This window comes from Electrona antarctica (genome assembly GCF_951216825.1).
Source record: "Electrona antarctica genome assembly, chromosome: 2".
Classification (NCBI taxonomy): Eukaryota; Metazoa; Chordata; class Actinopteri; order Myctophiformes; family Myctophidae; genus Electrona; species Electrona antarctica.
In genome coordinates, this window is record NC_136807.1 from 1 (window position 1) to 70997 (window position 70997).

Sequence of the window (70997 nt, forward strand, 5' to 3'; positions counted from 1 at the left end):
TTTTTTTTGTTGACCAAAAGGGATTGTTTGGCAGAAGCCTCAGCTTATAATGCCAGCCCTTTTAATATTCAACATAACTATAACGGATGAAAAATACTAACAAAAAACAAAAACAAGACAAAAACAAAAACAAGCATAACAAAACACAAAACAAGACAAAAACAAAAACAAAACATACAAACAAAAAAACGAAAAGGGACAAAGAGAAAATAAATAATAATAATAATAGTAAAAAATAATGATAATAATAATAATAATAATAACTATAATACTAATTATAATTATAACTATAATTATAACTATAACTATAACCATAATAATAATAATAATAATAATAATAATAATAATAATAATAATAATAAACGCAAAGGAGGGAGGAAGGAGTATTTGTTATTCTTTTATATCAATCCACTTTATAATTGTCTATCATATTGTTTTTAAGAGTTTTTTTAAATAAATGTAATGAGCTGCTTAATTTTACCTCTTTATTTAGGCTGTTCCATGATGTTACTCCTGCAAATGTTAAGGATCTTTGTTTGCCATTTGTTCTGGTTTTTGTTTTTGAATAAACGCATGTACCCCTAAGATTATATCTTGTTTGCCTTATATGGAACATCCTCTGGATACAGTCTGGGAGCATGTGATTATTTATTTTGTACATGAATTGAGCGATTTTGAAGTCCACTAATTCTCTGAATTTAAGACTGTTTGATTTTATAAATAATGTATTGGTTGGCGCATAGTACTCAGCATTGTGGACAATTCTTATTGCTTTTTTTTTAAGTATGTATATTTGGTTGCTTAGTGTTTTATAAGTGTTTCCCCAGACTTCAATACAGTATGTAATGTGTGGTAATATTAAAGATTGATACAGAATATATAGTGAATCCATGGAAAGAATGGTTTTTGTTTTATGCAGTATTGCGATGGCCCTTGATATTTTTGTTTTTAATTGATTTATATGGGAATTCCAGCTTAGCTTATGGTCAATAACCACGCCAAGAAATTTATTTTCATAGACTCTCTCTATTTTTACTGTGTCTATCATAATTTGTATATTTTGTTCAATTTGACGATTTCCAAATATAATAAACTTAGTTTTATTTAGATTTAATGATAGTTTATTTGCATCAAACCACCTTTTTATTGTTTTTAATTCCCTTTCCACTGTATCCAGAAGATGCTTCAGATCTGTGCCAGAGCAAAACAAGTTTGTGTCATCAGCAAACAAGACACAATCCAGCCTCTCGGAGACATTGCATATGTCGTTAATGTATAAAATAAAAAGCTTTGGTCCCAGGACGGATCCCTGTGGGACCCCACAAGTGACTGTTGATGATTCAGATCTATCATTATTAATTTGTACGTATTGAGTTCTATTTTCTAGATAGTTTTTAATCCATGCATTTGCAACCCCTCTAATACCATATATATTTAATTTATCCAGTAGTAATCTATGATTTATAGTATCAAATGCCTTTTTTAAATCTATAAATATTCCCACAGTGTATTCATTATTTTCGGTGTTGGTAGATATTTTATCTATAAGTTCCATGACTGCCATGGTTGTGGATCGGTTAGATCTAAAACCATATTGTTGGTCACTTAATAGATTTTTTGTTTCTATGAAATGTTCCAGTCTGTGTGCAAAAAGCTTTTCTAATATTTTTGAAAATTGCGGGAGAAGAGAAATTGGCCTATAGTTGGAGAAATTATGCTTATTCCCATTTTTGAAGATCGGAATGACCTTTGCAGTTTTCATTTTATTGGGAAATATTCCTGTCAGAAATGACTGGTTGCAAATATGGGTCAGTGGTTTTGCAATATATAATATAATATTTTTAACTAGGCTCATGTCAATATCATCACAATCAGTGGATCGTTTGTTTTTAAATTTATTTACCACATCAATTAATTCTTTCTCCTCGATTTTCATTAAAAAAATGGTATTGGGGTTGTTATTAATGATATTCACATCAACACCATCCTTAATTGGGTCAACAATCTCGTCTGCCAGATTTGGACCAACCTTTATGAAATAGTCATTAAATTCATTTACAATGTCCTTGTGATTGGATATAAGGGGTTTACTTTCTGTGGTAAAATGCTCGGGTTAATCCGATTTTTTTGAACCTTTCTTGATTATGCTGTTTAGAATATTCCAAGTACCTTGTGTATTACTTTTGTTTTGTTGCAACAGTTTATTGTAGTATTCTTTTTTATTAAGTCTCATTATACCAATTAATTTATTTTTGTATATTTTATATTTATTTTCAGTTTCCTTGGTTCTGTTCTTTAAGAACTGCTTATATAATTTATTTTTCTTTTTGCAAGCATTTTCCAGACCTCTTGTCATCCAAGGCTTTTCCTCAAATTTGCGTTTTTTCTGTAATCTTAGTGGACAATGTCTATCATATAAAGCAGAAAAAATAGAAAGGAATCTATCATAAGCCATATTTGGGTCATCATGAGTGTAGACCGCATTCCAGCTTTGCATTCCCAGATCGTGTTTGAGAGCCTCAATAGCTTCTGGTGTTTTATTTCGAATTAATTTGGGATTTTCAGGATAACTCTGATTTTTTGTTTTGATATAGTTTTGAAAGGTTGCAAAGACAGGAAGGTGGTCTGTGATATCATTTAGCAAAATTCCACTTACTACTTTGCTCTCAATGTCATTGGTAAAGATGTTATCAATCAAAGTCGCACTATTACAAGTTATTCGTGTTGGTTTTTAAAATAACAGGAAAAAGGCTTAAGCTATACATTGTATCCACAAAGTCTCTGTTTTTTTTGTGTTCTTTAGCATTTAAAAGATTCACATTATAATCACCAGCTATGTACACCGTCTTTCTTTCAATAACTTTGCCAAATAGGTCAGTCATCTTGTCATTGAATGTGTCAAGACATGATCCCGGAGTTCTGTATACACTACTTATTATTATACTCTTTGATTTTTCCACATATATTTCCACTGTAATGATTTCCATGATATTTTCGACAGTTAATGACATTGTTTCAATTACTTTGCATTTAAGATCATGATGTACTTACAGGGCAACTCCTCCATACTCATTGTTAGATCTGTTCATTGTGAATAATTCATAATGGTCTAATTCAACATCGGCCTCTTTGATTTTTGAGAGCCAGGATTCCGATATAGCAATAATATTAAATGTGTTAAACTGTTTTAAATAGTCCTTAATGTCTTTAAAGTTTTTATAGAGACTTCTGCTGTTGAAGTGTATAATTGACAAGCTACCGTCCATTTTTACATTTCCTTTAAACTGTTGCTCCGTGTAGTACTCACAGTTCCAGTTTGTGTCATTGTAGACGTGGTTATCCGGGTCAATGCTATTTCCAAGTTCATACGACTTGTATTCTGTGAAGTCAAACGTTTGTAGATTCAGCTCCTCGTATTTCTGTGCAGCCACTGCAGCGTTATGATCCATATCCCGCGGTCCAAAATCATGATCATCGCCGTCATCGAAAGGAAAAGAAAAGTCATTGTCCCTAATTGTGTCCGTCATTATGGATTCGGGAATGTTTGAAGAGGTTGTTTACTTCCATGGACAGTCCAAGGGAACAATAAAAACAACAAACACAAAGACGGACGCCATTCATTATAGCCTAGGGCTAGGCCAATATAACTGTCATGTTCGCAGGGCAGATCATCACGGTGACAGCGCAAGTACTTAGGCCGAAGTGTCATTGTATTTATCAAGTTCTTTTAATTCCTTCACCGTCACCACTTTTGCGCTTTCAGGTGATCCGTCTTCGTTAAGCCGGATTAACACCTTGCACCTTAACACCTCGGTTGGCCGTAGTCCCTCTAACTGTAATATAGTGTGCATGATGTTTTCCTGGTTACATGGTTTACTGATAATCCATAATGCTCAACATTGTGTTGGATAGGCATGGACTAATATTGCAGACAGTAGCCCTGCCGCACGCACACACGCGCACACACGCGCACACACACACACACACACACACACACACACACACACACACACACACGAACCACAGCATTTTGGCTTCTCTTCGCTACCACTGGCACTGAATAATGGTATTACGGGAAAACACACAAAAACAGCCTTTTCAAATGCAAGGCGATCCGTGAGAATAAAACCATAGACAAGGATATGTTATCTGATCTCTATGAATACGATAATAATAGAGAAGAGACATCTTTGATAACTTTGCAGGATTCATAACATGTTGACCTAATAAAGGTTTTAAAAGCTGATATTGTTGATTATCATCAAACTTTCATGGGACGTGTTATTTGTGTTTTAACCAACATTGATTTGACTATTATTTATTTCGGTCCAAAAGTCCTCCTCAGCCACCTATTTCCCATCTTATTCTTTTTTGTCTGGCATTCCAATTCGCTCTCATGATGATGGTTTGACCTCTGATGTCCATCAGGGGTTCGCACTCTTTTTTGAGAGCAGCACAAACATATCATGCGTAGGGCAAGCAAATGGTCAGCAGCGTCCCTGAGTATGTGTGTCAGGGTGGCCTCCAGCAAGACCTCAGAAAGGAGGACACTTTTGTGCGGGGCTCGCTGTGTGTTTAACCAACACAGCCCCACCCCCCGCCACACACACACACACGCACACGCACACACGCACACGCACGCACGCGCACGCGCACACACACACACACACACACACACACACACACACACACACACACACACACACACACACACACACACACACACACACACACACACACACACACACACACACACGTGACACGCACACACACACACAAAGTGTCCACTGAGAACATATAACATTATTTGCTAACTAAATTAACCTTTAGTACATTATAGGGAACCACAAAGGTCAATCAATGTATTTCCTTTTCATTTCATGTTTAGATATGTTTCATGTTTGAATGCCGGCATGTCACCCAGCTCCATACAGCAGTACTGTCTTCACTGTGAGGGTCCATGTCTCGGCCCCATACAGCAGTACTGACTCCACTGTGAGGGTCCATGTCTCGGCCCCATACAGCAGTACTGACTCCACTGTGAGGGTCCATGCCTCAGCCCCATACAGCAGTACTGACTCCACTGTGAGGGTCCATGCCTCAGCCCCATACATCAGTACTGACTCCACTGTGAGGGTCCACACAGCAGTACTGACTCCACTGTGAGGGCTGTGAGGGTCCATGTCTCGGCCCCATACAGCAGTACTGACTCCACTGTGAGGGTCCATGCCTCAGCCCCATACAGCAGTACTGACTCCACTGTGAGGGTCCATGCCTCAGCCCCATACAGCAGTACTGACTCCACTGTGAGGGTCCATGCCTCAGCCCCATACATCAGTACTGACTCCACTGTGAGGGTCCACACAGCAGTACTGACTCCACTGTGAGGGCTGTGAGGGTCCATGTCTCAGCCCCATATAGCAGTACTGACTCCACTGTGATGGTCCATGTCTCAGCCCCATACAGCAGTACTGACTCCACTGTGAGGGTCCATGTCTCAGCCCCATACAGCAGTACTGACTCCACTGTGAGGGTCCATGTCTCAGCCCCATACAGCAGTACTGACTCCACTGTGAGGGCTGTGAGGGTCCATGTCTCAGCCCCATATAGCAGTACTGACTCCACTGTGATGGTCCATGTCTCAGCCCCATACAGCAGTACTGACTCCACTGTGAGGGTCCATGTCTCAGCCCCATACAGCAGTACTGACTCCACTGTGATGGTCCATGTCTCAGCCCCATACAGCAGTACTGACTCCACTGTGAGGGTCCATGTCTCAGCCCCATACAGCAGTACTGACTCCACTGTGAGGGTCCATGTCTCAGCCCCATACAGCAGTACTGACTCCACTGTGAGGGTCCATGTCTCAGCCCCATACAGCAGTACTGACTCCACTGTGAGGGTCCATGTCTCAGCCCCATACAGCAGTACTGACTCCACTGTGAGGGTCCATGTCTCAGCCCCATACAGTAGTACTGACTCCAAACACAGTAGCTCTTAAGGTCTTCTCGCATGTCTGATTTCCACACTCTCCTCATCCCATGCAAGGCTTTCCAGGCAAGTGCATTACATTGTGCATTACCATTCACCCATTCACACACACATTCATCCAACCTGCACATCAGGAGCAATTATTAGGGGTTCAGCGTCTTGCTCAAGGGCACTTCGCCACTAACTCAGGGGGAGCCCATGATCGAACAGGGAACGCTCCCGTTCCCAAGTGGGTGCTGTCTCTCCTAAGATATCTTATATCAGTGGTTCTCAAACTATTTCATGTTAACTTCAACTTCAAATCATGTATTTCCCACCGACCCTCAGAAGTAAAGATTTGGGGGCACGGTGGCACAGTTGGTAGTTCTGTCGCCTCACAGCTAGAAGGTCCTGGGTTATATTCCCGCTCGGGACGCTGTGGGTGCTGGCGGCGTGTTTCCTCCTCCGCGTAAGAGTGCCCATACCCGAGGCGGGGTTGGCGAAAGGGCCTTTCTGTGTGGAGTTTGCATGTGTCCCCTAGGGTACGTACCCTCACAAAAAACATGCAGTAATCCTGGTCTCTAAACTGCCTCCCCCTTGCCAGCCGGGGCGCCTGATGGAGGGGAAAGGAACTGGTTCGAATAACATGTTCCTTCCACGCGCTACGTCCAACCAGGGAAACTCCCCCCTGTCAGGTGTAAAGGAGAAATTTGGACACTCAGGCATGAAGGAAGCATGAGTTCAAGTCCGTTGCTCAGTCTCTCCGTCTCTCTCCTCAGGATGTCTCTGTATCCGTCCTATAGTTATTTTCATTGACTCAGTCTCTCCGTCTCTCTCCTCAGGATGTCTCTGTATCCGTCCTATAGTTCTTTTCATTGACTCAGTCTCTCCGTCTCTCTCCTCAGGATGTCTCTGTATCCGTCCTATAGTCCTATAGTTCTTTTGTGCGGGGCTCGCTGTGTGTTTAACCAAAACAGCCCCACCCCCCGCCACACACACACACACACGCACACGCACACACGCACACGCACGCACGCGCACGCGCACACACACACACACACACACACACACACACACACACACACACACACACACACACACACACACACACACACACACACACACACACACACACACACACACGTGACACGCACACACACACAAAGTGTCCACTGAGAACATATAACATTATTTGCTAACTAAATTAACCTTTAGTACATTATAGGGAACCACAAAGGTCAATCAATGTATTTCCTTTTCATTTCATGTTTAGATATGTTTCATGTTTGAATGCCGGCATGTCACCCAGCTCCATACAGCAGTACTGACTCCACTGTGAGGGTCCATGTCTCGGCCCCATACAGCAGTACTGACTCCACTGTGAGGGTCCATGCCTCAGCCCCATACAGCAGTACTGACTCCACTGTGAGGGTCCATGCCTCAGCCCCATACATCAGTACTGACTCCACTGTGAGGGTCCACACAGCAGTACTGACTCCACTGTGAGGGCTGTGAGGGTCCATGTCTCGGCCCCATACAGCAGTACTGACTCCACTGTGAGGGTCCATGCCTCAGCCCCATACAGCAGTACTGACTCCACTGTGAGGGTCCATGCCTCAGCCCCATACATCAGTACTGACTCCACTGTGAGGGTCCACACAGCAGTACTGACTCCACTGTGAGGGCTGTGAGGGTCCATGTCTCAGCCCCATATAGCAGTACTGACTCCACTGTGATGGTCCATGTCTCAGCCCCATACAGCAGTACTGACTCCACTGTGAGGGTCCATGTCTCAGCCCCATACAGCAGTACTGACTCCACTGTGAGGGTCCATGTCTCAGCCCCATACAGCAGTACTGACTCCACTGTGAGGGCTGTGAGGGTCCATGTCTCAGCCCCATATAGCAGTACTGACTCCACTGTGATGGTCCATGTCTCAGCCCCATACAGCAGTACTGACTCCACTGTGAGGGTCCATGTCTCAGCCCCATACAGCAGTACTGACTCCACTGTGATGGTCCATGTCTCAGCCCCATACAGCAGTACTGACTCCACTGTGAGGGTCCATGTCTCAGCCCCATACAGCAGTACTGACTCCACTGTGAGGGTCCATGTCTCAGCCCCATACAGCAGTACTGACTCCACTGTGAGGGTCCATGTCTCAGCCCCATACAGCAGTACTGACTCCACTGTGAGGGTCCATGTCTCAGCCCCATACAGCAGTACTGACTCCACTGTGAGGGTCCATGTCTCAGCCCCATACAGTAGTACTGACTCCAAACACAGTAGCTCTTAAGGTCTTCTCGCATGTCTGATTTCCACACTCTCCTCATCCCATGCAAGGCTTTCCAGGCAAGTGCATTACATTGTGCATTACCATTCACCCATTCACACACACATTCATCCAACCTGCACATCAGGAGCAATTATTAGGGGTTCAGCGTCTTGCTCAAGGGCACTTCGCCACTAACTCAGGGGGAGCCCATGATCGAACAGGGAACGCTCCCGTTCCCAAGTGGGTGCTGTCTCTCCTAAGATATCTTATATCAGTGGTTCTCAAACTATTTCATGTTAACTTCAACTTCAAATCATGTATTTCCCACCGACCCTCAGAAGTAAAGATTTGGGGGCACGGTGGCACAGTTGGTAGTTCTGTCGCCTCACAGCTAGAAGGTCCTGGGTTATATTCCCGCTCGGGACGCTGTGGGTGCTGGCGGCGTGTTTCCTCCTCCGCGTAAGAGTGCCCATACCCGAGGCGGGGTTGGCGAAAGGGCCTTTCTGTGTGGAGTTTGCATGTGTCCCCTAGGGTACGTACCCTCACAAAAAACATGCAGTAATCCTGGTCTCTAAACTGCCTCCCCCTTGCCAGCCGGGGCGCCTGATGGAGGGGAAAGGAACTGGTTCGAATAACATGTTCCTTCCACGCGCTACGTCCAACCAGGGAAACTCCCCCCTGTCAGGTGTAAAGGAGAAATTTGGACACTCAGGCATGAAGGAAGCATGAGTTCAAGTCCGTTGCTCTCCCCATGTCCCCCATATATGGGAACTAGGTTGGCGGAGGGTGTGTAGAGCCCAGGATCACATTAAATAACTGACACGGGTGAAAAATGGGTTACAAAATTGTGGGATAAAAATGATATATATATAAAAAAAAAGAAGTAAAGATTTGAGTTAAAATACTGTTCACTTTATAAAATAAAGAGCTGGAGAGAACAGCCCAAGACAGAGATGCCTGGAGATCGCTTGTTGACGGCCTATGCCCCAGAAGGGGTAGCAGGCGTAAGTACGTAAGTTTATAAAATAAAACAATTGTGTGTGTGTGTGTGTGTGTGTGTGTGTGTGTGTGTGTGTGTTGTGTGTGTGTGTGTGTGTGTGTGTGTGTGTGTGTATGTGTATGTGTATGTGTGTGTGTGTGTGTGTGTGTGTGTGTGTGTGTGTGTGTGTCCGTGTGTGTGTAGTCTACTGCGGAACACTGAAATAGCATCCACGTGCACACAGGCTGCCATCTCCATCTCCAGCTCCGAACTGAAAAGATTGCATGGAATTTAAAAGGATTGTAATCGTGTCAAAAACTATGGCGCTCGTACCAGGTGTGTAACACAACACAACGCCAGGTCAGTGTGTGTGTGTGTGTGTGTGTGTGTGTGTGCGTGCGTGCATGCGTGCGTGCACTCTCGCGCGCGCGCGTCTGTGTGTGTGCATGTGTGTGTGCGTGTGTGTTCTGTCCACCTTCTACCTTCTCTCTCTCTCTCTCTCTCTCTCACACACACACAGACCCTCTTCTAGCTCCAGTCATGATGTCAGTGGCCACGAGGAAGCTTGGGACGTGGTTATTATTATTATTATTATTATTATTATTATTATTATAGTAGTAGTAGTATTAGTATTACCTGAACTGTAGGTACCAGTATGCTTCTAAACCATAGAGTTGTTCTAAACTACATTTCCTGGATGCAGGTTGATGACATCACGGGGCAGGAGGGTTGAGGCCGCACCCCCATGCAAGATCTGTGCCAAAAGTAATTTGAAACTTTTTGGCACCTGAAAGTGAGCAAAGTGAGAAGCGAAAAAAAAACACACCTGAAACCAAAAAAATATGATTTGAATCTGTAAAAAATAAGATCTGAATGAAAAAAAACATATATATACTCAAAAATCTAAATGTATATTAAAGTTAAAAATTAAACTGAAAAAAACTTTTGAATACAAAAAAAAACTTTTGAATAAATCTTGGTATTTTTCAAGTTCAAGAAAGAAATAAGAGACTTTCAGGTTACATTTTTACTTTTCAACTTCAATTTTATTTTTTTCGATGGAACTGTTTCTGTTAAACGATCAAACGTTTTGGCACAATATTAGCTCCATAGACTTTACCTGCCTGCCTGCTTGTTCTGCATCTGGGTCCCCAACCTGACACACACCGTGACACACACACACACACACAAGGACACACACACTTTCGTTTGTATTTTTTATTCTGACTGGTAGTCAATTGCATACACCAACCAACACAAGACGAGTCTTATTTCAGGCCTCTAGTTCTTTTCATTGACTCAGTCTCTCCGTCTCTCTCCTCAGGATGTCTCTGTATCCGTCCTATAGTTCTTTTCATTGACTCAGTCTCTCCGTCTCTCTCCTCAGGATGTCTCTGTATCCGTCCTATAGTTCTTTTCATTGACTCAGTCTCCGTCTCTCTCCTCAGGATGTCTCTGTATCCGTCCTATAGTTATTTTCATTGACTCAGTCTCCGTCTCTCTCCTCAGGATGTCTCTGTATCCGTCCTATAGTTATTTTCATTGACTCAGTCTCTCCGTCTCTCTCCTCAGGATGTCTCTGTATCCGTCCTATAGTTCTTTTCATTGACTCAGTCTCCGTCTCTCTCCTCAGGATGTCTCTGTATCCGTCCTATAGTTCTTTTCATTGACTCAGTCTCCGTCTCTCTCCTCAGGATGTCTCTGTATCCGTCCTATAGTTCTTTTCATTGACTCAGTCTCCGTCTCTCTCCTCAGGATGTCTCTGTATCCGTCCCTGGAGGATCTGAAGGTGGACAAGGTGATGAAGGTAAGACTGAAGGATTTCATCATTCTGGGGCTGGTTTTTAGTCTGGCCCAGAGCCCTTTCTCTTTCCTCTAAGTGTGTGTGTGTGTGTGTGTGTGTGTGTGTGTGTGTGTGTGTGTGTGTGTGTGTGTGTGTGTGTGTGTGTGTGTGTGTGTGTGTGTGTGTGTGTGTGTGTGTGTGTGTGTGATAGGACAGAGACCTCTGTTTATGCCGCCCAGGGTGTTAATTCTTGCCACATTTTGGGGTGGCAGTCGGAGGTTGCATCTGAAATGATGAATTTAGGAAAATGTGGGGGGGAATAATCGATCACTATGTGAAAAAGATATTTGAGGAGGTTATTCCTTGGCCTCCTGCCTTGGGCCAAGGCAGCTGATCAACTAGCGCTGCTGATCAGTGGAAATGGCAGCTGATCAGTCAAGTGGTTCGCAAGATAAGATTGTCCATGGATGACATTTTTCAAGACGTCTTGCCTCATTCAGTGCCATGGTGTTAAAATGAAAAGTAGGATACATGTACCTTCCATTAGGCTTTGTTGGATGGCTATTCCAGGGAGCTAGCTGTGGAGAATGATGGCTAGTATCAAGAGTTGCATTGAGCTTACCAAAGGCTGAGGCTAGTATAGGTGTTCAGAGTGGGATGCAAAGCAAGGGATATTAATACTGGAATATATCCACTGACATGGCTGATGATGACCAGTGTTGTTTTTGGCAGATAATTTTAGTTTTAGTCATATAGTCTTGAATAGTTTTCATTTAGGTTTAGTCACATTTTAGTCACCTGGAATGTATTAGTGTTAGTCGACTAAATGTCATAAGATTTTAGTCGACTAAATCTGCAGTTGATTTAGTGGACTAAAATGTATTTTGGAGGGCCTTGATGCCGTTGTAATGACTGTTTTTACACTTGCTGAAAATAGCCGATCTACAAGCTCACAATGCGTCGCAACAGAGTTTAAAATGACTTGTGTCTTTTACTTATACTGGATCTCTTGTCCACTAGTCCCATCCTAACATTTTACTCTAGTTTTCTGTTTATGAAATTGTCAACCTATCTAGTCTTAGTTTTAGTCATCATCGCTTGGTTTTCATTTAGTTTCAATGTAGTTTTTGTCAGTGAAAAAGGTAGTCAACGAAACATTTTTTGTCTTGGTTTTAGTCGACGGAAACAACACTGACCTACACACTAACCTACTACAACAGTCAGTCACACATGTTTGTCATGTCATTGTTCAGTAAGTACACGAGTACTGAAAGGGGAAGGTTAGCTTGCAACATTTCGGGCGTCACTCTGAAACCGAGACGGCAACTGAGAACAGAACAGACGGGAAGTGAAATGGAAACTTGCATTATTGCATAACACCGCTGATGGCTGACAGACAGTGGGAACCATAATGAACCATACCGCTGAGGGCAGGCAGATCAGATTTTGATCTGAGGCTGATTCTAAAAAAATGGCTTCTAAATCCTAACAGTTTTCCTAAATCAGTGGTTCTCAACCTTTTTCATGTCAAGGACCCCCAGAATTATATGTATTTGGCCGCAGATTTGAGTTAAAAACGTTCACCGTGAAATAATATATATTCAAAGATATATTCAAAGATTTTTCTAAAATAGCAGACCTACAAGCTCGTAGTGCGGCACTCGGTGCCGCGCTATGAGCTTGTAGATCTGCTATTTTGCAAAAGCTAAAGTATAACGTAATGCTTGAAACACCAACAGGGGTTCCCGTCCAGAATGTGTTAACCCATTACACCTGAGACCGGATTCTTCAAAACGTCTTCGTCTTCTAAATCCTGACAGTTTTATGAAAAACCTGTTTCTATATCAGTGGTGCTCAAACCTTTTCATGTCAAGGGCCCTAAATGGTAAAATGGTGCATTTATATAGCGCCTTTATCCAAGGCGCTTTTACATAGATTGATTACATTCACCCATTCATAGCTTCATACACACATTCAACATTATTTTCAGATGGGGATCGTATATATAATTTGGGGCGGCGGTGGCTCAGGGGTAGAGTGGCTGGATGGTAACCAACCGCAAGGTTGCCAGTTCGAACCCTGTGGGCTCCCCCAGAGTTAGTGTCGAAGTGTCCTTGAGCAAGACTCTGAACCCCTAATTGCTCCCGATGTGCTGGTTGGTGCCTTACATGGTTTCCGCCGCCATTGGTGTATGAATGTGTGTATGAATGTGTGTGTAAATGGGTGAATGTAATGCACACTCTATGTAAAGCGCCTTGGATAAAGGCATGGGAATATTGATAAATATCAAATAATAACATGACTAGGGCGCCACTCGGTGGCGCGCTATGAGCTTGTAGATCTGCTATTTTTCAATAGCTAAAGTATAACATAATGCTTAGTTAAAACACCAAAAGGGGTTCCCGCCCAAAATGGGTTAAAAGCTATAATATGACACAGATGCGTCCTCAGGTCTAAATGGGTTAAAGGGGGAATTCCCCTCTTGAGATAAGAACGGCTATTTTTAATGCTAATCATGATGATGATGTCAGCCAGGCAATAAAATTTCCCCCGTCTTCTATGCGGGCTTGGTCGCAGAAGTAGCATAGCAACTTATGCTACTCTTTTGGTGTCACATTTAGCTTCATACTGGGTGAAAGTCTCATTCAAAAAAATATTTTTTCGCTCGAAAATGTTAGTTACAATGACATTGAGTTGACGTGTTTTTTTTTTGGGTAACTGTTGCATAATCGCAATTTCGCACTCGAGTCCCATGCCCCGGCCATCTAGCTCTGTCCCCCCCACTGACATGCCCTCAACCACGGCTAAGTTCAGCCTGCTGCGGTCGGAGCCCTGCTCACAGGTTGAGTAGCAGCACTGCAGCGGGCTAAAATGCATATCCGTCTTCAAATATCTTATGTACCACAACATTGTTCAAGTGAACTGTGTGTTTATGCTTATTCATTGTGATAATCAATATCGCTATGATGATTTATTGCCCTCGTTGTCCGATCCGCTCCGCGGGGCTGAAGCATGTAGTCTCCCGGCAATCAGATCATGCCACACCGGGGCATTTGCACTGGGGCTCATCGTGTCGTGAGCACAAGTAACCTGACACCGATATGGGGGGGGGACCTCTCTCCCTCTCTCTCTCTCTCTCTCTCTCTATCTCACACTCACACTCACACACACACACACACACACACTTCATTTTCACATCGCACAACATGCACGATGATTGTTTACTTTCAATTAATTATCAAAAAGTATTCCTGTTTTTCATTCATTGGTAGAATGTTCCCACACTAGTGAAGCAACTACTACAGATAATATTTCATGTTCTTGCTGTCTACGAGGAAACCACCTTCGTAATTCCTTTATTGATTCTATGGTTGGTTATCTCTGCCCTACCAAGCTATGTACATCATATGTTGGTGTGTTGGTTATTATGCAGCCTACCAAGCTGTAGATTCTGATTTTTTTTCCATGCTGTATTGATGTATCATTGTAGGAGAGATGACAGGCAAACGTTGATCAAAATAACAATTCTACATCATACCCATTTAGGACTGAGACCAGATTCTACTAAATGTTCATCATTTTCTGAAAAACCTGTTTCTATAAAAGTGGTTTTCAAACTATTTCATGTCAAGGACCCCAAAATATGTATGTAATTGGCCGTGGACCCCAATCTTAAAATGTTGTTTCATGGACCTCCCAGAAACGTTCGCTGTGAATGAATATTATATTCAAAGATTGGCGCTCATTTCACGATTTCTCAAAAATGCCAGATCTACAAGCTTGTAGCGCGTCACTCTGTGCACTCTGTGTATGAGCTTGTAGATCTGCTATTTTTAGTTTGTTATTTTTTATGAACTTGTTGATCTATTCTATGTAGATCTGCTATTTTTATGTTGCTCCCATGTAATGGGTCCCTGGACCCAGGGGTGGTCGTTAAGATGGGTCCCAGGAGTCCTACTTCAACGACGTTAGAGTACAGTAGGCCTACTGAGTACAGTATTCCATCCCAGAATCTAAGGATGTCATTTTCACTTCAAACTGCAATGATGCAAATAGCCTGCATCCTGTCCGGTCTCAGAGGAAAAAATACGTGAATGTGAGTTTCGCATTTCCCATTCACGTGAATGGGGAAAATTAATTCACTAACTAATTAATGTCTTAGCAAGGAGATAGCACACGATTCCCGATTAAGCCGGTCGTTTTGACATATGAGTGGGTGCGGCAAAAACAGGGAGGAGTAGCGTGACACAATAAAGTTTATAGGCCTAATATACAATAAATAAATGTTACCAATAACAATAACACTAAAAAGTGTTACAATTACAATAGTCTGGTTGCAACCACACTAATTACATAGTTTGGTTTGTGTAACGAAGACTCTGACTAGGACGTTGGGCTATATGATATATGACATGTTTAGTATGACAATCCCTATATTTGGGCCCGAGCCGACTTAGTGCTGATATCGATAGATATGGTAGAACCATATATGGATAGAACCATATATGGATAGATCTAACTGGCTTAGTCATCGTGACAAGCCTGGTTGGAGAATATATAGAGGGTCGGCTTCAGGGAGAAGGCAGAAGTCAAAGCATCCTGGTTTAAGTTCTAACCGGACACCACTGCGGGGGTCCTAAGCTAAGTAATCAGCAATACAGCCTTGAGCTATTTTATAGTTTGTAAGATGACTGTTAGTTCATTCTATTGGAATAATGGCATGGTTCTGTGGCAAAATAAATATTATGCAACAATGCTGAATCTGCAGTACATACACAAATCCCATTTACTACCCAGGGGGCAAAGGGGGTTGACCTGCATTTGTCATAACATACAAAGTTGTCCACCAGAAATAATATCTATGACCCAGTAGGATCACAACCTATATGGACAACCCGGTCAAGTTTTGGGCGAACGTCCAATATGGCCACCCCAATATTAGCCCCTATGGGGGGTGAATAGGGCAAAATTTTACACATTACAATTCCTGTAAGATCCTATTACCCAGGGGGGCAAACCACCCCTTTTTTTATTCTATTGGGTCATAGATATTTCTGGTGGACAACCTTTGATGTTATGGCAAATGCAGGTATCCAAAATCTGACAGGAAATGTAATGTCTCTTTTCTTTTTCATGTTTGCAGCCATTTTGACAATATGCAAGCTCAAGCATATATGTCCCTTCTGTGCCATGGATCTTAGCCAATGGACTAATATTGCTTGTGTTTGCCAAAACAGTCAACAATCATGGTAGAAATCATGGTAAAGCACTATTTCGGGTAGCCACCATCTTGTAAATATGCACAATAAGGGTCCAGACACACCCAATAATAAAAATAGGTATTCCATTGAGTCTCTCATGGTCAGAAACCATGAAATAGACACCAAGTTTGCATTTCTAGCTCATCTGGTTCAGAAGTTAGAGCCAAAACTTATTTTCTTGGTACTAATATTGTGGCGGCCATATTGTGGCGGCCATATTGGATTTCATGGAAACTTGCAATACAATTTTTTTTCGTATTCATATCATTGATCAACCTGAGAAGTTTCGTGGAAATATCTCTCAGTTTAAAGTTTTTCCCTATTCACCCCCCATTATAACTAATAGGGGCTAATATTGGGACGGCCATATTGGATTTCATGGAAACTTGCAATACAAAAAATGTTCGTATTCATATCATTGATCAATCTGAGAAGTGTCGTGGAAATATCTCTCAGTTTAAAACTTTGCCCTATTCCCCCCCCATTATAACTAATAGGGGCTAATATTGGGGAGGCCATATTGGATTTCATGGAAACTTGCAATACAAAAAATGTTCGTATTCATATAATTGATCAACCTGAGAAGTTTCGTGGAAATATCTCTGTTTAAATTTTCCCCTATTCACCCCCCATTATAACTAATATTGGGGCGGCCATATTGGATTTCATGGAAACTTGCAATACAAAAAATGTTCGTATTCATATCATTGATCAACCTGAGAAGTTTCGTGGAAATATCTCTCAGTTTAAATTTTTCCCCTATTCACCCCCCATTATAACTAATATTGGTGCGGCCATATTGGATTTCATGGAAACTTGCAATACAAAAAATGTTCGTATTCATATCATTGATCAACCTGAGAAGTGTCGTGGAAATATCTCTCAGTTTAAAAAATTTCCCTATTCACCCCCCATTATAACTAATAGGGGCTAATATTGTGGCGGCCATATTGGATTTCATGGAAACTTGCAATACAAAAATTTTCCGTATTCATATAATTGATCAACCTGAGAAGTTTCGTGGAAATATCTCTCAGTTTAAATTTTTGCCCTATTCACCCCCCATTATAACTAATAGGGGCTAATATTGTGGCGGCCATATTGGATTTCATGGAAACTTGCAATACAAAAAATGTTCGTATTCATATCATTGATCAACCTGAGAAGTTTTGTGGAAATATCTCTCAGTTAAATTTTTTGCCCTATTCACCCCCCATTATAACTAATAGGGGCTAATATTGGGGCGGCCATATTGGATTTCATGGAAACTGCAATACAACATTTTTTCGTATTCATATCATTGATCAACCTGATAAGTGTCGTGGAAATATCTCTCAGTTTAAAACTTTGCCCTATTCACCCCCCATTATAACTAATAGGGGCTAATATTGGGGAGGCCATATTGGATTTCATGGAAACTTGCAATACAAAAAATGTTCGTATTCATATAATTGATCAACCTGAGAAGTTTCGTGGAAATATCTCTCAGTTTAAATGTTCCCCTATTCACCCCCCATTATAACTAATATTGGGGCGGCCATATTGGATTTCATGGAAACTTGCAATACAAAAAATGTTCGTATTCATATCATTGATCAACCTGAGAAGTTTCGTGTAAATATCTCTCAGTTTAAATCTTTCCCCTATTCACCCCCCATTATAACTAATATTGGTGCGGCCATTTTGGATTTCATGGAAACTTGCAATACAACATTTTTTCGTATTCATATCATTGATCAACCTGAGAAGGTTTGTGGTAATATCTCTCAGTTTAAAATATTGCCCTATTCACCCCCCATTATAACTAATATTGGGGCGGCCATTTTGGATTTCATGGAAACTTGCAATACAAAAAATGTTCGTATTCATATAATTGATCAACCTGAGAAGTTTCGTGGAAATATCTCTGTTTAAATTTTTTGCCCTATTCACCCCCCATTATAACTAATAGGGGCTAATATTGTGGCGGCCATATTGGATTTCATGGAAACTTGCAATACAACAAATGTTCGTATTCATATCATTGATCAACCTGAGAAGTTTTGTGGAAATATCTCAGTTTAAATTTTTGCCCTATTCACCCCCCATTATAACTAATAGGGGCTAATATTGGGGCGGCCATATTGGATTTCATGGAAACTTGCAATACAAAAAATGTTCGTATTCATATCATTGATCAACCTGAGAAGTGTCGTGGAAATATCTCTCAGTTTAAAACTTTGCCCTATTCACCCCCCATTATAACTAATAGGGGCTAATATTGGGGAGGCCATATTGGATTTCATGGAAACTTGCAATACAAAAAATGTTCGTATTCATATCATTGATCAACCTGAGAAGTTTCGTGGAAATATCTCTCAGTTTAAAATTTTCCCCTATTCACCCCCCATTATAACTAATATTGGTGCGGCCATATTGGATTTCATGGAAACTTGCAATACAAAAAATGTTCGTATTCATATCATTGATCAACCTGAGAAGTTTTGTGGAAATATCTCTCAGTTTAAATTTTTCCCCTATTCACCCCCCATTATAACTAATATTGGGGCGGCCATTTTGGATTTCATGGAAACTTGCAATACAAAAAATGTTCGTATTCATATCATTGATCAACCTGAGAAGTTTTGTGGAAATATCTCTCAGTTTAAATTTTCCCCTATTCACCCCCCATTATAACTAATATTGGTGCGGCCATATTGGATTTCATGGAAACTTGCAATACAAAAAATGTTCGTATTCATATCATTGATCAACCTGAGAAGTGTCGTGGTAATATCTCTCAGTTTAAAATGTTTCCCTATTCACCCCCCATTATAACTAATAGGGGCTAATATTGGGGAGGCCATATTGGATTTCATGGAAACTTGCAATACAAAAAATGTTCGTATTCATATCATTGATCAACCTGAGAAGTTTCGTGGAAATATCTCTCAGTTTAACATTTCCCCTATTCACCCCCCATTATAACTAATATTGGTGCGGCCATATTGGATTTCATGGAAACTTGCAATACAACATTTTTTCGTATTCATATCATTGATCAACCTGAGAAGTGTCGTGGAAATATCTCTCAGTTTAAAAAAATTCCATATTCACCCCCCATTATAACTAATAGGGGCTAATATTGTGGCGGCCATATTGGATTTCATGGAAACTTGCAATACAAAATTTTTTCGTATTCATATCATTGATCAACCTGAGAAGTGTCGTGGAAATATCTCTCAGTTTAAAACTTTGCCCTATTCACCCCTCATTATAACTAATAGGGGCTAATATTGGGGAGGCCATATTGGATTTCATGGAAACTTGCAATACAAAAAATGTTCGTATTCATATAATTGATCAACCTGAGAAGTTTCGTGGAAATATCTCTCAGTTTAAATTTTTCCCCTATTCACCCCCCATTATAACTAATATTGGGGCGGCCATATTGGATTTCATGGAAACTTGCAATACAAAAAATGTTCGTATTCATATCATTGATCAACCTGAGAAGTTTCATGGAAATATCTCTCAGTTTAAAATTTTCCCCTATTCACCCCCCATTATAACTAATATTGGGGCGGCCATATTGGATTTCATGGAAACTTGCAATACAAACAATGTTCGTATTCATATCATTGATCAACCTGAGAAGTTTTGTGGAAATATCTCTCAGTTTAAAATTTTCCCCTATTCACCCCCCATTACAACTAATAGGGGCTAATATTGTGGCGGCCATATTGGATTTCATGGAAACTTGCAATACAACAAATGTTCGTATTCATATCATTGATCAACCTGAGAAGTTTTGTGGAAATATCTCTCAGTTTAAATTTTTGCCCTATTCACCCCCCATTATAACTAATAGGGGCTAATATTGTGTTGGCCATATTGGATTTCATGGAAACTTGCAATACAAAAAATGTTCGTATTCATATCATTGATCAACCTGAGAAGTTTTGTGGAAATATCTCTCAGTTTAAATTTTTGCCCTATTCACCCCCCATTATAACTAATAGGGGCTAATATTGGGGCGGGCATATTGGATTTCATGGAAACTTGCAATACAAAAAATGTTCGTATTCATATCATTGATCAACCTGAGAAGTGTCGTGGAAATATCTCTGTTTAAAACTTTGCCCTATTCACCCCCCATTATAACTAATAGGGGCTAATATTGGGGAGGCCATATTGGATTTAATGGAAACTTGCAATACAATTTTTTTTTCGTATTCATATAATTGATCAACCTGAGAAGTTTTGTGGAAATATCTCTCAGTTTAAAATTTTCCCCTATTCACCCCCCATTATAACTAATATTGGGGCGGCCATATTGGATTTCATGGAAACTTGCAATACAAAAAATGTTCGTATTCATATCATTGATCAACCTGAGAAGTTTCATGGAAATATCTCTCAGTTTAAATTTTTCCCCTATTCACCCCCCATTATAACTAATATTGGGGCGGCCATATTGGATTTCATGGAAACTTGCAATACAATTTTTTTTCGTATTCATATCATTGATCAACCTGAGAAGTTTCGTGGAAATATCTCTCAGTTTAAATTTTCCCCTATTCACCCCCCATTATAACTAATATTGGTGCGGCCATATTGGATTTCATGGAAACTTGCAATACAAAAAATGTTCGTATTCATATCATTGATCAACCTGAGAAGTGTCGTGGTAATATCTCTCAGTTTAAAATGTTTCCCTATTCACCCCCCATTATAACTAATAGGGGCTAATATTGGGGAGGCCATATTGGATTTCATGGAAACTTGCAATACAAAAAATGTTCGTATTCATATCATTGATCAACCTGAGAAGTTTCGTGGAAATATCTCTCAGTTTAAAATTTCCCCTATTCACCCCCCATTATAACTAATATTGGTGCGGCCATATTGGATTTCATGGAAACTTGCAATACAAAACATTTTCGTATTCATATCATTGATCAACCTGAGAAGTGTCGTGGAAATATCTCTCAGTTTAAAAAAATTCCATATTCACCCCCCATTATAACTAATAGGGGCTAATATTGTGGCGGCCATATTGGATTTCATGGAAACTTGCAATACAAAAAATGTTCGTATTCATATCATTGATCAACCTGAGAAGTGTCGTGGAAATATCTCTCAGTTTAAAACTTTGCCCTATTCACCCCTCATTATAACTAATAGGGGCTAATATTGGGGAGGCCATATTGGATTTCATGGAAACTTGCAATACAAAAAATGTTCGTATTCATATAATGGATCAACCTGAGAAGTTTCGTGGAAATATCTCTCAGTTTAAATTTTTCCCCTATTCACCCCCCATTATAACTAATATTGGGGCGGCCATATTGGATTTCATGGAAACTTGCAATACAAAAAATGTTCGTATTCATATCATTGATCAACCTGAGAAGTTTCATGGAAATATCTCTCAGTTTAAAATTTTCCCCTATTCACCCCCCATTATAACTAATATTGGGGCGGCCATATTGGATTTCATGGAAACTTGCAATACAAACAATGTTCGTATTCATATCATTGATCAACCTGAGAAGTTTTGTGGAAATATCTCTCAGTTTAAAATTTTCCCCTATTCACCCCCCATTACAACTAATAGGGGCTAATATTGTGGCGGCCATATTGGATTTCATGGAAACTTGCAATACAACAAATGTTCGTATTCATATCATTGATCAACCTGAGAGGTTTTGTGGAAATATCTCTCAGTTTAAATTTTTGCCCTATTCACCCCCCATTATTACTAATATTGGGGGGGCCATTTTGGATTTCATGGAAACTTTCAATACAAAAAATGTTCGTATTCATATAATTGATCAACCTTAGAAGTTTCGTGGAAATATCTCTCAGTTTAAATTTTTGCCCTATTCACCCCCCATTATAACTAATAGGGGCTAATATTGTGTTGGCCATATTGGATTTCATGGAAACTTGCAATACAAAAAATGTTCGTATTCATATCATTGATCAACCTGAGAAGTTTTGTGGAAATATCTCTCAGTTTAAATTTTTGCCCTATTCACCCCCCATTATAACTAATAGGGGCTAATATTGGGGCGGGCATATTGGATTTCATGGAAACTTGCAATACAAAAAATGTTCGTATTCATATCATTGATCAACCTGAGAAGTGTCGTGGAAATATCTCTGTTTAAAACTTTGCCCTATTCACCCCCCATTATAACTAATAGGGGCTAATATTGGGGAGGCCATATTGGATTTCATGGAAACTTGCAATACAATTTTTTTTCATATTCATATAATTGATCAACCTGAGAAGTTTTGTGGAAATATCTCTCAGTTTAAATTTTTCCCCTATTCACCCCCCATTATAACTAATATTGGGGCGGCCATATTGGATTTCATGGAAACTTGCAATACAAAAAATGTTCGTATTCATATCATTGATCAACCTGAGAAGTTTCATGGAAATATCTCTCAGTTTAAAATTTTCCCCTATTCACCCCCCATTATAACTAATAGGGGCTAATATTGGGGCGGACATATTGGATTTCATGGAAACTTGCAATACAAAAATGTTTCGTATTCATATCATTGATCAACCTGAGAAGTTTCGTGGAAATATCTCTCAGTTTAAATTTTTGCCCTATTCACCCCCCATTATAACTAATAGGGGCTAATATTGGGGCGGCCATATTGGATTTCATGGAAACTTGCAATACAAAAAATGTTCGTATTCATATCATTGATCAACCTGAGAAGTGGCGTGGAAATATCTCTCAGTTTAAAACTTTGCCCTATTCACCCCCATTATAACTAATATTGGTGCGGCCATATTGGATTTCATGGAAACTTGCAATACAAAAAATGTTCGTATTCATATCATTGATCAACCTGAGAAGTGTCGTGGTAATATCTCTCAGTTTAAAATGTTTCCCTATTCACCCCCCATTATAACTAATAGGGGCTAATATTGGGGAGGCCATATTGGATTTCATGGAAACTTGCAATACAAAAAATGTTCGTATTCATATCATTGATCAACCTGAGAAGTTTCGTGGAAATATCTCTCAGTTTAACATTTCCCCTATTCACCCCCCATTATAACTAATATTGGTGCGGCCATATTGGATTTCATGGAAACTTGCAATACAACATTTTTTCGTATTCATATCATTGATCAACCTGAGAAGTGTCGTGGAAATATCTCTCAGTTTAAAAAAATTCCATATTCACCCCCCATTATAACTAATAGGGGCTAATATTGTGGCGGCCATATTGGATTTCATGGAAACTTGCAATACAAAAAATGTTCGTATTCATATCATTGATCAACCTGAGAAGTGTCGTGGAAATATCTCTCAGTTTAAAACTTTGCCCTATTCACCCCTCATTATAACTAATAGGGGCTAATATTGGGGAGGCCATATTGGATTTCATGGAAACTTGCAATACAAAAAATGTTCGTATTCATATAATTGATCAACCTGAGAAGTTTCGTGGAAATATCTCTCAGTTTAAATTTTTCCCCTATTCACCCCCCATTATAACTAATATTGGGGCGGCCATATTGGATTTCATGGAAACTTGCAATACAAAAAATGTTCGTATTCATATCATTGATCAACCTGAGAAGTTTCATGGAAATATCTCTCAGTTTAAAATTTTCCCCTATTCACCCCCCATTATAACTAATATTGGGGCGGCCATATTGGATTTCATGGAAACTTGCAATACAAACAATGTTCGTATTCATATCATTGATCAACCTGAGAAGTTTTGTGGAAATATCTCTCAGTTTAAAATTTTCCCCTATTCACCCCCCATTACAACTAATAGGGGCTAATATTGTGGCGGCCATATTGGATTTCATGGAAACTTGCAATACAACAAATGTTCGTATTCATATCATTGATCAACCTGAGAAGTTTTGTGGAAATATCTCTCAGTTTAAATTTTTGCCCTATTCACCCCCCATTATAACTAATAGGGGCTAATATTGTGTTGGCCATATTGGATTTCATGGAAACTTGCAATACAAAAAATGTTCGTATTCATATCATTGATCAACCTGAGAAGTTTTGTGGAAATATCTCTCAGTTTACATTTTTGCCCTATTCACCCCCCATTATAACTAATAGGGGCTAATATTGGGGCGGGCATATTGGATTTCATGGAAACTTGCAATACAAAAAATGTTCGTATTCATATCATTGATCAACCTGAGAAGTGTCGTGGAAATATCTCTGTTTAAAACTTTGCCCTATTCACCCCCCATTATAACTAATAGGGGCTAATATTGGGGAGGCCATATTGGATTTAATGGAAACTTGCAATACAATTTTTTTTTCGTATTCATATAATTGATCAACCTGAGAAGTTTTGTGGAAATATCTCTCAGTTTAAAATTTTCCCCTATTCACCCCCCATTATAACTAATATTGGGGCGGCCATATTGGATTTCATGGAAACTTGCAATACAAAAAATGTTCGTATTCATATCATTGATCAACCTGAGAAGTTTCATGGAAATATCTCTCAGTTTAAATTTTCCCCCTATTCACCCCCCATTATAACTAATATTGGGGCGGCCATATTGGATTTCATGGAAACTTGCAATACAATTTTTTTTCGTATTCATATCATTGATCAACCTGAGAAGTTTCGTGGAAATATCTCTCAGTTTAAATTTTCCCCTATTCACCCCCCATTATAACTAATATTGGTGCGGCCATATTGGATTTCATGGAAACTTGCAATACAAAAAATGTTCGTATTCATATCATTGATCAACCTGAGAAGTGTCGTGGTAATATCTCTCAGTTTAAAATGTTTCCCTATTCACCCCCATTATAACTAATAGGGGCTAATATTGGGGAGGCCATATTGGATTTCATGGAAACTTGCAATACAAAAAATGTTCGTATTCATATCATTGATCAACCTGAGAAGTTTCGTGGAAATATCTCTCAGTTTAAAATTTCCCCTATTCACCCCCCATTATAACTAATATTGGTGCGGCCATATTGGATTTCATGGAAACTTGCAATACAAAACATTTTCGTATTCATATCATTGATCAACCTGAGAAGTGTCGTGGAAATATCTCTCAGTTTAAAACGTTGCCCTATTCACCCCTCATTATAACTAATAGGGGCTAATATTGGGGAGGCCATATTGGATTTCATGGAAACTTGCAATACAAAAAATGTTCGTATTCATATAATGGATCAACCTGAGAAGTTTCGTGGAAATATCTCTCAGTTTAAATTTTTCCCCTATTCACCCCCCATTATAACTAATATTGGGGCGGCCATATTGGATTTCATGGAAACTTGCAATACAAAAAATGTTCGTATTCATATAATGGATCAACCTGAGAAGTTTCGTGGAAATATCTCTCAGTTTAAAATTTTCCCCTATTCACCCCCCATTATAACTAATATTGGGGCGGCCATATTGGATTTCATGGAAACTTGCAATACAAACAATGTTCGTATTCATATCATTGATCAACCTGAGAAGTTTTGTGGAAATATCTCTCAGTTTAAAATGTTCCCCTATTCACCCCCCATTACAACTAATAGGGGCTAATATTGTGGCGGCCATATTGGATTTCATGGAAACTTGCAATACAACAAATGTTCGTATTCATATCATTGATCAACCTGAGAGGTTTTGTGGAAATATCTCTCAGTTTAAATTTTTGCCCTATTCACCCCCCATTATTACTAATATTGGGGGGGCCATTTTGGATTTCATGGAAACTTTCAATACAAAAAATGTTCGTATTCATATAATTGATCAACCTTAGAAGTTTCGTGGAAATATCTCTCAGTTTAAATTTTTGCCCTATTCACCCCCCATTATAACTAATAGGGGCTAATATTGTGTTGGCCATATTGGATTTCATGGAAACTTGCAATACAAAAAATGTTCGTATTCATATCATTGATCAACCTGAGAAGTTTTGTGGAAATATCTCTCAGTTTAAATTTTTGCCCTATTCACCCCCCATTATAACTAATAGGGGCTAATATTGGGGCGGGCATATTGGATTTCATGGAAACTTGCAATACAAAAAATGTTCGTATTCATATCATTGATCAACCTGAGAAGTGTCGTGGAAATATCTCTGTTTAAAACTTTGCCCTATTCACCCCCCATTATAACTAATAGGGGCTAATATTGGGGAGGCCATATTGGATTTCATGGAAACTTGCAATACAATTTTTTTTCATATTCATATAATTGATCAACCTGAGAAGTTTTGTGGAAATATCTCTCAGTTAAAATTTTTCCCCTATTCACCCCCCATTATAACTAATATTGGGGCGGCCATATTGGATTTCATGGAAACTTGCAATACAAAAAATGTTCGTATTCATATCATTGATCAACCTGAGAAGTTTCATGGAAATATCTCTCAGTTTAAAATTTTCCCCTATTCACCCCCCATTATAACTAATAGGGGCTAATATTGGGGCGGACATATTGGATTTCATGGAAACTTGCAATACAAAAATGTTTCGTATTCATATCATTGATCAACCTGAGAAGTTTCGTGGAAATATCTCTCAGTTTAAATTTTTGCCCTATTCACCCCCCATTATAACTAATAGGGGCTAATATTGGGGCGGCCATATTGGATTTCATGGAAACTTGCAATACAAAAAATGTTCGTATTCATATCATTGATCAACCTGAGAAGTGGCGTGGAAATATCTCTCAGTTTAAAACTTTGCCCTATTCACCCCCATTATAACTAATAGTGGCTAATATTGGGGAGGCCATATTGGATTTCATGGAAACTTGCAATACAAAAAATGTTCGTTTTCATATCATTGATCAACCTGAGAAGTGTCGTGGAAATATCTCTCAGTTTAAAAAATTGCCCTATTCACCCCCCATTATAACTAATAGGGGCTAATTTTAGGGCGGCCATATTGGACTTTTGTCCAAAAATTTACCGGGTTGTCCATATAGGGGTCATAGATATTATTTCTGGTGGACAACTTTGTATGTTATGAACAAACCTGTGACTCTACCTTAGTAGAGTCACAAGCAAAAGGTTCTGTGACCATCCTCTGGCAACCATATTTTGATGATTGATTTTACCTCTGTGGACCCTTTATAAAAGATTTAGCCCCCATGTCCCTCGCAAAAATTCCGGCATTTTTTGCTAGAGGGCCAAATTCAAAATGACTTGGTCTTTTGATCCAGATGACCTAGAATCATGTATGAAGACACTTTTTCATACAAGTCAACCATGAGGATTCCAAATCTGACACCATTTTAATCATAAGACCTCATTTTGGCCTCGAAATACAAGATGGCCACAATCCAGTAGCGTGAAAACATTACTTTTGAATAGGAAAGCAATTTATTTGGGGTTTCTAATTTTTACAAATACAAAACACATGTGTCAGAGCATTCTGTGTCACTGGTATCTGAATCATCCGATTCAGATGACTCCACCTCTGTGCATCATCATCCTCATCCTCTTCAACTGGCCCTGGTGTAGGTATCACAAAATGCATGCCCTTTGCCTTTATACTGGGAGATCATCTTGTGTACGTCCTCACCACTCTGCAGTGTCTTCATAGGTTCCACCCCACACTGAAGCACCACCCCTCGCCACTCGGACGTGGTTGGGAGTCGGTGGGTGGTCGCTGTCGTTCTGTCCACTACACACGGCCTGCTCTCCCAACACCTACCTGCACCAGGGCTAGTTGAAGAGGACAAGGAAGTTGAGAGTGAGGAGGATTTGAATGATGCACAGAGGAGGGTGGACTCATGATCTGTTGATTCATAAATCAGTGACACAGAATGCTCTGAATGTGTTTTGTGTCTGTAAAAATTACAACCCCTAAATAAATTACTTTTCTATTCAAAAGTTACGTTTTCACGCTACTGGATGGTGGCCATCTTGAATTCCGGGGCCAAAACGAGGTCTTATGATTAAAATGGTGTCAGATTTGGAATCCTCATGGTTGACTTGTATGAAAAGTGTCTTCATACATGATTCTAGGTCATCTGGATCAAAAGTCCATTTTTGGCTATGGCGCCGTGCACCATTTTGAATTTGGCCCTCTAGCAAGAAATGCCGGGATTTTTGCGAGGGACATGGGGGCTAAAACATTTATAAAGGGTCCACAGAGGTCAAATCAATCATCAAAACATTGTTGCTAGAGGATGGTCACAGAACCTATTGCTTGTGACTTTACTCTAGGCTAAACAGCAGGGCAACTGGGTTGAACTTTAGTTTGACATGTGCAATGATTAATTCAATATCAAGTCGTTGAATCTCTTTTGCAGCAGTAGTATTCAAACTCAATATAAGAAGGACACGTTAAATTCATCATAAATTCGTTTAAATAAAACAAAAATAAACAAAAGCATTTTGGCTCCAACACATGCCTTGATGATTTTGTGATATAGGTTATATACAGTAGGTTCACTATTAGCTGAAAGTGGGCTTTCTGGTGTTCTGTCAGATGTTTTTGTCAAGATGTTGAATGGGAAAGAAGTTCCTTCAGAATGTGTGTGGGTGCCCTGCAGTTGATGGCTGAGCTTGTGCTACAGTGTGATCGCAGATGGACCAGAGGCAGAGGACCTGACGAGAGCATTGGATCAGATTGCAATTGCTGATGTCATATACATCTAGTCTGACCATGAGATGACTGCCTTCTCCATCTGATGTTATGGCCTCTACTACATGAAAAGCTACTTCCACATGTTAAAAGGTATTTTTATGTGACACCATGAAATTGTCGGTGGACCAACCAGTTCATAGGGTTCACCTTCATGAGGTACGGGTACGGCCACAGTGCAGAATGGATTATTAGAATAACCTTGAAGCAAGGGACCGTGAATACCTTGGCCCTGAGCAGATTTGTGTCTGGCCACTGCAAGGCTACTATAAAGAGTGGGAACACAATTTTTCAAGATTTAGAAAAGATGTCCTGGTCAAAGGTATTTTACAAGACCATCCCATCTAAAGTGAAGATGGTGGCAACAACAGCCAAATCCATTCAAATAATACACTCAAAGTGTATGACCTAAATGCTATCTATTCAAGGGTCATCATACTCCTGTCTAGTGACTGTGAGGTTCATGTGGAGGATGCCCTCGCCTATGAGCTGGCACCAATCTTAACTGCCATGTTCACTGAGGATGGGATGCAAATTGAGAAAGCCAAGTCCACCGGCATGGGACCCAGAGTAGTTTGGATGGAAAAAGACACATCAGGCCACTGAGCCCTAACAATCTACCTGAAGAATACAAACCTGCCCCAGATGGCATTTGTGCAATTATAAAGTGTGCAGCATGCACAGTTTATAATTATGTGTAATAATAATGTATAAGTATGAATGATTATATATGGTTTGTCATGCACACAATGTTCTGTTGATGTTTTGGTGTAGAATGCTCACAATAGGGCTGAAGGAGGGGTTGTGGTGGAAAGGAGATATGACCACTTCCAAATAAGTATTTATTTTGCAATGAAAATGTGTTGCATTTGCATTGATTTATATTGTATTTTATGGGATTTTGCTGTTTTAAGCATGAAGGGGTTAATATCTAAAAATGCCCTATTCTGAAATCATATATATTGTACATATCCACATCCATGGATAAACACTCTAAAAATAGCCTAGTAGCCAAAAAGTTAACCCGGACATGTTGAGTACACCAACGTTTTATGTTAGAAATGTTTAGTATGGGTCCCCAGCATGTAGAAACTGCCGGATGCTAACTTGCATATGTTGGAGCAATTTTCATAATTGGCATAATATGTGACCATACCAATTACAACCTATAGAAGGCAAAATATTCAAAATTTCATCATGCATGTAGCATGTGACATGTCAAACTAGGGGGTTTTCATGATGCTGAATCCATTCCAAGCATTAGTTTTGCAAAAAAAAACACTCAACGAAGGGACCCTCAGATGCCCCGCGCACTTTACCCACGCACAGAATCTGTGCCTCGGTAGCACCGAAGCGAAGCGACATTTCAGGTTGAGGTTGAGGACTCCCCATCATTCATCCCAATATCGAACGTGGAAGATATCAACGGGGTGGAGCAACAAAGATTGGTAAATAAACACAACATGGTCAACTATATCGTCCTGCTCCTAGGCTACACAGGCTAAAAAATACCAATATAATAATAAAATTGTTCGCTTAGACATAATAAATGGGGGTAAAGTGTGACATGTAGAAACCATGCTGTTTTATCATATTCAGTATTGCATCGTGTATAGTGTATATATAGTGCATGTTGAATTATCTCTGGTCAATAGCCCTAATGCCCTTTGCTGGCATTAGAGCTATGGACCAGAGCTAATGTTGAATGTGACTCGGGATGAAACTTCATCCCTGATTACAACCAAACCAGTCTTGGTGCTTTTCTGGTTTCATCTTCTTGTTGTATTCACTTGTGCTTGAAATGTAGGCCTACCCATTCTACAAGCTGAATAAAAATGTCAATCAATCAATGATGTATAACGTCATGTGAATCACATTGCAACTATGTGGTGTAACTTCACAACAGAACCATGCCATTATTCCAATTTTGAACATATTTGACTGTAAGCACATACCAGAACAACCCAGAACAATGTAAATGATTCAGAATTGTTGCATAGGCTATTATTTATTTTGCCATAGAACCATGCCATTATTCCAATAGAACGAACTAACAGTCATCTTACAAACACACATTTTCTTTGGGGGACAGTATTTCACAAAGCCCACGTTGGAACATACTCTTACTAGATCAAGTGGGGTGACGTTCATTTACCAAGTTGATTATATCGATATGTTTTAGCCTGTGTAGTGTATAGCCGTTGTGAACGCGAAGAGTTGTGTTTATTTACCAAGCTTTGTCACCCATGCGATAATCAGCGGCCATGGCTTCACACCTCCGACAGCTCCATCAACTGCCTCCGTAGCTGCTGAGCCAGAAGCCAGGGGTTCAAACTGGTAGGGCAATGATGGTTGCTCCACTAAAGTCCCCATCTTCAAATAACGCTTCGCTAATGGTGCCAGAGTCCGTCCTCCATTGCAAGACGCGATGTGTGTGTGTGTGTGTGTGTAGAGAGAGAGAGATTGAGAGAGAGAATTGGGTCCCGCCCACCCATGTGTGTGTGTGTGTGTGTGTGTGCGCGCATGACCAGCTCTCACTGCGGGGATCAGAGGCTACGCAGCCTCTCCGGGCCCGGGGCAAGACTGCCTCAACCCCGCGGAGCGGCTCGGACAACCAGGGCGATAATTCATCATAGCGATATTGATTATTATTTACAATGAATAAACAAACACACAAGTTCACTTGAACAATGTTGTGGTAACTAAGGTATTGCAGAGGGTATACATTTCGTCCTGTGGCTGAGAGGGGAAGAAAGGAAGGGAAGAGAACAGCGGTACATTAGACAGGCGCTGCGGGGATGAGAGCTCCCAGAGCGGGCAGAGGCAACAGCAGACAGTCCGTAGTCGCTCTGCGGGGCTGCGGGTCTCAGAGCGGGCAGACAGGGGTGTTGGTGACCGGGGGAACGTGGGACTCGAGCCCGAATTTTGCGATTGTGCTGCAGTTCCCCTAAAAAACTCCACGCCAACCTCAGTTGCATTCTAACTAAGAGATTCGAGCGAAAAAATATTTTTTTTCAATGACATTCATAGCCAATATGACGCTAAATGTACCGTCAAAAACGCTAACCTGACCTAGTAGCCACTTGTTGCTAGCGCCGTAGCGCGTCGCGAGCGTTTTCAAACTGTTTTCAGTCAGACCACGTGATGTACAGTACCAGCAATAGTAATTTCGGGGAATGTCAGCGGACCTTTAAAAGAGCTGAGACTAGTACAGACTCTGATATGAGACGTTAGTTATTCCAAAAAACCTACACACCGTCTGCACTGGCAATACCAACACTTTATTTAGGCAATGTTTCAGTCAAAGACCTTCTTCAGCCATCAGCCTGAAGAAGGTATATTTTTTGTGGCTTTCGCCTTTATTTTCTTTTTTATAGAGGCACAGGCAGTAGGCTGACAGGAAATGGGGAGAGAGATGGGGGGGTGACATGCCGTAAAGGCCGTCGGGAGTCGAACTTTTTCAAACTTTTTCATGTCAAGGACTGGGCGGCGGTGGATCAGCGGTAGAGTGGCCCGATGGTAACCGCAAGGTTGCCAGTTCGATCCCGGGCTCCCCCAGAGTTAGTGTCGAAGTGTCCTTGAGAAAAACTTACCCAAAATTATTTCTATTTGGCCGCCGACCCCCCCCATCTGAAAATATGTTTTCCAGGGACCCCCCCCCCCCCCCCATCCAGAGGCAAGGATACAAGTTAAAAACATTCGCTGTGAACGACTATATATTCAAAGACTTGCACACATTTTCTCGCTTTTTTCAAAAAACAGCATATCTACAAGCTTCATAGCTCTATAAGCTTGTAGATCTGCTAATCTTCAACAGCTCAAGTTTAAAAAAAATGGTTAAAACCATTATGTATGTTCTGATTTAGAGTGGCAGAGTACAGTAGACAAACATGGATGTTACTGAACTTATATTAACTGAAGCCAATACCAGACATTCTTCCATCTTTGTCTCCCTCTGCTGGTTATCTCTCCACTCTGAGGGTTTTCTGCTAATAATTGTTGGCACACACAGTGTTTGTGCAGCTTTGCCTTTTAACAGACCTGAACTATACTATATATAATCTCTTAACCCAATATATACAGTAAACGCATAAGTACAATTACTTATGCGTTTTGTTTTCTTTCATTTCCATTTTAGTTGCACCATTTTCTTCAATCTACTTCAATCGATTTTTTTTAGTGGAGGTACTTCTTGTTTTCCTGTCATTCCCCAGATTTCCTTCTGTTTTTGTGTCTCCCATTGTGACACTTTAACAATGGGAGACACTAACAATGGGAGACACTAACACTGGGAGACACTAACAATGGGAGACACTAACAATGGGAGATACTAACACTGGGAGACACTAACAATGGGAGACACTAACACTGGGAGACACTAACAATGGGAGACACTAACAATGGGAGATACTAACAATGGGAGACACTAACAATGGGAGACACTAACACTGGGAGACACTAACAATGGGAGACACTAACAATGGGAGACACTAACAATGGGAGACACTAACAATGGGAGACACTAACACTGGGAGACACTAACAATGGGAGACACTAACAATGGGAGACACTAACAATGGGAGACACTAACAATGGGAGATACTAACAATGGGAGACACTAACAATGGGAGATACTAACACTGGGAGACACTAACAATGGGAGACACTAACAATGGGAGATACTAACACTGGGAGACACTAACAATGGGAGACACTAACAATGGGAGACACTAACAATGGGAGATACTAACACTGGGAGACACTAACAATGGGAGACACTAACAATGGGAGATACTAACACTGGGAGACACTAACAATGGGAGACACTAACAATGGGAGACACTAACAATGGGAGATACTAAGGGCTGATTCATACTCCTATTTTACCGCTGTTTCGGCGCTGTAGTGCCGAAATGATTTCGGCTCGTCAGAAATTTTCAGCAGTACGTCACATTGTAGGCTCTACAGAGCCGAACCGACTTTTATTCGGCTCTAAAATAGGAGTATGAATCGGCCCTAACAATGGGAGACACTAACAATGGGAGATACTAACAATGGGAGACACTAACAATGGGAGATACTAACAATGGGAGACACTAACAATGGGAGATACTAACAATGGGAGACACTAACAATGGGAGACACTAACAATGGGAGATACTAACACTGGGAGACAGCAGCTGGAACCTCTCTCACTGTATGCAATATTCAGACACCCAAACTATTCGGCCGAAAAGTGGGAAAAAAATGCATATTTGGTTGGGTTGATTTTAGAGGCGAAAGGCCAAAGAACCGTTGTTACGTTTCTGTTTTGTTGTGATGACGTGATCAAAATGTAATCATGTCTTTTTGCCTTTATCATGTAGCTCTACAACAAAGTTCCGGCCATGATGCAATGGTACAAAAACTGGCAAAAAAACAATAAATAATTTTATATAATATTAATCATATTCGGGTATTCGGTTTTTGGGCCAACTGTGTCCTATATTCGGTATTAGGTTTCGTCCAAGAACGTCCCATTGGGTGCATCCCTACCCAATAATACCAGTGACAGAACGTCCCATTGGGTGCATCCCTACCCAATAATACCAGTGACAGAAGGTCCCATTGGGTGCATCCCTACCCAATAATACCAGTGACAGAAGGTCCCATTGGGTGCATCCCTACCCAATAATACCAGTGACAGAATGTCCCATTGGGTGCATCCCTACCCAATAATACCAGTGACAGAATGTCCCATTGGGTGCATCCCTACCCAATAATACCAGTGACAGAATGTCCCATTGGGTGCATCCCTACCCAATAATACCAGTGACAGAATGTCCCATTGGGTGCATCCCTACCCAATAATACCAGTGACAGAATGTCCCATTGGGTGCATCCCTACCCAATAATACCAGTGACAGAATGTCCCATTGGGTGCATCCCTACCCAATAATACCAGTGACAGAATGTCCCATTGGGTGCATCCCTACCCAATAATACCAGTGACAGAACGTCCCATTGGGTGCATCCCTACCCAATAATACCAGTGACAGAATGTCCCATTGGGTGCATCCCTACCCAATAATACCAGTGACAGAATGTCCCATTGGGTGCATCCCTACACAATAATACCAGTGACAGAACGTCCCATTGGGTGCATCCCTACCCAATAATACCAGTGACAGAACGTCCCATTGGGTGCATCCCTACCCAATAATACCAGTGACAGCCTCCCGTTTTTTGGGAGTAATGGAAGGCGGGGCTTTTCAGAGTAAATCTACCTCATCTGCTTTGCACTCTAGCACCTTTTATTTTTAATAATTCCGGCACACTGGAAGTGTTAACAAATACTGGGCCTAAACATGTCCCTCTCTGTCCCTCCAGGCCGTTCCAGCGCACCATCACCCTAACCATGTCCCTCTCTGTCCCCTCCAGGCCGTTTCAGCGCACCATCACCCTAACCATGTCCCTCTCTGTCCCCTCCAGGCCGTTCCAGCACACCATCACCCTAAACATGTCCCTCTCTGTCCCTCTCTGCCCCCTCCAGGCCCTTCCAGTGCACCATCACTAAACATGTCCCTCTCTGTCCCCTCCAGGCCGTTCCAGCGCACCATCACCCTAAACATGTCCCTCTCTGCCCCCTCCAGGCCGTTCCAGTGCACCATCACTAAACATGTCCCTCTCTGCCCCCTCCAAGCCGTTCCAGCGCACCATCACCCTAAACATGTCCCTCTCTGCCCCCTCCAGGCCGTTCCAGCGCACCATCACCCTAAACATGTCCCTCTCTGTCCCTCCAGGCCGTTCCAGCGCACCATCACCCTAAACATGTCCCTCTCTGTCCCCTCCAGGCCGTTCCAGCGCACCATCACCCTAAACATGTCCCCCTCTGTCCCTCCAGGCCGTTCCAGCGCACCATCACCCTAAACATGTCCCTCTCTGTCCCTCTCTGCCCCCTCCAGGCCGTTCCAGTGCACCATCACCCTAAACATGTCCCTCTCTGCCCCCTCCAGGCCGTTCCAGCGCACCATCACCCTAAACATGTCCCTCTCTGCCCCCTCCAGGCCGTTCCAGCGCACCATCACCCTAAACATGTCCCTCTCTGTCCCTCTCTGTCCCCTCCAGGCCGTTCCAGCGCACCATCACCATGCACAAGGACAGCTCAGGACACGTGGGTTTCATCTACAAGTCGGAAAGATCACCTCCCTGGTGAAGGAAGGCTCCGCTGCTCGCAACGGCATGCTGACCGACCACTACATCTGTGAGATCAACGGGCAGAACGTCATCGGACTCAAGGTCGGGTCGGCCCCCCTTTTGTGTATAATATGCTTCATGTTGTGTCAATGAGTCCATAGATGAGTCCAAACCATAACTATGTCTCTGATTGTTCACAAGTAGTGTTAGGAATTAGGAATTCTATGTAAGAAATAAGTGACATTTAAAGAGACTCAACATTGTCAGTATTTATGGATACAAACATATGAATTAATAACAGTTGTTGATACATAACAGCACATAAACATAGCATATTTTGAGCTGCTCTTAATTTTCTGTACCCCCCCCCCCCCCTCTCCTCCGACTACAGGATTCTCAAATCAAGGACATCCTGTCCACCTCTCCCACTACGATGACCATCACCATCATGCCCAAGTTCATCTACGAGCACATGATAAAGAGGTACGGCCACAGTTCACAGCTACAGAGATTAAAATAGGGTGCATTTTGCAACAGTTTATAGTTAAGGGACGCAATAAAACAACAACCTCTGCATCCACTGTGCTATACTGTACTGTTGTTTATTTTGCTAGCTGTTTTCTACATGGATATAACCACATTATAACCATATAAAATGAAATGGGAGTTAAATGCTGCAATTTGTAAAAATGGCAAAATATGACTCCTAACGTTGTTGAAGTGTGACTCATTTCTAAAAGACCATCCCTGCATCCCGGGACTCATTACATTGAAAACCTATTTACATCACTGCAGCTAGAGGGTAGCACGGCTCGGGTCCAGATATTGACTTGTCCCTCGGATGGGTTTTCGCCTCAGGTCTATTTACATCACTGCAGCTAGAGGGTAGCACGGCTCGGGTCCAGATATTGACTTGTCCCTCGGATGGTTTTGGCCTCAGGTCTATTTACATCACTGCAGCTAGAGGGTAGCACGGCTCGGGTCCAGATATTGACTTGTCCCTCGGATGGTTTTGGCCTCAGGTCTAGAGGTCTAGAGGTCTAGAGGGTAGCACGGCTCGGGTCCAGATATTGACTTGTCCCTCGGATGGTTTTGGCCTCAGGTCTAGAGGTCTAGAGGTCTAGAGGGTAGCACGGCTCGGGTCCAGATATTGACTTGTCCCTCGGGTGGGTTTTCGCCTCAGGTCTCGGTCGGTCCCTTTTTGAAATGCATGGACCCGTGAGGACTCCACGACCACCCTTTTTTAAAACTATTTAACCTTCGGTTCCAAACAGTGTTGTTTTTGGCAGCACATTTTGATTTTAGTTTTAGTCATAGTCTTGTGAATAGTTTTAGTCACATTTTACTCACCTGGAATGTGTTAGTCTAGTTTTAGTCGACTAAATGTCATGAGATTTTAGTCGACTAAATCTACAGTTGATTTAGTCGACTAAAATGTATTTTGGCGGGCCTTGATGCCCGGGTTAGACGAGTTGTGACGCGTTGTGAACTTGTAGATCAGCTATTTTCAGCATGCAACAAAGTATAAAATGTCTCATACTGGAGGGGTGCATACTTAGTTTAGACTAGTCATTGGTTAGACATGCGTTAGGGTTAGGTTTAGGTGTGCTGCCCCGTGGGAGGTTAGGGTTAGGGTGAGGGTTTGAGATAGGTTGTAGTTGTAGGACTAATGGCTCAGACTGGTCTAACCAATGAATGACTCATACTGGATCTCTTGTCCACTAGTCCCTTCCTAACATTTTAGTCTAGTTTTTAAACGTTGACGAAATTATCAGTATAGTTTTAGTCATCAAAGCTTAGTTTTTATTTAGTTTCCATGTAGTTTTCGTCAGTGGAAAAAGGTAGTCAACGAACATTTTTCGTCTTAGTTTTAGTCGACGAAATCAACACTGGTTCGAAGTCACATTGAAATACAGCAGGAAAACCCCGTTCCAGCACCGCCTCGGCAGCATGCCTCGCTAATCATTAGGCTTCCAGCTCTAACGTCCTGGGTTCCAGTCAGCTCCGGGGCGCGGTACCACCGAGCGCGCTAAAGCGAGCGAGTTGCTGTACCGAACGTTGCGATGTCTGCTTCCGCCGACTCAGCGCCGTACGAGTTATGTCCCGATACGCACAGAATCATGAATCCTTTTTAGTTTTTTTACACATGCAGTAAACATTGGGCTCATTGGGCGGCCCACAGAGAGGCTGATAATGACCTAACAACCTACCAGAGGTGCTGGTAGGCCAGTTGATAATGACCTAACAACCTACCAGAGGTGCTGGTAGGCCAGTTGATAATGACCTAACATTCTACCAGAGCGTGCTGATAGGCCAGTTGATAATGACCTAACAACCTACCAGAGGTGCTGATAGGCCAGTTGATAATGACCTAACAACCTACCAGAGGTGCTGATAGGCCAGTTGATAATGACCTAACAACCTACCAGAGGTGCTGGTAGGCCAGTTGATAATGACCTAACAACCTACCAGAGGTGCTGGTAGGCCAGTTGATAATGACCTAACAACCTACCAGAGGTGCTGGTAGGCCAGTTGATAATGACCTAACAACCTACCAGAGGTGCTGGTAGGCCAGTTGTGACCTACTCATCCATACGGGATGAGAACGGTTTAGTTATACCAGCGGTAATGAATCACCGTTTACCGACGGTATGGCGTACTCTGGAAAAGAGCGTCTGCTAAAAGCCTGAATTGTCCATTTTAATTGTAAATGGTATGCTAATTTGCACAAGTAGTAGTAGTAGTACGCTGCTTCGTTGCCTGGAAAGGAGCCAGCTTAGACGGTTCGGGCATCTGGTTAGGATGCCTCTCGGGCGTCTCCCTAGGGAGGTTGTCGAGGCATATGTCCCACTGGGAGGAGACCCCGGAGCAGACCAAGGCGCAGTTGGAGGAAACACATCGACTCACTGGCCTTGGAATCCCCCAGGAGGAAGTCACTAATGTTGCTCTGGAGAGGGAAGTCTGGAACACTGGAGCTGTTGCCTCCGCGACCCGACTACGGATAAGCGGTTGAAGATGGATGGATGGATGCTAATTTGCATGTGTGTGTGTGTGTGTGTGTGTGTCTGCCAGGATGTCTACCGGCCTGCTGCGTTCAGCCATGGACCACTCCGTCCCTGAGGTGTGAGCAACCAAGCAGATGTCGCTGGACCAACGACATCTCAAGTCAAGGATATCTACAATCTACAGAGAAAGATCCTTCTCTAAACTCTCTCTCTCTCTCCATTCCTTATACCTCCAGTCTGTCTGTCTGTCTGTCTGTCTGTCTGTCTGTCTGTCTGTCTGTCTGTCTGTCTGTCTGTCTGTCTGTCTGTCTGTCTGTCTCTCTGTCCCTCTGTCCGTCTGTCCGTCTGTCCGTCTGTCCGTCTGTCCATCTGTCTGTCTGTCTGTCTGTCTGTCTGTCTGTCTGTCTGTCCAATCGCTATGATTCCCATCCCCACTGTATCGGTCTCTCTCTCTCTCTCTCTCCTTCTGTCCTCCAACGGACCCAATTCCTGCATCAACAATCATTCCTGTTGCTAACACCATTCAAGATGCCTTTCTTTTCCTCCATTTGTTTCTAGGGATGCACCGAAAGGGAAATTCTTGGCTGAAACCGAATACCGAATATAGGGAACAGTTGGCCCGAATACCGAATATGATTAATATTATATATATTTTTTTTCCTACCATTGCTGTCATGGCCGTACCTTTAAAGCTACCTGATTTATGGCAAAAACCTAACTTAAATAATAATCACTATTATGGGTCCATAAAACATTTATTCAGCTCTTTTGAATGCATTAATCGCATACACTATTCGGTGATATATTTTCTGCCTATTCGGGCCGAAACCGAATAGGCCGAAAATGCATTTTCTTTTTTGCCATTTTCTGCCGAATATTTTCTGCGGCCTAATATTCGGTGCATCACTATAATTTCCATCTATCTCTGTATGTTATTCAATATTATGCCAGTTACCTTCTTCCTCCTCCTGTGTGTCACATAGTACTTTTTATACGTTAAACCGTGTAGTCTAAGTTTAAACGTTTTTGTCGTCTTGATATGCGACATTGAGGACCGTACATAACTTTGTTTCTTTAAAAAAACATAAAGAAGCCATGCACACGCTATACCGCGAGTCCAGAGCTTCCTCCTGATGTGGAAGACGGATCATTTGGCAAAGTGACCTTTTTCACCTCTTCTTCTCTCTCGCATCAAAATGCTGTAAAGAGCCATTGATCTCCAGTGGTCGTTCCTCCATCAAAGCCATTGATCTCCAGTGGTCCTTCCTCCATCAAAGCCATTGATCTCCAGTGGTCGTTCCTTCATCAAAGCCATTGATCTCCAGTGGTCGTTCCTCCATCAAAGCCATTGATCTCCAGTGGTCGTTCCTTCATCAAAGCCATTGATCTCCAGTGGTCGTTCCTCCATCAAAGCCATTGATCTCCAGTGGTCGTTCCTCCATCAAAGCCTTGCCATAACTGTACAGAATATAATAGCTGGTCTCTCATTCCCTGTAATACAGTCTTCAGACAACACTCATATAGGAATAGTAAATGTCTCATGGGTAGGACATGTTCTTTGACTTCATCTTAGTCTCCATCTCAAGACACTTATTTCTGACATTGTAAAAATAAATACAAAGGCATGGTATTCATGGATTTCGATTTTAAAATCTCACAAAAGAAAAAAGGATTTGGAGGAACCCAATGTTGTCCATATTGATATTTGGCTTGTAAATGTAAATTTTTCCAAATGTACAAGTCTGGCTTGGCCCTACAAAACCTTCTGTAAATTATACTAAAATCGATCCTAAACAAAATGCCATGCTTTGGAGAGGCCTTGTGTGAAGATGATTAAAGAATTGCGTTGTAAAAACATTATTTTTGTCTGGGAGACAGATGGAGATGTACAATATATTATCGTTCCACTACACAGCTTTTTTGTTTTGTTTTGTTTTGTTATTTCCAAGTCCAAGCCAGTCCAAGTGTTGTGACGGAGAAAGGACTGCTTTTTATTTGTGTTCGTTTTGGATTTGGATTAATTTTGTGGGGGTACTGGGAACAATGCGCACATTTCAGGGAGGAGGGTAGGGGGGAGACGGGGGACGGGGGGTAAGAGTGGCCCTTTGCAGAGGGTAGGGGGGGAGGAGGGTAGGGAGGGAGACGGGGGGTAAGAGTGGCTCTTTGCAGCTGGGGCTGGGACTTTTGGACAAAAAATAGCTGATCTACAAGCTCACAATGCGACACGTTGTGAGCTTGTAGATCAGCTATTTTCGGGGCGCAACCCAGCACTCTTTTAGCTAGTGGAGATGCAGGTGTAACGACATGGATTTCTAAACAAATTTGTTCAACGCAAAAATACTGTGTTCAAGTTCAGGAGACTTCGGGAATAAAAAGCAATTCTCCTGAATGCTGCCTTCCTTCTGGCATGGCACGGAAAGGAGAGGAGTGCATTTGCATTTCTTTCACCAGGTAGTAAATGTTGCATTCGTGGTCTGGAAATGGCAGTTGTTTTACAGATGGGTAAAAGGGCAGGGGCTGAAGCCCCCTTTGATGTCTATGTGTGCATGTCCCTGGTCACATAGCCTCCTGTTCCCTGGGGTTAGGATCCCTGTCACATAGTCCTGCCACATAGCCTCCTGTTCCCTGGGGTTAGGATCCCTGGTCACATAGCCTCCTGTTCCCTGGGGTTAGGATCCCTGGTCACATAGCCTCCTGTTCCCTGGGGTTAGGATCCCTGGTCACATAGCCTCCTATTCCATGGGGTTAGGATCCCTGTCACATAGCCTCCTGTTCCCTGTGGTTAGGGTCTCTGTCACATAGCCTCCTGTTCCCTGGGGTTAGGGTCCCTGTCACATAGCCTCCTGTTCCCTGGGGCTAGGGTCTCTGTCACATAGTCCTGTCACATAGCCTCCTGTTCCCTGGGGTTAGGGTCTCTGTCACATAGCCTCCTGTTCCCTGGGGTTATAGGGTCTGTCACATAGCCTCCTGTTCCCTGGGGTTAGGATCCCTGTCACATAGCCTCCTGTTCCCTGGGGTTAAGGGTCCCTGTCACCTCCTGTTCCCTGGGGTGGGCACAGGGAAAACAAGGCCCCCCGTCCGTCCACACCAAACACTAGACTGGATTATTCATCCCTGTTGTGGTTATAATAGTTGTGGCGTGGACTCCATCCACTTGAGTTAGAATCATTTTTTAAAACTATTATTGTTGTAGTGTTTGGTCTGGAGGGACGGCCGTTTAAAAGATTCACCGTACAGCGGTTGTGTTGCGCGGCGCAAATAGCCGATCTACAAACGTTGCATTAGTTACGGCCTCGATACTAATTGAGGATGTGGTTAAAACGTTTGGATGTTTGAGGGAGGGAGGATTTTCTTTGGACAGGGTCTTGTGCTGGGGCGGACCCACTTAAGGGTCTTGTGCTGGGGCGGACCCACTTAAGTGCACTTTCCGCTACATTTTCTTTTTTTAAGAGGTTGTCTTTCCTGTATCCATTTCAACAATGTTTTGTAGTTTTCTGTTTTGTTGTTTTTGTTTTTTTCGGTTGCTTGTGGCGCCTCGTGCAAATGAGCGAGCTCAACGAAACGGACCTTTGTATGATGTCGTTAGGATGGTTTGATGTTGAAAATCCTCTGCGTTGAATCGAATCGTCCTTCATGTCAAGGACCCCCATTTGAAGATATATGCCAAGGACCCCCATAAGGCCAAGGACCCCCATAAGAAAATATATGCCCAAGATTTTTGCGGCCCTAGTGATTTTCAACCATTTTCATTTCAAGGGCCCCCCGGCGGTTTGACCTGGATTAGGCAATTAGCCTACGGCCCCCTATTTAATGGCATATATATATATATATATATACTGTATATAAACTTTATTACAGGCTCGTGGCCCCACATGGTAAGACAATACATCACATACAAGAGAATACATACACATGCAGTACATTTACCCTGCAGCCCCACAGGTTACTACTCTAATCGTAGAAGTATACCTGACCAGAACTACGGCCTGGGTCTGTCTCTGGGACCCCCAATTACATTTATATTGTAAAATCACTGTTCATTTAACTCTGAGAGTGTTAGCCTACAAATGGAACCCAATTTGGTTCAACGTTTGTACTCTCTCTCTCAAGCCCTGACCACACCAAAGGGTCGAGGCGGTTTTAGCGTTAACTCCTTGCAACCGTTTGGACCCAAGGAGTTGCATGGTGACCCTTTGATGTTGGTTAGGGCTCTACAGACCCTTAAGGGTCCATTATCATCTAGCTGGGGACCCCCTGGACCCCTAGGGGACCCCCCTGGACCCCTTTAGGAACCACCGTGTTCGAGGACGCACCTCTAATCCGTTCCTCCTCCAATAATCGATGAGCACGGAGAGACGCAGAGCTCAGAGCTGACGAGTGACTCCGTTTGTGCGTTTCGTCTTTTTTTCCATTTCTAATGTAATATAAAGTTTGTTATCTTTTAATGCTGTTCATGTTGTGGATGCATGTATTTTTTTTTCTTCTTTTTTTCTAGAAATGTAATCTGATAAAAAAAATGTCACAGTCACTATAAAAAAAAATCTAAAAAGTTTATATACGAATGTAACCGAGATAATTATTGTAAAACAAATAAACAGTCTTTCTGTTCACGTTGGCTTGTCTCTGTCCCTCACGTTTCTGTTCACGTTGGCCTGTCTCTGTCCTCACGTTTCTGTTCACTTTGGCTTGTCTCTGTCCTCATGTTTCTGTTCACGTTGGCCTGTCTCTGTCCTCATGTTTCTGTTCACGTTGGCCTGTCTCTGTCTTCACGTTTCTGTTCACGTTGGCCTGTCTCTGTCCTCACGTTTCTGTTCACGTTGGCTTGTCTCTGTCCTCATGTTTCTGTTCACGTTGGCCTGTCTCTGTCCCTCATGTTTCTGTTCACGTTGGCCTGTCTCTGTCCTCATGTTTCTGTTCACGTTGGCCTGTCTCTGTCTTCACGTTTCTGTTCACGTTGGCTTGTCTCTGTCTTCACGTTTCTGTTCACGTTGGCCTGTCTCTGTCCTCACGTTTCTGTTCACGTTGGCCTGTCTCTGTCCTCATGTTTCTGTTCACGTTGGCCTGTCTCTGTCCTCATGTTTCTGTTCACGTTGGCCTGTCTCTGTCCTCATGTTTCTGTTCACATTGGCCTGTCTTTGTCCCTCATGTTTCTGTTCACGTTGGCTTGTCTCTGTCCTCATGTTTCTGTTCACGTTGGCCTGTCTTTGTCCTCATGTTTCTGTTCACGTTGGCCGGTCTTTGTCCCTCATGTTTCTGTTCATGTTGGCCTGTCTTTTTCACGTCAATGACCCCCAAATTTACACTCATTAGCCCACCGCGGACCCCCATTTGAAAAGATATGCCAGGGACCCCCCCATGAGAGAAGATTTGTACGTCTCTTGCACTGATTCTCAAACCGTTTAATTTCAAGAACCCCCAGTTTGACATGCATTTAGGCTACGGACCCCCATTTAATGGCATTTCTAAATCAAAAGTTAATTTAACTCCTTTCTGTGTGGGGTTTGCATGTTCTCCCCGTGTCCCCTAGGGTAGGTACCCTCACATGTTCTCCCCGTGTCCCCTAGGGTAGGTACCCTCACATGTTCTCCCCGTGTCCCCTAGGGTAGGTACCCTCACATGTTCTCCCCGTGTCCCTTAGGGTAGGTACCCTCACATGTTCTCCCCGTGTCCCCTAGGGTAGGTATACCCTCACATGTTCTCCCCGTGTCCCCCTAGGGTAGGTACCCTCACATGTTCTCCTCGTGTCCCCTAGGGTAGGTTCCCTCACATGTTCTCCCCGTGTCCCCTAGGCTAGGTACCCTCACATGTTCTGCCCGTGTCCCCTAGGGTAGGTTCCCTCACATGTTCTCCCCGTGTCCCCTAGGGTAGGTACCCTCACATGTTCTCCCCGTGTCCCCTAGGGTAGGTACCCTCACATGTTCTGCCCGTGTCCCCTAGGGTAGGTACCCTCACAAAAAACATGCAGTAATCCTGGTCTCTAAACTGCCTCCCCCTGGCCAGCCGGGGGGCCTGGTGGAGGGGAAAGGAACTGGTCGGAATAAAGTGTTCCTTCCACGCGCTACGTCCGGCCGTTGCTCTATTGTGTGGATACTGCATTTTAAAGAGTACAGCGGTGCCCATTGGAGCCTCTACAGTGGTGCCCGTTTGTTGGGCACTGTCCTACCTGGAACGATGCAAGTTGGAAATGCATGCCCCACCCAGATATTATGTCTGTCCCTTTTATGCTTAGGCCAGCTCCATATATGGACAATGGACAGGGGCCCTAGCTGTCCAGAGCCCGGGCAGAGGCCTTTTTAGGGCGGTTCTGGACAACCGCGGGTCCGACCGAGTCGACACCGGGAACTGCACCCCCTGCGGTGGGGTGGAACGCCTGTGTCGAATTGGAAGTCGGTGGGGCGAACGGTTCTCGAGTTACGTGGATTGCAGACGTACAGACACACACACACACACACACACACACAGAGAGACACACACACACACACACACACAGAGACACACACACAGAGACAGAGACACACACATACAGAGAAACCCGCCCCTCCCCCCTGGTATTAAAAGGCTGATGTGATTAGCGGAGTGCTGGTTGCCATGACAGCCTTGCCCTGTGTTGATGGCGAACAGGGTGAATGGTAACACGAGGCTGCACATAAAAGCCCCCAATAGTACAATGACTTGTTTGTAGATCAATAGGAACGGTCTCTTCCTTGATAGAGGTGTTGATGATCCATTCATTCATTCATTAATTCATTCAACTGTGTTGGCTACACAGAATAGCAGTTGTCATCCCAGAAGTGATCATTAAACTGTTCTTTCAGGCCCCTTTTCATAATGGATCAGAGGGGAGATGAGGGGAAACGGAACAATATCAGGCAAGATGGTAGTCTCGCGTTACCAGACTGTTGCCTCTCGCAATGTCCAAATGCTTCCGTCATACAGTCTGGAGCAACAGGAGAGCTGTCATGAGTAAAATATAAAGTGGAAGTGGAGCCTCCCTCCCCACTTCCGTTTCGTCTTTACAGTCGCGCACATTTATCCTAATATAAATAGAAATCATCTAAGAATACAGTATATAGCTTGTTGCTTAGCAGAAAAAGGAAATAATAAAAAAAAAAAACCTCTAAAGATATTTTAAAATATTCCGTGAATGGAAATGGCAGCTTTTCCGAGAGACAGCGAGCTCCACTTGCGACCGCGACGGGTCGCTTCGACGGCTGTCTGAGTCGTCGCAACGAGTGCCCATCGTCGCGGGTGCCTGACTCGTCCCGACGGGTCGCCACAGGTGCCCATCGTCTCGACGGGGGCCTGTTTTTGTCTGCGTTTCTGAGTCGTCGCGACGATTGCCCATCGTCTCGACGGGGGCCTGTTTTTGTCGGCGTTTCACCCGTGCGTCGGAGAACGGGCGCTCGTGCTCGCATCTGCCTCTCTCCCTCCTTCCCTCCATCCTATGTGTGTGCTTCCCCCCCCCCCCCCCCCACCCGACCGCCTCCCCCTGTGGGGTAGGGGGTCGGGTGGGGGTCCCTGCGGACCTTTGGGGGGGGGGGGGGGGGTCCGGGTCCCCTTGGGAATCCCTTTACGCATGCCTTCATTTGTCCCCGTGAATTGCTTCCATTATTTTAATCCAATAACCATATGTTGCATCACATTTTATCGATTGATATAACTTCAATAACCTCCGGAAATAAGGATTTTTTTTTATTCGATTTGAACGTTTAATGGCCTATTGAAAAGACAAGTGTTTATTTTTTTTTTCCTTTTACGCACGAGAGAGAGAGAGAGAGAGAGAGAGAGGGGGGGGGGGGAGAGAGAGAAAGAGAGAGCGCAACGCAATAGATAACACAGAAATCACACTATACAATGCATTTACATTCAGCCGATCTACGAGCTCATATCTGCTTCTTTGCGAAAGCCGCGCATTGCGACGTATTCTGTCTGTCTGTCTGTCTGTCTGTCTGTCAGCGCACGCTGACAGACAGACACGCTGACACGCTGACAGACAGACAAGCATATAAGGGGTACAAGTGCAGCTGGTACCTTTCTCCCTCCACATTCTATGTAGGCCTATAGTCCCTAAAAGCATTCACTGAAGATTTTTCTAAGGGTTTTCTAAATCTCACCTGCACAACCCAATATTATGCTGTTGTTACAAATTGAATGCAGTAAACATGAACGTGCTGTCACAGATGATCTGTAAATGCACACGCAAAATGGGGGTCCCCAATATGGTAGCCTACATCTACTTTTGTCAATTGTTTAAAGCTTACAAAAGAAACAAAAAGGATTTGTTTGAATGTATTGACTTTTGAGGACTGCATACGCCTCTGTAACTGTAATAAACAACATTAACAATATAATCAGAATCCAGTCTTTATACTTTATTAATACAATGGTTTTAAAATTGCAGTCATTTTAAAATTGCATTAATTTCATTATGTTGATGGTATTTATTTAAAATGATTTAAGGACGTTTGGTGGTTCATTCGTTTTGTATAAAATAACAGAAACCTTTGAGGACAAAAAATGTATTGTATTACAGCTGCTTCGATATAAAGGACATTGTAAAGCGACTACGTGAGAAATAAACTTTAAAGTCGCTGAGAGGCGATGGGATGGGCTATGTTGTCAGACGCGCTCCGCTCCACAAACAAAAGGAATTCGCTGGGTCCAAAACAATGCGTTTAAGGGGTTTTATTAAAGAAATGTGAATAACTCAAAGAGTGCTCAAACAAAAAGTAAAGCAACAACAGCGATCAACATAAATAAAAGAAAGCAAAAATAAAGCGGTCAACAAAAGGTATGGCGTTCCATACCCCCCCTCTCTCTCACTGTGTGTGCCAAACAGGTGACGTTTATGAATTAATCAGGCCCCGTCAATCAAGCGCATTCATTTCATTGACCAAAGATATAATCAACATAACCACACATTGCAACAATCCCATTCATGGCTCCTATACAGACATAATTTCCTTAAAGCAGTAAATTGAATGAAAGAATGAATGAATGAATGAATGAATGCATTAATGAATGGATGAGTAATTTATTTCGGTGCTGAATAGTTCAATGGAAAACTTAAACATGTCTGTCTGTCAGCGTGCGCTGACAGACAGACAGACAGACAGACAGACAGACAGACAGACAGAATACGTCGCAATGCGCGGCTTTCGCAAATAAGCAGATATGAGCTCGTAGATCGGCTGAATGTAAATGCATTGTATAGTGTGATTTCTGTGTTATCTATTGCGTTAGGACGAGCGTGAACACATTCCGTCTGCGTGCGTGCGCTCTCTCTTTCTCTCTCTCCCCCCCCCCCCCTCTCTCTCTCTCTCTCTCTCTCTCTCTCTCTCGTGCGTAAAAGGAAAAAAATAAATAAACACTTGTCTTTTCAATAGGCCATTAAACGTTCAAATCGAATAAAAAAAAATCCTTATTTCCGGAGGTTATTGAAGTTATATCAATCGATAAAATGTGATGCAACATATGGTTATTGGATTAAAATAATGGAAGCAATTCACGGGGACAAATGAAGGCATGCGTAAAGGGATTCCCAAGGGGACCCGGACCCCCCCCCCCCCCCCCCCCCCAAAGGTCCGCAGGGACCTCCACCCGACCCCCTACCCCACAGGGGGAGGCGGTCGGGTGGGGGGGGGGGGGGGGGGAAGCACACACATAGGATGGAGGGAAGGAGGGAGAGAGGCAGATGCGAGCACGAGCGCCCGTTCTCCGACGCACGGGTGAAACGCCGACAAAAACAGGCCCCCGTCGAGACGATGGGCAATCGTCGCGACAAAACAGGCCCCCGTCGAGACGATGGGCAATCGTCGCGACGACTCAGAAACGCCGACAAAAACAGGCCCCCGTCGAGACGATGGGCACCTGTGGCGACCCGTCGGAACGAGTCAGGCACCCGCGACGATGGGCACTCGTTGCGACGACTCAGACAGCCGTCGAAGCGACGCGTCGCGGTCGCAAGTGGAGTTCGCCCCTCCTGGCTTTTCCTGACTCTGATTTCGGGAGCTGTAGTTCCAGACTCTATATACTAGCATTCAGAGATTGTGGAATAGTTATCTGGCTACACGAGACTAGGCAAGAGGCAACAGAGAGAAGAAGGAAACATCCACAGAGAGAGAAGGAGGAAACAACATCCACAGAGAGAGAAGGAAACAACATCCACAGAGAGAGAAGAAGGAAACAACATCCACAGAGAGAGAAGAAGGAAACAACATCCACAGAGAGAGAAGGAGGAAACAACATCCACAGAGAGAGAGAAGGAAACAACATCCACAGAGAGAGAAGGAGGAAACAACATCCACAGAGAGAGAGAAGGAAACAACATCCACAGAGAGAGAAGGAGGAAACAACATCCACAGAGAGAGAAGAAGGAAACAACATCCACAGAGAGAGAAGGAGGAAACAACATCCACAGAGAGAGAAGAAGGAAACAACATCCACAGAGAGAGAAGGAAACAACATCCACAGAGAGAGAAGAAGGAAACAACATCCACAGAGAGAGAAGAAGGAAACAACATCCACAGAGAGAGAAGAAGGAAACAACATCCACAGAGAGAGAAGGAGGAAACAACATCCACAGAGAGAGAAGGAGGAAACATCCACAGAGAGAGAAGGAAACAACATCCACAGAGAGAGAAGGAGGAAACAACATCCACAGAGAGAGAAGAAGGAAACAACATCCACAGAGAGAGAAGGAAACAACATCCACAGAGAGAGAAGGAAACAACATCCACAGAGAGAGAAGGAAACAACATCCACAGAGAGAGAAGGAAACAACATCCACAGAGAGAGAAGAAGGAAACAACATCCACAGAGAGAGAAGGAGGAAACAACATCTACAGAGAGAGAAGGAAACAACATCCACAGAGAGAGAAGAAGGAAACAACATCCACAGAGAGAGAAGGAAACAACATCCACAGAGAGAGAAGGAAACAACATCCACAGAGAGAGAAGGAAACAACATCCACAGAGAGAGAAGGAGGAAACAACATCCACAGAGAGAGAAGAAGGAAACAACATCCACAGAGAGAGAAGAAGGAAACAACATCCACAGAGAGAGAAGAAGGAAACAACATCCACAGAGAGAGAAGGAGGAAACAACATCCACAGAGAGAGAAGGAGGAAACAACATCCACAGAGAGAGAAGAAGGAAACAACATCCACAGAGAGAGAAGAAGGAAACAACATCCACAGAGAGAGAAGAAGGAAACAACATCCACAGAGAGAGAAGAAGGAAACAACATCCACAGAGAGAGAAGAAGGAAACAACATCCACAGAGAGAGAAGGAGGAAACAACATCCACAGAGAGAGAAGGAGGAAACAACATCCACAGAGAGAGAAGGAGGAAACAACATCCACAGAGAGAGAAGGAGGAAACAACATCCACAGAGAGAGAAGAAGGAAACAACATCCACAGAGAGAGAAGGAGGAAACAACATCCACAGAGAGAGAAGGAGGAAACAACATCCACAGAGAGAGAAGAAGGAAACAACATCCACAGAGAGAGAAGGAGGAAACAACATCCACAGAGAGAGAAGGAAACAACATCCACAGAGAGAGAAGGAAACAACATCCACAGAGAGAGAAGAAGGAAACATCCACAGAGGTTTTGAGATTCAGACACAAATGAAGCCAGCATTTTTCCTCCATGCTGTTTAATATAGACTTTTGGTTTTTGTCTTTTATACAGTGTTGGTGGGAGTGTGAATGGAGAAAATAACGACTGACAGACACTAAATGTTACTGTACACACTACAATTGCCATTAAAATAGCTCATTTTAAATCTGCTGAATTTCTGTACAAGGCATTTGAAAGGGATGAGGGTGTCCTTTGATGTCAGGAAGTTACAGGACCAATTATAACCTTTTGTATGATGTATTGTACATTCGCATGACATAATGAACGTGTAAATCTGACAGAATAAGTAACGCTACACATTCAAATAGTCACACACACAAAAAGATGTCACGCCCACCAAGAAGAAGAAAAGGCTTCAGCATGGTTTATAAATCTATATATATTATATATATAGGAGAAGAAAAGGCTTCAGCATGGTTTATAAATCTATATATATTATATATATAGAAGAAGAAAGGGCTTCAGCATGGTTTATAAATCTATATATTATATATATAGAAGAAGAAAAGGCTTCAGCATGGTTTATAAATCTATATATTATATTCTCAGTATACGTATTATCTTTAACACAAACACATGTTACTGCTGCAAACTGACAGCATTTACACACATCACACTCAGACTTATACATTTAAAGCTTCAGCAGGAACTTAATTATGCCATAAACAGTTCAAAGGATCAGCATAAAATATTCTTTACATTACAACAAATCAATTTGTGGGCAGTTGGGGAACAGAGGCCATCAGTAGCAACGCTTGTAATGTTGGGGAACAGAGGCCATCAGTAGCAACGCTTGTAATGTTGGGGAACAGAGGCCATCAGTAGCAACGCTTGGGGAACAGTTGGGGAACAGAGGCCATCAGTAGCAAAGCTTGTAATGTTGGTGAGCATTTTGTTTAAAAAAATAAAATAAGTGTGTTGTACTAAAAACTGACCATTTATTCTAGCTAATGGTCAAATGCATCTATAGGCCTGATTATCAATGCTTTAAATCAAATGATCAAATCAACATATTTATTTAGTCTATCCTGAGACAGAGTACACGTATGACGTATGAATCAGGTATCGGGTACGGTGGCCCCTAAACCATATCGCCCCTAAACCATCTCTCCCCTACACCATATCGCCCCTAAACCATCTCGCCCCTAAACCATATCGCCCCTAAACTATGTCGCCCCTAAACCATCTCGCCCCTAAACCATATCGCCCCTAAACTATGTCGCCCCTAAACCATCTCGCCCCTAAACCATCTCACCCCTAAACCATCTCTCCCCTAAACCATCTCGCCCCTAAACCATATCGCCCCTAAACCATCTCACCCCTAAACCATATCGCCCCTAAACCATATCGCCCCTAAACCATCTCACCCCTAAACCATATCGCCCCTAAACCATCTCTCCCCTAAACCATATCGCCCCTAAACCATCTCACCCCTAAACCATATCGCCCCTAAACCATATCGCCCCTAAACCATCTCACCCCTAAACCATATCGCCCCTAAACCATATCGCCCCTAAACCATCTCACCCCTAAACCATCTCGCCCCTAAACCATATCGCCCCTAAACCATATCGCCCCTAAACCATATCGCCCCTAAACCATCTCACCCCTAAACCATCTCGCCCCTAAACCATCTCACCCCTAAACCATATCGCCCCTAAACCATATCGCCCATAAACCATATCGCCCCTAAACCATCTCGCCCCTAAACCATCTCGCCCCTAAACCATATCGCCCCTAAACCATCTCACCCCTAAACCATATCGCCCCTAAACCATACCATCTCGCCCCTAAACCATCTCGCCCCTAAACCATATCGCCCCTAAACCATCTCGCCCCTAAACCATCTCACCCCTAAACCATATCGCCCCTAAACCATCTCGCCCCTAAACCATGTCGGCCCTAAACCATATCGCCCCTAAACCATCTCGCCCCTAAACTATGTCGGCCCTAAACCATATCGCCCCTAAACCATATCGCCCCTAAACCATCTCTCCCCTAAACCATATCGCCCCTAAACCATCTCTCCCCTAAACCATATCGCCCCTAAACCATATCGCCCCTAAACCATATCGCCCCTAAACCATGTCGCCCCTAAACCATATCGCCCCTAAACCATCTCTCCCCTAAACCATATCGCCCCTAAACCATCTCTCCCCTAAACCATCTCGCCCCTAAACCATGTCGCCCCTAAACCATATCGCCCCTAAACCATATCGCCCCTAAACCATATCGCCCCTAAACCATATCGCCCCTAAACCATCTCACCCCTAAACCATATCGCCCCTAAACCATCTCACCCCTAAACCATATCGCCCCTAAACCATATCGCCCCTAAACCATCTCTCCCCTAAACCATATCGCCCCTAAACCATATCGCCCCTAAACCATCTCTCCCCTAAACCATCTCACCCCTAAACCATATCGCCCCTAAACCATCTCTCCCCTAAACCATATCGCCCCTAAACCATATCGCCCCTAAACCATCTCGCCCCTAAACCATCTCTCCCCTAAACCATATCGCCCCTAAACCATCTCTCCCCTAAACCATATCGCCCCTAAACCATATCGCCCCTAAACCATATCGCCCCTACATTTTTCTCCGCCGACTGCTCGGTGCCGCGGTTCTTTTATTCTTTGTTGTTTTACTGAGAATAAGGTTAGAAATAAGTTTAAGGTCAGCCATAGTTTTACTGGGGTTAGGTTTAGGTATAGGGTTATGTTTAACCGTTTAAGCATAATTTACTTCGGTTACTTTAGGAATACCAGGCCGCGCAGTTCCGCCGGCTTTACGCCCGGGGCGAGTTGGTGAAGGGGCGAGTTGGTAAAGGGGCGAGTTGGTAAAGGGGCCAGTTGGTAAAGGGGTGAGTTGGTGAAGGGGCGAGTGGGTGAAGGGGCGAGTTGGTAAAGGGGCGAGTTGGTAAAGGGGCGAGTCGTTTGGTATTCATAAATCAGGCTTCAGCACGGTGACGAGAGGGACTGTCACAATTCAGAATGAGGACATCTAGCATTTAATCAGGTGTCCTGTACATCAAGTAGGACTGAGACACAATAACAATAATACACTAAACATTGTGTTAAACCAAATGTGACCTTAAAGCAACGAAACACAGGTTTGAAGTAACAACAATTACAGCATATTAGAGAACAGTGTGTCTGTAATGGCCAGAGAACCTATTAGAGAACAGTGTGTCTGTAATGGCCAGAGGACCTATTAGAGAACAGTGTGTCTGTAATGGCCAGAGGACCTATTAGAGAACAGTGTGTCTGTAATGGCCAGAGGACCTATTAGAGAACAGTGTGTCTGTAATGGCCAGAGAACCTATTAGAGAACAGTGTGTCTGTAATGGCCAGAGGACCTATTAGAGAACAGTGTGTCTGTAATGGCCAGAGGACCTATTAGAGAACAGTGTGTCTGTAATGGCCAGAGAACCTATTAGAGAACAGTGTGTCTGTAATGGCCAGAGGACCTATTAGAGAACAGTGTGTCTGTAATGGCCAGAGAACCTATTAGAGAACAGTGTGTCTGTAATGGCCAGAGAACCTATTAGAGAACAGTGTGTCTGTAATGGCCAGAGAACCTATTAGAGAACAGTGTGTCTGTAATGGCCAGAGGACCTATTAGAGAACAGTGTGTCTGTAATGGCCAGAGGACCTATTAGAGAACAGTGTGTCTGTAATGGCCAGAGGACCTATTAGAGAACAGTGTGTCTGTAATGGCCAGAGGACCTATTAGAGAACAGTGTGTCTGTAATGGCCAGAGGACCTATTAGAGAACAGTGTGTCTGTAATGGCCAGAGAACCTATTAGAGAACAGTGTGTCTGTAATGGCCAGAGGACCTATTAGAGAACAGTGTGTCTGTAATGGCCAGAGAACCTATTAGAGAACAGTGTGTCTGTAATGGCCAGAGGACCTATTAGAGAACAGTGTGTCTGTAATGGCCAGAGGACCTATTAGAGAACAGTGTGTCTGTAATGGCCAGAGAACCTATTAGAGAACAGTGTGTCTGTAATGGCCAGAGAACCTATTAGAGAACAGTGTGTCTGTAATGGCCAGAGAACCTATTAGAGAACAGTGTGTCTGTAATGGCCAGAGGACCTATTAGAGAACAGTGTGTCTGTAATGGCCAGAGGACCTATTAGAGAACAGTGTGTCTGTAATGGCCAGAGAACCTATTAGAGAACAGTGTGTCTGTAATGGCCAGAGAACCTATTAGAGAACAGTGTGTCTGTAATGGCCAGAGGACCTATTAGAGAACAGTGTGTCTGTAATGGCCAGAGAACCTATTAGAGAACAGTGTGTCTGTAATGGCCAGAGGACCTATTAGAGAACAGTGTGTCTGTAATAGCCAGAGAACCCATTAGAGAACAGTGTGTCTGTAATGGCCAGAGAACCTATTAGAGAACAGTGTGTCTGTAATGGCCAGAGGACCTATTAGAGAACAGTGTGTCTGTAATGGCCAGAGAACCTATTAGAGAACAGTGTGTCTGTAATGGCCAGAGAACCTATTAGAGAACAGTGTGTCTGTAATGGCCAGAGGACCTATTAGAGAACAGTGTGTCTGTAATGGCCAGAGGACCTATTAGAGAACAGTGTGTCTGTAATGGCCAGAGAACCTATTAGAGAACAGTGTGTCTGTAATGGCCAGAGAACCTATTAGAGAACAGTGTGTCTGTAATGGCCAGAGAACCTATTAGAGAACAGTGTGTCTGTAATGGCCAGAGAACCTATTAGAGAACAGTGTGTCTGTAATGGCCAGAGAACCTATTAGAGAACAGTGTGTCTGTAATGGCCAGAGAACCTATTAGAGAACAGTGTGTCTGTAATGGCCAGAGAACCTATTAGAGAACAGTGTGTCTGTAATGGCCAGAGAACCCATTAGAGAACAGTGTGTCTGTAATGGCCAGAGAACCTATTAGAGAACAGTGTGTCTGTAATGGCCAGAGAACCTATTAGAGAACAGTGTGTCTGTAATGGCCAGAGAACCTATTAGAGAACAGTGTGTCTGTAATGGCCAGAGAACCTATTAGAGAACAGTGTGTCTGTAATGGCCAGAGGACCTATTAGAGAACAGTGTGTCTGTAATGGCCAGAGAACCTATTAGAGAACAGTGTGTCTGTAATGGCCAGAGAACCTATTAGAGAACAGTGTGTCTGTAATGGCCAGAGAACCTATTAGAGAACAGTGTGTCTGTAATGGCCAGAGAACCTATTAGAGAACAGTGTGTCTGTAATGGCCAGAGGACCTATTAGAGAACAGTGTGTCTGTAATGGCCAGAGAACCTATTAGAGAACAGTGTGTCTGTAATGGCCAGAGAACCTATTAGAGAACAGTGTGTCTGTAATGGCCAGAGAACCTATTAGAGAACAGTGTGTCTGTAATGGCCAGAGAACCTATTAGAGAACAGTGTGTCTGTAATGGCCAGAGGACCTATTAGAGAACAGTGTGTCTGTAATGGCCAGAGAACCTATTAGAGAACAGTGTGTCTGTAATGGCCAGAGAACCTATTAGAGAACAGTGTGTCTGTAATGGCCAGAGGACCTATTAGAGAACAGTGTGTCTGTAATGGCCAGAGGACCTATTAGAGAACAGTGTGTCTGTAATGGCCAGAGAACCTATTAGAGAACAGTGTGTCTGTAATGGCCAGAGGACCTATTAGAGAACAGTGTGTCTGTAATGGCCAGAGGACCTATTAGAGAACAGTGTGTCTGTAATGGCCAGAGGACCTATTAGAGAACAGTGTGTCTGTAATGGCCAGAGAACCTATTAGAGAACAGTGTGTCTGTAATGGCCAGAGAACCTATTAGAGAACAGTGTGTCTGTAATGGCCAGAGGACCTATTAGAGAACAGTGTGTCTGTAATGGCCAGAGGACCTATTAGAGAACAGTGTGTCTGTAATGGCCAGAGAACCTATTAGAGAACAGTGTGTCTGTAATGGCCAGAGAACCTATTAGAGAACAGTGTGTCTGTAATGGCCAGAGAACCTATTAGAGAACAGTGTGTCTGTAATGGCCAGAGAACCTATTAGAGAACAGTGTGTCTGTAATGGCCAGATAACCTATTAGAGAACAGTGTGTCTGTAATGGCCAGAGAACCTATTAGAGAACAGTGTGTCTGTAATGGCCAGAGAACCTATTCGAGAACAGTGTGTCTGTAATGGCCAGAGAACCTATTAGAGAACAGTGTGTCTGTAATGGCCAGAGGACCTATTAGAGAACAGTGTGTCTGTAATGGCCAGAGGACCTATTAGAGAACAGTGTGTCTGTAATGGCCAGAGAACCTATTAGAGAACAGTGTGTCTGTAATGGCCAGATAACCTATTAGAGAACAGTGTGTCTGTAATGGCCAGAGAACCTATTAGAGAACAGTGTGTCTGTAATGGCCAGAGAACCTATTAGAGAACAGTGTGTCTGTAATGGCCAGAGAACCTATTAGAGAACAGTGTGTCTGTAATGGCCAGAGAACCTATTAGAGAACAGTGTGTCTGTAATGGCCAGAGAACCTATTAGAGAACAGTGTGTCTGTAATGGCCAGAGAACCTATTAGAGAACAGTGTGTCTGTAATGGCCAGAGGACCCATTAGAGAACAGTGTGTCTGTAATGGCCAGATAACCTATTAGAGAACAGTGTGTCTGTAATGGCCAGAGAACCCATTAGAGATCAGTGTGTCTGTAATGGCCAGAGAACCTATTAGAGAACAGTGTGTCTGTAATGGCCAGATAACCTATTAGAGAACAGTGTGTCTGTAATGGCCAGAGAACCTATTAGAGAACAGTGTGTCTGTAATGGCCAGAGGACCTATTAGAGAACAGTGTGTCTGTAATGGCCAGAGAACCTATTAGAGAACAGTGTGTCTGTAATGGCCAGATAACCTATTAGAGAACAGTGTGTCTGTAATGGCCAGAGGACCTATTAGAGAACAGTGTGTCTGTAATGGCCAGAGAACCTATTAGAGAACAGTGTGTCTGTAATGGCCAGAGAACCTATTAGAGAACAGTGTGTCTGTAATGGCCAGATAACCTATTAGAGAACAGTGTGTCTGTAATGGCCAGAGGACCTATTAGAGAACAGTGTGTCTGTAATGGCCAGAGAACCTATTAGAGAACAGTGTGTCTGTAATGGCCAGAGAACCTATTAGAGAACAGTGTGTCTGTAATGGCCAGAGGACCTATTAGAGAACAGTGTGTCTGTAATGGCCAGAGAACCTATTAGAGAACAGTGTGTCTGTAATGGCCAGAGAACCTATTAGAGAACAGTGTGTCTGTAATGGCCAGAGAACCTATTAGAGAACAGTGTGTCTGTAATGGCCAGAGAACCTATTAGAGAACAGTGTGTCTGTAATGGCCAGAGAACCTATTAGAGAACAGTGTGTCTGTAATGGCCAGAGAACCTATTAGAGAACAGTGTGTCTGTAATGGCCAGAGAACCTATTAGAGAACAGTGTGTCTGTAATGGCCAGAGAACCTATTAGAGAACAGTGTGTCTGTAATGGCCAGAGGACCTATTAGAGAACAGTGTGTCTGTAATGGCCAGAGAACCTATTAGAGAACAGTGTGTCTGTAATGGCCAGAGAACCTATTAGAGAACAGTGTGTCTGTAATGGCCAGAGAACCTATTAGAGAACAGTGTGTCTGTAATGGCCAGAGAACCTATTAGAGAACAGTGTGTCTGTAATGGCCAGAGAACCTATTAGAGAACAGTGTGTCTGTAATGGCCAGATAACCTATTAGAGAACAGTGTGTCTGTAATGGCCAGAGAACCTATTAGAGAACAGTGTGTCTGTAATGGCCAGAGAACCTATTAGAGAACAGTGTGTCTGTAATGGCCAGAGAACCTATTAGAGAACAGTGTGTCTGTAATGGCCAGAGGACCTATTAGAGAACAGTGTGTCTGTAATGGCCAGAGAACCTATTAGAGAACAGTGTGTCTGTAATGGCCAGAGAACCTATTAGAGAACAGTGTGTCTGTAATGGCCAGAGAACCCTGCACACAACAAGCCTTGAATGACATTGTTAGCAAAATAGCAAATACACACATACTAAAGCATGAGCAGCCCAAGTATATACTATTGTGCATATAAAGAGCTATGTGTACGTGTGTGTGTGTGTGTGTGTGTGTGTGTGTGTGTATGGGGGCTAAGAAGATGATTATTACTGTTGTGTTGCCCCACTTTGTGACAACAGGGAAATGGAAAGGATTACCCCTGGGGTGAGGAGGGCCTGTGGATTACCCCTGGGGTGAGGAGGGCCTGTGGATTACCCCTGGGGTGAGGAGGGCCTGTGTAATCCAATGGCAAAAGAATTACAAAAACAATGCGAAAACAAAGATTAAAGGTGCCTGCAGCACACCGGGAGCGTTTTCGGATTTTTAGCGGCGTTTTTCCATCTGTTTTCCGAAAAACGCGTTCAGTGTGCAACCACCTTTAAAGATGGAGTGCCGTGATTTTTTTCCACCCTAAAACATGATCATCAGGTCTTATTGTTATATAAGGAGGTATAATTTTTTCAAAAAGGTGTATTTGTTAAAATGTTGACAACACCACGCCCACCACCCACCAGGCAAACCGCCTGGTTTGCCTGGTGGGTGGTGATGGGTGGTGATCCACCTGAACTGAAGCCGCACCCACAGCTGTAGTTGTATGATAAAGGGGGAGGGGTTAGGGGAGGGGCTGATAGTGTGATGTCACTATATTACTGTTTATTTCATTGGTCCGTTTGACTGTCAAGGGTTCGGCCTCCAGGAAGAAACCCTAAATACAAAGTTAATACACCATTGCACATAAAAACTACTCCAGGGTGACTAATGAAGTACTGTCACCTCATAGACACATGCAAACAAAAACACATTTAAAATAAACGATATGGGGGTCTATCTCAATTCTCATTTCTGTATTTGTTTCAATTGCGAGAGGGAGAGGCGTGGGGTGGGGATTGCATGAGCTGGGAGTTCCACTGTCTGTCTCACATTAAAGCACGTGGCTTAAATAGGCTTATTTTATTTGATTATCACTCACACAACTTTCATGATTACACTGATTTCATGACATGACAAATTAATGCATTCATATTTGGAGGAGTATATCTACAGTAGCTCCACACATTCTCACACATGTTCTGGCACACATTACATAATATGGCTTTTTTTTTATGTGAAAATGAGTGTAACTGTTTCTGCCTCCTCGTCATACTTAGGTCTGCAAGGTGTTTTCCCTTCTTTGGACTTAAGGCTTTCTCTTACATTTAAATGTTTCCTTATGGTTATAGATGTCACAGAATGGGAATCCAAATGTACAGGAAAATACAGCAACATGTACAGCAAAATACAGGAAATGCATTTTGTTCAGGAACTACCCAGAAATATGTGTGTTTTTTGCTTAAAAAACAAACAAACAAACACAAACAAACAAGCAAAACAATGTGCAATAAAGTAGGCTAATGTAATTAATTTGTCAGATTTAAATGACATCAGTCAGTGGACATAATATTATACTTAAAATACATAAATACACACAATCCTGACTTCAAGTAATTGCTTAAAATTCATAAAGTGAATAATAGTGCAAAACAGAATAATCCAAAGGAAAAAAACGAATTGGAATCATTCTGCTTATAATAATATTTCTTTCTCCGAAGGACTTAAAACGTAAAACACGACAGACACCGTTTTCTCACTGCATGGTGGCATCAGGATGTTTCTCAATATGCAGGAGTCTGAGCGCATTGTCTGGAAATCCCCTCAAGCTACTGTGTGACTCATAAAACACCAACACTCTTGCACACGCACACACACATAAACACACACACACACACACACACACACACACACACACACACACACACACACACACACACACACACACACACACACACACACACAAACACACACACAGCACACACAGCACACACACACACACACACACACACACAAACACACACACAGCACACACAGCACACACACACACACACACACACACACACACAGCACACACAGCACACAAACACCCTGATCATAAATGCTGTTCTTCCCCTCTGCAAGCACAAAAGTCACCATCATTTCTTCCAGATTTACATGTGAAGCGTGGAGGAACCATATGCTTTCTCCAATGATTTGCTGTTTTGCGATTCTTTGTTTACCTATATATAACTCTTGCATGGTGTTTTGCGGTGTTTACCTAAATAACTCTTGCATGGTGTTTTGCGGTGTTTACCTAAATAACTCTTGCATGGTGTTTTGCGGTGTTTGCATGGTGTGGGACTACAGGCCACCAGAGGGACAGTTTATACAGTACACTATATAGGACAGCAGTTTGCAGAAATATACAGCACAGGGTTCCACCTCCCAGACCTGCCACCACTAAGGTCACAGGGTTCCACCTCCCAGACCTGCCACCACTAAGGTCACAGGGTTCCACCTCCCAGACCTGCCACCACTAAGGTCACAGGGTTCCACCTCCCAGACCTGCCACCACTAAGGTCACAGGGTTCCACCTCCCAGACCTGCCACCACTAAGGTCACAGGGTTCCACCTCCCAGACCTGCCACCACTAAGGTCACAGGGTTCCACCTCCCAGACCTGCCACCACTAAGGTCACAGGGTTCCACCTCCCAGACCTGCCACCACTAAGGTCACAGGGTTCCACCTCCCAGACCTGCCACCACTAAGGTCACAGGGTTCCACCTCCCAGACCTGCCACCACTAAGGTCACAGGGTTCCACCTCCCAGACCTGCCACCACTAAGGTCACAGGGTTCCACCTCCCAGACCTGCCACCACTAAGGTCACAGGGTTCCACCTCCCAGACCTGCCACCACTAAGGTCACAGGGTTCCACCTCCCAGACCTGCCACCACTAAGGTCACAGGGTTCCACCTCCCAGACCTGCCACCACTAAGGTCACAGGGTTCCACCTCCCAGACCTGCCACCACTAAGGTCACAGGGTTCCACCTCCCAGACCTGCCACCACTAAGGTCACAAGGTTCCACCTCCCAGACCTGCCACCACTAAGGGCCGATTCATACTCCTATTTTACTGCTGTTTCTGCGCTGTAGTGCCGAAATGATTTCGGCTCGTCAGAAATTTTCAGTAGCACCGAAGAGCCGACTTTAGGACGGTACCCCCCCCCCCCCCCCCCCCCCATTGTAGGCTCTACAGAGCCCAACCCACTTTTATTCGGCTCTAAAATAGGAGTATGAATCGGCCATAAGGTAAAAAACTCCACATTCAGTCCCATTGTAAGACAGCAGCCTGCCTGGCCCTACCAACGTCATTGATAGAAGGAACAAACATAATGGCTAAGCATAGCAAATTGTCATAATACCAGATATTTCAATTGACATTCATGAAACATATACTGCTCTCTCTCTCTCTCTCTCTCTCTCTCTCTCTCTCTCTCTCTCTCTCTCTCTATGCCTGATATCAGTAAAAGGCTGTGAACTGTGTTGTCGTCAAAAGAAGAACATTTTTAGTTCTGATGCTGACTGACTGATAATTAGTCTTTGATCATCTAAATTAGATTGATTTCATGTCACAGGTTTGTTTGGACCAGAACAATTTCCAGTTTCTGCCTAGAATCAGAATCTCCCTGTATTCATTATCTTTGCTATATTTATGCCATTATTAAATCAATGGATAAATCCAGTTGGACATCAAGTCCCAGCACTACTTATTCTAAACTTTAGGAGAGAATTGTCAGTCTCAGTCTAAACTGAAATACACAACATACACACGTGAATTCTGTTTTAGGGTATTTGGGCCTGCATGTTACTCAAGCATATTCACCACTGTCTTACACCCCAAACTTCTTTGCAACGAGTTGTGAACTTGTAGATCTGCTATGTTTGCAGAATGTTTGCCTATTATGACATTACCCAGAATAGGGATACTAAGATTTGCGTGGTTTAAAGTCCTCCACTGCACACATATAGACACATCTGCCTCGATGCAGGACATCCAGCTGTTTTGGCTACTCATGAGACAACACACGCATGTGCGCGCACACACATACACACACACACACACGCACACACACAATAATTGTAGCACTTATCGAAAACCGAGCCAGAGTCACACATAAATTAGCCCAACATAGATAAAGTAAAACCTATGCACTCGATTATATAACAATCGGTGTTGAACACACAAGCTAGAAGTTTATTCAGGTACGTCGCTCATTCATGTATAGCCTTAATTAATTGTATTCCTTTTACATTTTGCTGAATCATCAAGTCAATTTCTCGGGCAGACTTTTGGTGTATACTTGTTCAGATGGAGGAAACCAAGTTGGGGGAGAGATTCAGGCCCGGGGTGGAGGGAGGGAGGGAGGGAAACGGGTCAACCAGGCCCGGGGTGGAGGGAGGGAGGGAGGGAAACGGGTCAACCAGGCCCGGGGTGGAGGGAGGGAGGGAGGGAAACGGGTCAACCAGGCCCGGGGTGGAGGGAGGGAGGGAGGGAAACGGGTCAACCAGGCCCGGGGTGGAGGGAGGGAGGGAGGGAAACGGGTCAACCAGTGCTGTTAACTCCATTTCCAACTCAAGGCTCAATAAGCTAAAGCAAGGCGTCCTGTTCTTGGGGTTGTTCTTGGGGTTGCCCTCAGCAGGTTCTTGGGGTTGTTCTTGGGGTTGCCCTCAGCAGCTACAAAGCATTGCAATCTTATATTCCACAAAGAGACAGAGAGGAGAGGAAAGGGAACACTCTCCCATTGCTTCTTGCCGCTTTATACATCCACAATGCTTAGCAAGGCTAACGGTCGTATTATTGACTGAAGCGCCACAGCTGTGTGTGCTCTCTGACACAGGGATATATGTATAGCAGCGCTTGCTGCTTCATATATTTGTTCCTCCCAGGTCCCCCCCACCGGCGGGATAGTGCCTCAGCCCTCCCCCTCTGCGCAGCGAGCACAGCGCCACCGTGCAGCAGCCGCGCAGCAGCGAGCCGATGTGGTACATGGGCTGCCCCGAGCGCACCGGCCCGCGGCACAGCCACGCCACCGTGGGCACCATGGGCACCGCCACGGCCAGCAGATCCACCAGGAAGTGACGGCTCCAGTAGCTCCTCTCCACGGGACCGGAGGAGGCGGAGTCTCCTCCGCCTTCCGAGGCCCCTCCTCTTCCGACGACGACCGCCTCCTCGTTAGTGTCGCCGTCCTCGTCCTCGCGGACCTCCACCGATGTGACCCCGCCGCCGGCGGCCATCTCTTCGTGGGAGGCTGATCTCCTCGGCTGGGTGGTGTGAGGCTGTTCCACGTCGGGCGACGATGAACCCGGACCGCTGGGTTTGGACTCAGGTGTTTCTGTTCTCGCAAACGCCTGTCGGTGCCTTCCTCCTCCCTCCTCGCTCGGATTCCCCGGCTTAATCTCCGCCTGCCTTTCTTCTTCTTCTTCTGTTGTTGTGCGTTCGCTCGACTCGAGCTCGCCCTGCCCGCCTGCTGTCGTCTCCCCCTGCTGTTCCCCCGGAGCCGCTTCCTTCTCCCCATCATCACTGTCCCCTTCCATGGCTCCCGCGGGCCGGTCCACCTGCTCCATGTCCACCTGCTCCTGTTCTCGGTCGGCCTGCATCTCCGAATACACGTCTTCCATGTTCTCGGAGATTTCCGACAACCCCTCTGCCGCGGACCCCGCGTCCGACATGCCTCTTTGCCACTCCACGTCCTTCTCTCGCTCCTCACTTTCCTGTTTTTCCTCCATCTCCTCCTCCTCGCGACGTGGAGCCTCCATTGAACACGACATGGTGGCCGAGCGGGGCAAGGCCTGCCGCGGCGTTTTGGAGACGGGGAGGGGCTCCGTGGCGGTGGTCATGACGGTAGCCGTGGTGGTGGAGCCGGTGGTGGTGGTGATGGAGTCCAGCTCCTCCTCCCCCTCGTCGGACATCCAGGTGGAGGTGGGGCTGCACGCCTGCGAGCGGAAGGTGCGCTGCTCGGCGATGGTGTCCAGGTCGGAGGAGGCGGAGGCCGCCGCGGGGGCGGGGAAGCTCTCCGTCTGGATGCCCGTCTCCCTCAGGTGGTGCAGGTAGAGGTGGTGGTGGGACAGGCACGGGTGGCTGGCGCTGCCCGCCACCCCTCCTCCTCCTCCGCCCTGCAGGGAGCAGTGGAAAGGGGCCGTCGTCGCCGTGCCCAGCTTCTCGTAGGTGGAGGAGTGGGGCAGAGTGTGGGAGAGGTTGTTGTGACTAGGCCGCGCGGCGTGAGGCAAGGTGTGGGAGTAGCCGTGGTGGCTCAGCGAGCTGGGCAGCGAGTGGGGGGGCAGCGTCTGGCCGTAGCCGTGGCTCAGGGGCAGCGTCTGGGCGCAGCAGCTGAGCAGGTTGGCCGTCTCCTCGGACAGGAAGGCGGCCTCCAGCAGCAGGTCAGCGCGGCTGGGCACGCCGCTGCTCTCGCCGCAGCACACGAAGCCGCTGTCCTGGGTGGTGCCGCTGTCGCCGCCCGACAGGCCTGGGATGATGTCCGCCAGCGCCTGGTCGCTCAGCTTGGTGTAGGTGGAGCTGCGGGTCAGCGAGCGGGCCGGCGAGCAGTCGCAGGAGCACGACCCCGCCCTCCCGCCGAACGCCGGCCTCGGCATCACCCCGGGGCTCTCCCCCGACACGGAGGCGGGCGCAGAGCCACCCACCCGGAGGCGGCAGCCCGGTGGCGGCACGCCGGCCTCCCCGAACCCTTCCTTGGCCAGGCCGGTCTGTGCGTGCAGCTCCATGCTGAGCAGCAGGTTCTCCAGCTTGTGGTTCTGCGCGTTGATGTCGTGGAAGTACTTCTGGACGCCCTCGTCCCCGCTGAGGCCGCCCCCCGCCCCCGCCTCGCTCATCAGGCTGCTGCGGACCGTGTCCACGGCGTTCTTCAGCTGCTGGATCTCCCGCCGCGCCTCCTTCAGCGCCAGCTGGGCCTCCACGCGGTGGCACTCCTCCTCAACCCAGTCCTCCTGCATCCTGGTCAGCTGGCAGCGCAGCTCGCCGATCTCCGAGTCCCTGGGAGGGAGGGATGGCGGGGGGAGGGAGGAGGGATAGAGAGGGAAGGAGGGATGGGGGGGAGGGAGGAAGGAGGGATAGCAGGGAGGAGGAAGGATGGAGAGGGAAGGAGGGATGGGGGAGGGAGGAAGGAGGGATAGCAGGGAGGAGGAAGGATGGAGAGGGAAGGAGGGAGGAAGGAGGGAGGAAGGAGGGATAGCAGGGAGGAGGAAGGATGGAGAGGGAAGGAGGGATGAAGGAGGGAGGAAGGAGGGATAGCAGGGAGGAGGAAGGATGGAGAGGGAAGGAGGGATGAAGGAGGGAGGAAGGAGGGATAGCAGGGGAGGGAGGAAGGATGGAGAGGGAAGGAGGGATGGGGGAGGGAGGAAGGAGGGATAGCAGGGAGGAGGAAGGATGGAGAGGGAAGGAGGGATGGGGGAGGGAGGAAGGAGGGAGGAAGGAGGGATAGCAGGGGAGGGAGGAAGGATAGAGAGGGAAGGAGGGATGGGGGGGGGGAGGAAGGAGGGAGGAAGGAGGGATAGCAGGGGAGGGAGGAAGGATAGAGAGGGAAGGAGGGATGGGGGGGAGGGAGGAAGGAGGGAGGAAGGAGGGATAGCAGGGGAGGGAGGAAGGATAGAGAGGTTGAGTGTTCAGTTCATTTTTATCTCCGGATGTCGGACATGTATCATAAAAAAGTGTAATATTTCCAAATATCGACATGCTGCTACTGCGAGAAAAAAAAGGGCAATAAACAGTGTCAAAGAAGTGTGAGATCAGATAATGCAGAGTTCAAATTTATGCCAACATCTATTCTTCACTGACCAACGTAAATATTGCTAACAGTTTCACCTCTCCGTGTCTAGAGTTTGTATAAACCAGGTCACAATTCCATGTCAATGCCAATCATTGAAAACCAAGATGAAATTCGACCAGTGTGAAATGGAAGTAGCGATGTCAGAGAGCCTGTAGTTCACCTGTCCTGCAGTCTGTGTGACATCAGAGACTGTAATTAACTCACCTGTCCTGCAGTGTGTGTGAGGTCAGAGAGCCTGTAATTCACCTGTCATGCAGTGTGTGTGAGGTCAGAGAGCCTGTAATTCACCTGTCATGCAGTGTGTGTGTGAGGTCAGAGAGCCTGTAATTAACTCACCTGTCCTGCAGTGTGTGTGACATCAGAGCCTGTAATTAACCCACCTGTCCTGCAGTGTGTGTGAGGTCAGAGAACCTGTAGTTCACCTGTGCTGCAGTGTGTGTGAGGTCAGAAAGCCTGTAGTTCACCTGTCCTGCAGTGTGTGTGAGGTCAGAGAGCCTGTAGTTCACCAATACCCACCTGTCCTGCAGTCTGTGTGAGGTCAGAGAGTCTACAGGTAACCCACCTGTCCTGCAGTGTGTGTGACATCAGAGAGCCTGTAACTCACCTGCCCTGCAGTCTGTGTGAGGTCAGAGAGTCTACAGGTAACTCACCTGTCCTGCAGTCTGTCCACGGTGTCCTTCAGTCGGGCCCTGAGGTGTCGTATGCAGACCTCCTTCTGCTGCAGGGGGGTGAGGTACTGCTCTGGGGGCGGGGGCCGGATGCCATGGTTGTCTGTGCACGACGTGTACTTCTGGTGCCGTCTGGAGGACGGACAGACAGACAGACAGACAGACAGACAGACAGACAGACAGACAGACAGACAGACAAACAGACAAACAGTGTTGAGTTCGTTGACTAAAACTAAGACGTTAAAATGTTCGTCGACTGCCTTTTTTCACTGACGAAAACTAAATGAAAACTAAGCTATGATTACTAAAACTAAGACTAAATATACGAACAATGTCATCAACAAATAAAAAACTGGACTAAAATGTTAGGGTGGGACTAGTGGACAAGAGATCCAGTACAAGTCATTTTACACTTGGTTGCATGCTGAAAATAGCAGATCTACATTCTAACCCCTTGGTGGGGCTACATTTGTTATGTTCTTACCCCTTGGTGGGGCTACATTCGTTATGTTCTTACCCCTTGGTGGGGCTACATTCTAACCCCTTGGTGGGGCTACATTCTAACCCCTTGGTGGGGCTACATTCTTACCCCTTGGTGGGGCTACATTCTAACCCCTTGGTGGGGCTACATTCTAACCCCTTGGTGGGGCTACATTCTTACCCCTTGGTGGGGCTACATTCTAACCCCTTGGTAGGGCTACATTCTAACCCCTTGGTGGGGCTACATTCTAACCCCTTGGTGGGGCTACATTCTAACCCCTTGGTGGGGCTACATTCTAACCCCTTGGTAGGGCTACATTCTAACCCCTTGGTGGGGCTACATTCTAACCCCTTGGTGGGGCTACATTCTAACCCCTTGGTAGGGCTACATTCTTACCCCTTGGTGGGGCTACATTCGCTGCCCTTGCACGAGCCTGAGTTGCTGCTGCTGCTGGTGTTTCCAACGGGATCTCTGCTACTGGGCGCGGCGGCTGCTGAACGCCTGTGTGCCAAAGTAGGAGGAGCAAGATTCATCTGACTGTCACAGCAAAGGAGACGTGAGACGTGCCATGCCATGGAATGGGCTCTACGCACACACGCCATGGAATGGGCTCTACGCACACACGCCATGGAATGGGCTCTACGCACACACGCCATGGAATGGGCTCTACGCACACACGCCATGGAATGGGCTCTACGCACACACGCCATTTTGGAAATAACTTTCCCATAAGGCTTTGCACGCCGGTGCGGCGGACCTTTTTGCGCTGACGTCATCAAAACGCGTCTCATATCCCATTCTGTCCGGTGGATTGCCCGTATGACTTAAAATTGATCAGAAACGTGGGTTAAACAATGAAAACATAACTCGGGCAACTCGCGAATCGCAGTGAAGCTGTTCTACAATAATAATTAACTCGGGCAAGTCGTGTTTAGAAGTCAAAGTGTTAATTAATTAGTATCATTGGTAACACATGTGATGGAAGTAGAAAGAGTTATTCTGTCAATGTCTGTGTGCATAAAGCCCATTCTGTCAATGTCTGTGTGCATAAAGCCCATTCTAGCAACTGCAATCATGGTCATCCTGCAGTCATATTTAAAACCACACACGGCAGTGCAGTGCAGTGCAGTGCAGTGCAGTGCAGTACAGTACAGTGCAGTGCAGTGCAGTACAGTACAGTACAGTACAGTACAGTACAGTACAGTGCAGTGCAGTGCAGTACAGTGCAGTGCAGTGCAGTGCAGTACGTCGGTCCAGTCCACTAGCATGCCACTAGAACACAGAAAGACACAAGTAGACATAGACAAACACAACACAGAGTGGCACTCGGCAGATAATAGAGTGAGAGTGTTCAGAATCCAAACGGACACAGTTCTGCCCTTAGGGACACACTCTATAACTCTAATATCACAGTTCTGCCCTTAGGGACACACTCTATAACTCTAATATCACAGTTCTGCCCTTAGGGACACACTCTATAACTCTAATATCACAGTTCTGCCCTTAGGGACACACTCTATAACTCTAATATCACAGTTCTGCCCTTAGGGACACACTCTATAACTCTAATATCTATTTTAAAAAAAAGGGAATTCTGAAAGGGGGCCATGCGCTCAGCGATGATGAAACAAACATCAACACAAGATTATGCCGTGAATGCTGTGAAAATGGTGCCGCAGAAAACAATTGCTCAAATGTAAAAAATAAAAAAAGGAAAAAAATAAAAATAAAAAGATAACTTGCATTTGTTCACAGCAAAGAAAACAAATAGTTTACATCAATCAAAAATAAAGAAATGTATCCCATCTCCATCCAGACACCATCCAACATGAAAGGCACAGTGTTAGTCATGGAACATTTCATTGTGGTGAAGTGAAGGTTCACAAGGACTTATGGAGGCTCAAAGGGTCTCAGCATTCAGACCAAACCCTGCATGCTTTTAGGGATTCAATGTCAAACAGGGAGAACAAAATGAGTGATATTCTGTATATAAAAGGAATTCTGTGACAACAGACCGAGAACGAGAAGGGGTAGAGGGTGAGTTTGTTGTCGTGGTGCGACTGTGCCTCTCCGGAGACCTGGTGGACGCGTAGCCTTTAGTCGGAGACTTGGACGACGCGTAGCTTTTAGTCGGAGACTTGGTGGACGCGTAGCTTTTAGTCGGCCTCATGGAAACCATACAGCCTGTCTCCATGGGGACGTAGTCTAGCTCTATGAACCTGCAGTAGTCAAACCTGACCGGGGCAAGAAACAACACAGGATGTTACATCACAGGAGACATCAGGACGTGGCTGGCTGCACCTGGCCAACACGGCGTGCGTGATGGGGATACCGGAGAACTCGTCAGTTTACCAAAGTCGCCACGGCGAAAATTCTTCATCAATGTCTTCGTCGTTATGCTAACATGCTGTCTTCATCAGTGTCTTCATCGTTATGCTAACATGCTGTCTTCATCAATGTCTTCATCGTTATGCTAACATGCTGTCTTCATCAGTGTCTTCATCGTTATGCTAACATGCTGTCTTCATCAATGTCTTCATCGTTATGCTAACATGCTGTCTTCATCAGTGTAGTTTATGTCAAACCCACAGATGTTATAGTTAATTTCCAAAGTGATCAAATTATTTTTTGCAAGCTAGATGATGATACAAAGTTGAGTATGTAAATACCAATGATAAGTAGGCTTACAATTTCAGGATATTGTTTACTAATGAATTACATTGTTTCGGTACTTTTAACATTCCTACTCTCTCTGGTGTTGACTCTAAACAACTCTCTCTCTCTCTCTCTCTCTCTCTCTCTCTCTCTCTCTCTCTCTCTCTCAATTCAATGCAATTTAAATGAAGGTGAAGTAATACTATAATGCACTAAATTGTCGCGAGTTGGTAAACTGGCGAGTTCTCCGGATACCGTGCATGGTACTGCATGCATGGTGCGCCGTGCCGTACTGTGTTCGAGGTGAGAGAAAACTGCCAAATGGCCAAATGTAACGCACGTTATATGAGCAGAGGACAAGCTTCAACACACTGAAGGGAGCCAAAGGGATGTCATACTTCAGGGAACGCTGAGTGAGTACAATGTGAAGCTACAGAACGCTGAGTGAGTACAATGTGAAGCTACAGAACGCTGAGTGAGTACAATGTGAAGCTACAGAAGGGAACGCTGAGTGAGTACAATGTGAAGCTACAGAACGCTGAGTGAGTACAATGTGAAGCTACATAACGCTGAGTGAGTACAATGTGAAGCTACAGAACGCTGAGTGAGTACAATGTGAAGCTACAGAAGGGAACGCTGAGTGAGTACAATGTGAAGCTACAGAAGGGATGTCATACTTCAGGGAACGCTGAGTGAGTACAATGTGAAGCTACAGAAGTCGCTCATTATAATGTTTCTACTGTACGTG

The 70997-nt window shown here is 44.2% G+C and overlaps 1 protein-coding gene and 1 pseudogene across 2 annotated transcripts in view; one reads left to right on the top strand and one right to left on the bottom strand.

The window, feature by feature from the left end:
* Nucleotides 1-10980: 10980 nt before the first annotated feature.
* On the top strand, nucleotides 10981-39313 carry LOC306912388 (syntenin-1-like; annotated as a pseudogene). Its single transcript has 5 exons — nucleotides 10981-11031; nucleotides 34249-34280; nucleotides 35990-36160; nucleotides 36450-36541; nucleotides 39131-39313. The product of its transcript is annotated as a syntenin-1-like (transcript).
* Nucleotides 39314-63530: 24217 nt separating this feature from the next.
* snphb (syntaphilin b) overlaps nucleotides 63531-70997 on the bottom strand; it is a gene marked incomplete at both ends in the record, with an annotated part of 14601 nt that continues 7134 nt past the window's right edge. The window contains 4 exons of the mRNA XM_079488592.1: nucleotides 63531-65652; nucleotides 67096-67245; nucleotides 67991-68095; nucleotides 69712-69828. Coding sequence (XP_079344718.1) covers nucleotides 63531-65652; nucleotides 67096-67245; nucleotides 67991-68095; nucleotides 69712-69828 — 2494 coding nt within the window. The remainder of the gene's footprint in view (nucleotides 65653-67095; nucleotides 67246-67990; nucleotides 68096-69711; nucleotides 69829-70997) is intronic.